The sequence below is a fragment of the Chiloscyllium punctatum genome, chromosome 13 (assembly GCF_047496795.1).
Source record: "Chiloscyllium punctatum isolate Juve2018m chromosome 13, sChiPun1.3, whole genome shotgun sequence".
NCBI classification, from domain to species: Eukaryota; Metazoa; Chordata; class Chondrichthyes; order Orectolobiformes; family Hemiscylliidae; genus Chiloscyllium; species Chiloscyllium punctatum.
The window spans coordinates 45,094,122-45,166,210 of NC_092751.1; positions in this window are offsets into that span (position 1 = coordinate 45,094,122).

Here is a 72,089-nt window from a genome sequence, read left to right on the forward strand (position 1 = left end):
CAGAACCTGCGCCCACACCTCTCCCCTCACCACCATCCAAGGCTCCAAAGGAGCCTTCCACATCCAAAGTTTTACCTGCACATCCACCAATATCATTTATTGTATCCGTTGCTCCTGATGCGGTCTCGTCTACAGTGGGGAGACTGGACACTTCCGAGCAGAGCACTTTAGGGAACATCTCTGGTACACCCGCACCAAGCAACCCCACTGCCCTGTGACCCTTCATTTCAACTCCCCCTTCCACTCTGCCGAGGACATGCAGGTCCTGGGCTTCCTCCACCGCCACTTCCTCACCACCCAATGCCTGGAGGAAGAACGCCGCACCTTCTGCCTCGGAACACTTCAACCCCAGGGCATCAATGTGGACTTCACCAGTTTCCTCATTTCCCCTTCCCCCATCTCACCCCACCTCCAGCCTTCCAGCTCAGCCCCGCCCTCATGACCTGTCCTAATGGCCTATCTCCCTTCCCACCTATCCATTCCACCCTCCTCTCTGACCTATCACCCCTATCCCCACCCCCATTCACCCATTGTACTCTTTGCTACCTTCCCCCATCCTCCACTCTGACCTATCACCTTCTTCCCCAACCCATTCACCTATTGTCTTCTATTCTACTTTCTCCCCATTCCCCACCCCCCTCTCATTTATCTCCCCACTCTGCAGGCTCCCCGCCTCTATTCCTGATGAAGGGCTTTTGCCCGAAACATCGATTTTCCCCCTCCTCGGATGCTGCCTGACCTGCCGTGCTTTTCCAGCGCCACTCTAATCTAGACTCTGGTTTCCAGCATCTGCAGTCCTTATTTTTACCTTATTGGAGGAGGACACTACCGAGATAAGGCATGTTGGAGACACTGAACCAAGTTACAGGGATAGGGATGGTAGTCTGGAATGCAGTACATTTCAAATATGTGGAGGGACTATCGGGAAGGGAGGACGTTACAACGATAGGATCTGTTATAGGAATTAAAAATTATTGAATACACTGGACCACAAGACATGCCATAGATACACTGTTGCAGAGTAGTGAGTTTTAATATAACAGAACTTACATTGGGGTGGTGATTGAGCCTGGGGTGTGTGTGTGTACTGTGTTCCCCTCCAGCACTGTATCTATGTCATGTTGTGTTAACAGATGTTTGGAGCCCTCTCATTGTTCTTTGCTCTGTGCACTGTGGGTGACCTTACTTCACTACAGGATTTATTGAAGGCTCCAGAACTCCTTTCACTTTGTCTCTCTCTGGCAGACCAACTGCATTCAATGAGGTGATGGACGATCCACCCAGCAGCTGGGAAGGCTATTGAGTCAGGACTTTCCTGAGTACCTACAGGAGACAGAGAAATAGACAGAATGGGAAATTAAACAGATGCAGTGAGGGTTACACATGGAGAATGGCACTGAGTCCCACAGAGATCTGGAAAATGGAGCGATATTAAGTAATCGTTCCAGATTGCTGGAAGATGTCAGGATCACACAATTGTGTCTGGAGAATGGGTTTAGCTTCATGATGCCCTGGTATCAGTGCTCAGGGATGAGCACCCAGTGAGCAGGTGAAGTAATGGCCTAGTGGTATTATAGCGAGAGAATGTATCCAAAACCTCAGCTAATGTTCAGGGGAGGCAGGATTGAATCCCACCATCTGAAAAGGAGACATTTGAAATCAATAATTTTAAAAATAATAATTAACAATCCACTAATAAGTATGAAACCATTACTGATGTAGAACAAATCCAAACACTTGTCCTTTAGTGAAGGACATCTGCCCATCCTCACGTGGTCTGCACGACATCCCCACAGCAAAGGGTTTGCCTCTCAATTACCCTCTGAAATGGCCGAGCAAGTTACTCAGTTCAAGGACAGCTCAGGCTGGGCAAGAAAGGCTGGTCAGCCAGAGACACACACATCCCATACCTGATTTAAAAACAAAATCTATTAGGATGGTCCCCCTGGAACTGTGCGGGGACAAGTGTCCTGGCCAATCATGTCGGTAGGTTTATGGACAGGACATTAAACTGACAGAGAGGATGCAGGTGAAAGGAGCTTTCCAAATCCAAAGGGAAAAGGTGAAGCAATGGAACAGCATGGGAATGTGGCTAAAGACAAGCAGAAAGGAACAGGATGGGACAGAGTTTAACTAAAACTGTACATCAGCAAATAGATTTGTGAAAGAAAATTTTGGAAGAGAGTAGATTACGTTTTTTTTTGAATGGACAACGTTGCTGCAATAAGGTCGATGGATTTGTGACACAGAGATAAAAGAGATTTAGACACCATGGAGACATGGATACAGGGTGAACAAAAATATTCAGTGGTTCGTAAAATTGTGAAAACTCAGGCAAAATGGGCAATGCTAACAATAATGGATACCAAAGGCATTACAGAGAAATCATTTGGCCGCAGATCATGAAGTAGAGTCAGTCTGAATGTACATTCTGGCTCCGACTTGCCAAGGACACAAGCAGCAGAACAGTTTTAGCCACCAAACAGCATTTCATTGCTCATCACTGCATTAAACAGGAACTCATTGGAATTTTTTAACAAAGGTATTATGATCATTTTGGAAATCTTCAATATTTCTATAATCTGGGACAATCACAAGGTCAACATTGATATTGGAAGGAGTTCGGTTAATTTTTTTTTAAGTGTTTCTTTGAAAAACACATTGTGCAACTTTTAAGGGACATAACTATCGCAGAGCGACTGTGTAATGAAACTTAGTGAATGAGTAATGTCACCTGGAGAGATCCTCTGGGAAATTGTGATAAAGTGCAGTTTAAAGAAATATAAAGTTTTAAAGTGAATCACAGAAAGGACAAGCTACAACTAAAAACAAAAATAGCCAATGACATGAGTTGGAGAGGAGAACTGAACAAGGTAAACAGGCTAAACAGACTGAAGTATGTGCCTGTAAATGAACAGTGGAAAACATTTGAAGGGACAGTGCAAAATACTCAACAAAAGGACATTCCATTGAAACAGGAAAAACCTCAGCAAGAAATTCCTCACTCAGGACAAAAGGGATCATACGAGATTATGAGGCTGAGAAGATCACCAAAAAGTACGTAAAATCCTGAAGTGAGAGAGTGTTTTAGGAGTAAACGTTAATGGATTGCAATGGATCTGCTCACAGCAGGAGGGCTGTGGGAAGGGGAGCCACTGTCAGGGTTTAGTGACACAATAGGAACAGGGAGAGATGAAGGTGCTGGCGGTGGTGAGAGTGTCACAGAGAGTGGTCAGGGTGTTACAAAGCCAGTACGAATTGCTGCAGCTGGAGGTGTTTGCAGAGGTAGGTAGGGACATATGTATTTTTATTTATTCATTCATGGGATGTAGGTGTCACTGCCTGGAACAACATTCTTTGCCCCACTGCTAATTACCCAGAGGGCAGCTCAGAGTCAGCCATATTGCTGCGGATCTGGAGTCACATGGCGGCCAGACCAGGTTAGAATATTTGATGTCCTTCCCTGAAGGAGGTTAGTGAACTAGATGAGTTCTTCCTCCTGATCAACAATGTTTTAATGGTGGCCCCATCAATGTCTTTTACAGCCACAACATGACATCCCAACTCTTACTCCTAATGCTCTCCCCAATGAAGATAACCATCCCAAACGCCTGCTTCACCAGCCTGTCTACCTGGGACACCACATTCAAAGAACTGTGTACCTGGGTCAATGGGTCACTGATTGACAACACTACCCAGGGCCCGAACATTAACTGTACAAGTCCCGCCCTGGTTTGTTTCACCAAAATGGAACACCTCACGTTTATCTAATTAAACTCCATCTGCTATTCTTCAGCCCACTATCCCAGCAGTACTGTTCTTCCTGTTGTATCATAGATAACCTTCTTCACTGTCCACTTTCCCACCAATTTCAGTGTCACCCAAAACAATTACTTACCAGGAAACCAATATTCCCGTCCAAACCATTTATCCAAATGACAAATAACAGGGGACCCACTCCACCGCTGGTCACATGTCTCCAGTCAGAAAAACAACATGTCTCCCACCACCCTCTGTCGACAACCATCAAGTAAATTTTGTATCCAGTTCACTAGCTCCTCCTGAATGCCATGTCCTTTTACACTGATCTGAGCTTATTACCCAGTTTACCAGACAGAACACAGAACGCAGAACACAGAACAGTACAGCCCAAGACCCTTCGGCCATGATTTCATGCCAACCTTTTATCCAACTGTAAGATCAAAGTAACTACATACCCTTCATTTTACTATTATCCATGTGTCTGTCCAAGAGTCTTTTAAATGTTCCGAAAGTATCTAATTTTACTCTCACCATTGGCAGTCCATCCGACCACCTACCATTCTCTATCCTCTTATCCATCCTCCATTCACCTTAAAATTACACCCCCTTGTAATAGCTATTTATGCCATAGGAGGAAAAGTCTCTGACTATTCACTCACTCTGTGCCTCTCATCACCTTGTTCACCTCCACAAAGTCGCCCCGCCCCCTTCTCCAATGAAAAAAGCCTTAGCCCCCTCAACCTTTCTTCGTAAGAACTGCCCTCCATTACACGCAGCATCTTGGTAAATCTCCTGTGTACGCTCTCTAAAACGTGCACATCCTTCCTGTAAACAGGGGACCAGAACTGAACACAATATTCCAAGTGTGGTCTCACCAGGACGCTATAAAGATGTAGTAAAACCTCACGGCTCTTACAGTCAATCCCCTTCTAAGGGGAGCCAACACAACATATGCCTTTTTAACAACCCTACCAACGTGCGTGGCGATTTTGAGGGATCTATAGACACGGACCCCATGATCTCTGTTCCTCCACATTGCCAAGTATTCTGCCTTCCACCCTGTATTCTGAATTCAAATTCGACTTTCCAGAATGAATCACTTCACTCTTCTCCAGATTGGACTCCATCTGCCACTTCCAGCCCAGCTCTGCGTCCTGTCAATGTCCCATTGCAATCTCCAACAGCCCTCCACATTCCCCACCACTCCACAGACCTCCGTGTGATTGGCAAACTTACTAACCCACTCTCCAACATCCACATCCAAGTCATTTACAATAATCACAAAGAGCAGAGTCCCAGAGCCGATTGTAACAGAACACCACTGGTCACTGAGCTCCAGGCTCAATACTGTCCATCTGCTGCCACACTCTGTCTTCTCTAGGCCATCCAATCCTGTATCCAGACAGACAGATTTCCCTGTATCCCAATTTTCCTTCTTTTCTGAATGAGCCATCAACGTATTCTGCCATATCCTCAAAGAATTCAATAAGGTTTGTGAGGCATGACCTGACCCCTCACAAACCCATACTGACTGTGGCTAATTTAACTATGGTTTTCCAAAGGGGATGGACACGCTCGCGCACAGCGAGGGGGGGGGACACAGGCGCACAGCGAGGGGGGACACAGGCGCACAGCGAGGGGGGGACACAGGCGCACAGCGAGGGGGGGACACAGGCGCACAGCGAGGGGGGGGACACAGGCGCACAGCGAGGGGGGGGGACACAGGCGCACAGCGAGGGGGGGGACACAGGCGCACAGCGAGGGGGGGGGACACAGGCGCACAGCGAGGGGGGGGACACAGGCGCACAGCGAGGGGGGGACACAGGCGCACAGCGAGGGGGGGACACAGGCGCACAGCGGGGGGGGACACAGGCGCACAGCGAGGGGGGGACACAGGCGCACAGCGAGGGGGGAACACAGGCGCACAGCGAGGGGGGGACACAGGCGCACAGCGAGGGGGGGGACACAGGCGCACAGCGAGGGGGGGGACACAGGCGCACAGCGAGGGGGGGACACAGGCGCACAGGGAGGGGGGGGACACAGGCGCACAGCGAGGGGGGGGACACAGGCGCACAGCGAGGGGTGGACACAGTCGCACAGCGAGGGGGGGGACACAGGCGCACAGCGAGGGGGGGACACAGTCGCACAGCGAGGGGGGGACACAGGCGCACAGCGAGGGGGGGGACACAGGCGCACAGCGAGGGGGGGGACACAGGCGCACAGCGAGGGGGGGACACAGGCGCACAGCGAGGGGGGGGACACAGGCGCACAGCGAGGGGGGGACACAGGCGCACAGCGAGGGGGGGACACAGGCGCACAGCGAGGGGGGGACACAGGCGCACAGCGAGGGGGGGACACAGGCGCACAGCGAGGGGGGGGACACAGGCGCACAGCGAGGGGGGGGACACAGGCGCACAGCGAGGGGGGGGACACAGGCGCACAGCGAGGGGGGGACACAGGCGCACAGCGAGGGGGGGACACAGGCGCACAGCGAGGGGGGGACACAGGCGCACAGCGAGGGTGGGGACACAGGCGCACAGCGAGGGGGGGGACACAGGCGCACAGCGAGGGGGGGACACAGGCGCACAGCGAGGGGGGGGACACAGGCGCACAGCGAGGGGGGGGACACAGGCGCACAGCGAGGGGGGGACACAGGCGCACAGCGAGGGGGGGACACAGGCGCACAGCGAGGCGGGGGACACAGGCGCACAGCGAGGGGGGGACACAGGCGCACAGCGAGGGGGGGGACACCGACGACCCGAACTCGGGGCGTTCCGGGACGGGGTGCGCCGAGGAAGGTACCGCCGGTGACCCTGGGGGTGGGGTCGCCGGGGGTTCGAGGCCGGTTGGCGGCGCCGGACCAGCCCCCATCCTCTTGCTGGGGGAGGGGTCGGCGAGCGAGGGCGACCTCCCGGAGGAGGGTTCGGGGTCCGTGGCGGACACCGGGGACGACGCGGACTCTGTCTGCAGTGACGTTTTTGAGTCCCAGGTGCCCACCGCCGATCTCCCCCTCATCCCCCTCGAGGAACTCCGGGAATTTGTCGAGGAAACTCGAGGTCGCCGGGATAGAGCCCAACTGGCGCTCGACCGCTGGAGCTCTTTTGAGAGAGTTTATTGGTCGGCCCACGCTGCTCGCCAGGCGCCTGGGCTCGACGTCAACGAGCGAAAGCGAGTCAGGAACTTCCTGGGGGCACTCCTGGTGAGGGCGAGGGACTCCTGTGCCCCTCCCTCGTCCTCCCAGTAATTGTACTTGGTTTTTAACTGTACTGGTGGTGGTAGCACAATGCTTCCGACATGGAGACTACTATAGCCAGCCTCAACATCAACGGCAGCAGGGAGTCACAGCGCAGATTCCAGACCCTCTCGGTCCTTCGGGACGGGAGGTATGCGGTGTGCTTCCTGCAAGAAACCCACACTACCCCGGGAGACGAAGCCACCTGGCTCCTGGAGTGGCGAGGGGGGGTCTACATGAGTCACCTCACCCGCAGATCTGGCGGGGTGGCTATCCTGTTGGCCCCGCATTTTCAGCCCGAGATCTTGGGGGTCAGGGAGCCGGTGCCAGGCCGTTTGCTTCACCTGACGGTTCGGCTGGGGGGCGCGGTGCTTCACTTGGTGAACGTATACGCTCCCCTGGCCGGGCCGAGGCAAGCGAGCTTCTTTCAACAACTGTCCGCTCATCTGGCTTCCATCGACGAGAACCAGTGCGTCGTCCTCGGGGGAGATTTCAACTGCGTCCTCGAGGGCAGGGACCACGGCGGTACCCGCACTGGCTGCGCGTCGGGGAAGAGGTTGGGGGACTTGGTCAAGTCCTTCGACCTGGTGGACGTCTGGCGGACTCTCCATCCCGACTCCATCGCCTTCACCTTCGTGAGGCCTGGGGTCGGAGCGTCCAGAATCGACCGCCTGTACGTTTCGCGGGCGTACGCCTCCTGTTTTCCGAAGGCCTCCACGCGGCAGGTGTCGTGCACGGACCATCACCTGGTGTGGGCGGAACTCCTTCCGTTCGGCGCCAGGCTCGGCTCCGCGTACTGGCACTTTAACAACCTGCTGCTGGAGGACGAGCGGTTCCGGGACTCGTTTCGTCGTTTCTGGGCCGGCTGGAGAAGGAAGCGGGGAAGCTTCCCCTCCCTGAGGCTATGGTGGGACGTGGGCAAGGCTCACGTCCGCGTCTTCTGTCAGGAGTACGCGAGGGGGTCGACCGAGAGGCGGAAATCCAGGATCGTGGAGTTGGAGAGGGAGATGCTCGACCTGGAGTCACGCTTCGGTCAGCCCGACGCGGACCCGGCCCTGCGCGGGGTGTACGAAGAGAAGAAGGCCGCGCTCCGGGACCTGCAGCTCGTCGGGGCTCGGGGCGCGTACGTGAGGTCGCGTATCCAGCTCCTTCAGGACCTGGACCGCGGCTCCCCCTTCTTCTACTCGCTGGAAAAAAGGCGCGGCACCCGTCAGCAGCTCCTTGTGCTGCTGGCCGACGATGGGTCCCTCGTCTCGGATCCGGAGGGCGTCAGGGCCCACGTCCGAAACTATTACACGGCTCTGTTCTCTCCGGATCCGTCCAGCGAGGACGCTCGCAGAGTTCTGTGGGAGGACCTGCCGCAGCTCGGCCCGGAGGACGCCGGAAGGCTCGACGCTCCCGTCACTTTAGAGGAGCTGACCGGCGCCCTCGACCGGCTCTCGAGGGGCAAAACCCCGGGGCTGGACGGGCTGACTGTGGAGTTCTTCAGGGCGTTCTGGGACGTCCTGGGGAACGACTACGCACAGGTCCTGGGGGAGTGTCTAAATGCCGGACAGCTGCCCCTTTCTTGGCGCAGGGCGGTCATCGTCCTGCTGCCGAAGAAGGGGGACCTTCGTTCTTTGAAGAACTGGCGTCCGGTCTCCCTCCTCAGCACGGATTACAAGATTTTCGCCAGGGTTTTGTCTTCTCGCCTGGCTTCCGTGCTGGCCCACATGATTCACCCGGACCAGTCCTACACGGTCCCCGGCCGGAGGATACACGACAACGTCCACCTGGTCCGGGACCTGATCCATTTCTGCCGACGGGCTGGTCTGCCGAGCGCCTTCCTGTCTCTCGACCAGGAGAAGGCGGTCGACAGGGTCGATCACGAGTACCTGCTCGGGACTCTGCGGGCGTTCGGGTTCGGGACGCGGTTCGTCGCCCGGATCCGACTTTTGTACGCCGCCGCAGAGTGTCTGGTTAAAGTTAACGGGTCCCTGACGGCGCCCCTTCGCTTCGGGAGAGGAGTGCGTCAAGGCTGCCCCCTGTCCGGCCAGCTGTATTCCCTGTGCGTGGAGCCTTTCCTGCGCCTCTTGCGGAGGAGGTTGTCGGGGCTGGGTCTGCACGGCGCGGGCACGGGGGTGGTCCTCTCGGCCTACGCCGACGACGTGCTCCTCACTTTCACCGACCCGGCTGACCTGGGGAGGATGCGCGAGTGCCAGGCCGTGTACTCGGCGGCGTCTTCCGCCAGGATCAACTGGGCCAAGTGTTCCGGACTACTGGTCGGCCCGTGGCGGGTGGACTCTCTGCCGGAGGAGTTACGGGGGTTCAGCTGGAGTACCACCCATCTCCTCTACCTGGGGGTCTACCTCAGCCCGGCTGAGGAATCCTGGCCGGCCAACTGGCACGAGCTGGAGGCCAAAGTCTCGGCTCGCCTAGGCCGCTGGACAGGACTGCTCCGAGTGCTATCTTACAGGAGTCGAGTGCTGGTCATAAACCAGCTGGTGGCCGCCATGCTGTGGTACCGGCTGGTCACTTTGGTCCCTCCTCCTGGCTTTGTCGCTGACATCCAGAGAACGTTGGTCGACTTCTTCTGGGACAAAAAGATGCACTGGGTCGCCGCGCAGGTTCTGAGTCTCCCTATCGAGGAGGGCGGTCAGTCGCTGGTGTGCGTCCGCACCCAGGTCGCGACGTTCCGCCTTCAGACCTTGCGGCGATACCTTTACGTCGAGCCTCCTCCTAGGTGGTGCGCCCTGGCGACGTATTTTTTCCGCCAGGTGCGTAACCTCAACTACGACACGCAGCTCCTGTTCGTCGACCGTGACGGTTTGGAGGTCTCCCTCAAGGTGCTGCCTGTCTTTTACCAGGACCTGATCACTGTCTGGAACATGGTCGAATCGCGTCGCGCCTACCCTCCGGCTGGAGTAGCGGCTGTCGTCAGGGAGCCGTTGCTCAGGAATCTGCACCTCCGTACTCGCGGGTTCGAGTGGCTGTCGGAGGGGAGGGCCGTGGCGGCGAGGGCTACCAGGGTCGGGGACGTGCTGGGTGCCGGGGGCCTGGGCTGGACGCTGCCGCAGGACATAGCGAGCAGGGCAGCGGTAGACGTCCGGTACGTGGCCACCGCCATCCGACGCCTTAAAACGGCGGTGCTCGGACCCGACGTAGTGCACCGGTTGGAGGACGCTCAGGTGTGCGGTGGGATCCCGTCCGCGCTCACCCCGGCCCGGACGGAATTTCACATTGGCCCCAAGGTCCCGTACTTCCCGCGGGAGCCTGTGCCCCACAACCTGAGCCGCCTCCGGAATTTTAATTTTGTTGCTTTTAGGGACATAAAAAGGAGGGCCCTGTATCGACTGCTGCTGCACACCGTCCACCTCTTCTCCCTCATCCACCGTCCGGACACGCCTTGGCGTGCCCATTTGCCACCGGGCGGCGGAGATCCCCAGTGGAGGGCTCTCTACGCGGGAGTCCTCCCCCTTTCTCTCGGGGATCTGGGGTGGAGGGTGCTGCACGCAGCAGTCCCCTGCAACCGCAGATTGCGGTGGTTCACGGACTCCCAGCCCAACTGCTTGTTCTGTGGCGCTGTGGAGTCCGTGGACCATGTATACATTGGGTGTGGGCGTTTGCACTCCCTTTTTGATTTTCTCCAAAACCTTCTCCTCTGTTTCTGGCTGCACTTCAGTCCCACGCTCCTGATCTTCGGGCACCCGGTACGGAGGAGGGAGGGCAGGTCCGAGGACCTCCTCGTGGGTCTGCTCCTGGGCCTGGCCAAACTGGCCATCAACAGGTCCAGGCAGCGGGCCGTGGAGGGGGTCGTTCGGGCCGACTGCCTGCCCCTCTTCCGGGGTTACGTTAGAGCCCGGGTGTCCTTGGAGAAGGAGCACGCGGTGTCCACCGACACCCTGGAGTCGTTCAGGGAGAGGTGGGCGCCGCAGGGAGTGGAGTGCATCATTTCCCCCTCCAACTCTATTTTGATTTAGTCCCTACCCTCCCCTTCACTGTTTTGCTCACACAGCATTGCCCTGTGGTTTGAAGGGCAGTGCTTGTCACTGGCCACTCGGGTGTTTTTCCTATCTTCCTGGTGGTGGAAATCGAATAAAGATTCGTGCACTTTGTGTCTTTCACTGTGTTTCACACCTGCGCACACACAAAAAAAAAAGATAAAAAAATGAAGAAAAAAAAGATTAACAGAGGAGCTTCACAGAGCATTGCGCTTTGATGTGAAGGGCAGTGCCTCGAACAGGAGTGTCAGACATCCTGTTCACTCAGAGCTGGTCTGAGGAAGCTGGATGGTGACTTGATGACAGGACACCAACCTCTGAGGAGTTATTTCAGTGGCAATGAGAGGTAAACACAGTCCTGATAAAAAAAAAATACTTTGGCCCCCCTGGACCTGGCCAAACTGGCCATCAACAGGTCCAGGCAGCGGGCCGTGGACGGGGTCGTTAGGGCCGACTGCCTGACCCTCTTCCGGGGTTACGTTAGGGCCCGGGTGTCCTTGGAGAAGGAGCACGCGGTGTCCACCAACACCCTGGAGTTGTTCAGGGAGAGGTGGGCGCCGCAGGGAGTGGAGTGTATTATTTCCCCGTCCAACTCTATTTTGATTTAGTCCCTACCCTCCCCTCCATTGTTTTGCTCACACAGCATTGCCTTTTGATGTGAAGGGCAGTGCTTGTCACTGGCCACTCGGGTGTTTTTCCTATCTTCCTGGTGGTGGAAATTGAATCAAGATTCGTGCACTTTGTGTCTTTCACTGTGTTTTACACCTGCAAACACACACACCATGGGTGCTGGGGAATAAAAATAAGCACTACCGCACTTAGGCGGTAGTGTGGGGGTGAAAAAAAAACTTTGGCCCCGCCCTTTGAAAAAAAATAACCGAGGAAAAATAAAATACATTGGCCCCCCCTGGGCCTGGCCAAACTGGCCATCAACAGGTCCAGGCAGCGGGCCGTGGAGGGGGTCGTTAGGGCCGACTGCCTGACCCTCTTCTGGGGTTACGTTAGGGCCCGGGTGTCCTTGGAGAAGAAGCACGCGGTGTCCAACAACACCCTGGAGTTGTTCAGGGAGAGGTGGGCGCCGCAGGGAGTGGAGTGTATTATTTCCCCGTCCAACTCTATTTTGATTTAGTCCCTACCCTCCCCTCCACTGTTTTGCTCACACAGCATTGCCCTTTGATGTGAAGGGCAGTGCTTGTCACTGGACACTCGGGTGTTTTTCCTATCTTCCTGGTGGTGGAAATTGAATAAAGATTCGTGCACTTTGTGTCTTTTCACTGTGTCTCAAAACTGCACACACACACCATTGCTGCTGGGGAATGAATAAGCACTACTGCAGTTAGGCGGTAGTGTGGGGGGTGAAAGATAAAAAAAAGAGAGAAAAAAATATATAAACAGGAGTGATTGCCCAGAGAAAGAGAAAAAAAAAATACTTTGGCCCCGCTCCTCACTCACACTGGTTGGCGGACCGGCCGCTGGTTGGCGGACCGGCCGCTGCTCGGTCCTCCTGTTCCGCCCCTTCCTCCCAATTGCAGAGTTGATTCAGGCGTGACTCAGCAGTCTGAAGGTCAAGGGAAGTTAGAGTCGATGCCTTGTGATGTGGTGAAAATATCACGAATCTTGGATTGAGAGGCCTGAGTTCATTTCACAGTTTGTGCAGGTGTGTGTAACAACAACAACTTTATTAATTAAAAAACAAGGGAAGGCAGGAACAGAGTAAAAACAATAGAACATACAAACAATGTGGTGGGACTCTCAATGCTCTGGTGATTTTAATCTTTACCATGTGTTTCAGGGCCCCAGTGCATCCCAGTACAGACTGTGCCACTCCTCCTTGTGCACAGCCAGATACCACGATTATGGGGCAAAGTGATGTGGTGGGTACAGATTCTGGATTAGTGGCGCAGGAAGAGCACAGCAGTTCAGGCAGCATCCGAGGAGCAGTAAAATCGACGTTTCGGGCAGAAGCCCTTCATCAGGAATAAAGGCAGAGAGCCTGAAGCGTGGAGAGATAAGCTAGAGGAGGGTGAGGGTGGGGGTGGGGAGAAAGTAGGATAGAGTACAATAGGTGAGTGGGGGAGGGGATGAAGGTGATAGGTCGGGGGCGGGGGGAGGGTGGAGTGGATAGGTGGAAAAGAAGATAGGCAGGTAGGACAAGTCACAAGGACAGTGCTGAGCTGGAAGTTTGGAACTGTGGTGAGGTGGGGGAAGGGGAAATGAGGAAACTATTGAAGTCCACAGTGATGACCTGGGGTTGAAGTCTTCCTAGGCGAAAGATGAGGCTTTCTTCCTCCAGGCGTCTGGTGGTCAGGGACCGGCGGTGAAGGAGGCCCAGGATCTCCATGTCCTCGGCAGAGTGGGAGGGAGAGTTGAAATGTTGGGCCACAGGGCGGTGGGGTTGACTGGTGCAGGTGTCCTAGAGGTGTTCCCTAAAGCACTCTGCTCGGAGACGTCCAGTCTCCCTAACGTAGAGGAGACCACATCAGGAGCAATGGATATAATAAATGATATTAGTGGATGTGCAGGTAAAACTTTGATGGATGTGGAAGGCTCCTTTTGGGCCTTGGATAGAGGTGAGGGAGGAGGTGTGGGCGCAGGTTTTGCAATTCCTGCAGTGGAAGGGGAAGGTGCCAGGTTGGGAGGGTGGGTTGTAGGGGGGCCATGGAACTGACCAGGTAGTCGCGGAGGGAACAGTCTTTGCGGAAGGCGGAAAGGGGTAGGGGGAGAAATTTTTCCTGGTAATGGGGTCTTTTTGGAGGTGGCAGAAATGTCGGGGAATGATTTGGTTTATGCGAAGGTTTGTAGGGTGGAAGGTGAGCACCAGGGGCATTCTGTCCTTGTTATGGTTGGAGGGATAGGGTCTGAGGGCAGAGGTGCGGGATGTGGGTGAGATGCATTGGAGGGCATCTTTAACCACGTGGGAAGGGAAATTGCGGTCTCTAAAGAAGGAGGCCACCTTCTGTGTGCTGTGGTGGAACTGATCCTCCTGGGACCAGATATGGCGGAGGCGGAGGAATTGGGAATTTGGGATGTCATTTTTGCAAGAGGTAGGGTGGGAATAGGTGTAATCCAGGTAGCTGTGGGAGACGGTGGGTTTGTAAAAAATGTCAGTGTCAAGTCATTAATGGAGATGGAGAGGTCCAGGGAGGGGAGGGAGGTATCAAAGATGGTCCAGGTAAATTTAAGGTTAGGGTGGAATGTGTTGGTGAAGTTGATGAATCGCTCAACCTCCTCGCGGGAGCATGAGGTGGCGCCAATGCAGTCATCAATGTAGCGGAGGAAGAGGTGGGGAGTGGCGCCGGTGTAACTACGGAAGACGGACTGTTCTACGTAGCCAACAAAGCGACAGGCATAGCTGGGGCCCACACGGGTGCCCATGACTACCCCTTTGGTCTGGAGGAAGTGGAAGGATTCGAAGGAGAAATTGTTCAGGGTGAGGACCAGTTCGGCGAAATGAATGAGAGTGTTGGTTGAAGGGTACTGTTGGGGACATTGGGAGAGGAAAAAACGGAGGGCTTGGCGGCCCTGATCATGGCGGATGGAGGTGTAGAGAGATTAGATATCCATCGTGAAGATAAGGCGTTGGGGGCCGGGGAAGTATTGGAGGAGGTGGAGGGCGTGGGTGGTGTCTCGAACGTATGTGGGGAATTGCAGGACCAAGGAGGATAGGACAGTGTTGAGGTAAATAGAGATGAGTTCAGTGGGGCAGAAGTATGCTGAGACAATGGGTCAGCCAGGGTGGTCAGGCTTGTGGATCTTGGGAAGGAGGTAGAACTGGGCAGTGCAGAGTTCCCGAACTATGAGATTGGAAACTGTGGGTGGGAGATCTCCTGAGGTTATGAGGTTCTGTGTGGTCTGGGAGATGATGGTTTCGTTATGTGGGGTGGGGTCATGGTTGATGGGATGGTAGGAAGAGTTGTCCTTGAGTTGGGGTTTGGCTTCAGCGGTGTAGAGGTCAGTGCGCCAGACTACCACTGCACCCCCTTTATCTGCTGGCTTGATGGTGAGGTTGGGATTGGAGGGCTGCGCGTTGAGAGGGTGAGAGGTTAGAGTGGGGAAGGGGGTAAACAGGTCGAGGCGGTTAATGTCCCGGCGGCAGTTGGAAATGAAGAGGTCGAGGGCAGGTAATAGGCCAGCGTGGGGTGTCCAGGTGGATGCAGTGATTTGGAGGTGGGCGAAGGGGTCCTCGGAAGGTGGGCGGGAGTCCTGATTGTGAAAGTAAGCTCGGAGGCGGAGGCCCCGGAAGAAGTGTTCGATGTCACGGCGTGCATTAAATTCAGTGATGTGTGGACGGAGGGGAAAAAAAGTGATTCATTTGCTGAGGACTGATCGTTCATCCTCAGTGAGGGGAAGGTCTGGAGGGATGGTGAAAACCGGCAGAGCTGGGAGCTGGGAGCTGGTGTGGGTGTGGAGCTGGAAGTCGGGGCGGAGCCTGTAACTGGAGTGGGGGAATGGAGGCACTAGAAATATGGGCACCAGAACTGAACACAATATTCCAAGTGTGGCTGCACCAGCGTTTTGTATAGTTGCAGTATGGTATTTTAACTTTGGAACTCAATCCCTCCACGAATGAAACCTAACACACCGTTTGCCTTCTTAACAGCACTATCAACCTGGGTGGCAACTTTCAGGGATCTATGGACATGGACTCAAAGATCCCTCTGCACACCAACACTACCAAGAATCTTTCCATTGACCCAGTATTCAGCCTTCCTGTTATTCTTCTCAAAGTGTATCATCTCACATTTCGTTGCATTGAACTCTATTTGCCATCTCTCAGCCCAATTCTGCAGTTTAATCAAGTCCCCTTGCAATCTGTAACATTCTTCCACACTGTCCACTACTACACTGACTTTAGTGTCATCTACAAATTTCCTAATCCATTTACCTATACCTGCAGTGGTCCCAAAACAGATCCTTGTGGCACACCACTAGTAACCGGACTCCAGGCTGAATATTTTCCATCAACCACCACTTGCTGCCTTCTTACAGATAGCAAGTTTCTAATCCAAACTGCTAAATTATCCTCAATTATCCTCTGCATTTTCTCCAACAGCTTATCATGTGGAACCTTGTCAAAGGCTTTACTTTTGTCCATGTGTACCACGTCAAATGCCCTACCCTCAACTACAAGCTTGGTGACCTTCTCAAAAAACTCAATAAGGTTTGTGAGACATGACCTGCCCTTGACAAAACCAAGTTGACTATCTGAAATCAAATTGACGTTTGCCAGATGATTATAAATCTAATCTCTCATAATCCTTTCCTAAACCTTTCCTACAACAGAAGTAAGGCTCACTGGTCTATAATAACCTGGATTATCTCTACTGCCCTTCTTGAACAAGGGCACAACATTTGCAACCTTCCAGTACTCTGGTACCAATTCTGCAGACAATGACAACTCAAATATCCAAGCCAAAGGCTATGCTGCCTTCTCCCTAGCATCCCAGAGAATCCTTGGATAAATCCCATCCAGCCCAGGGGATTTGTCTATTTTCACTCCTTCCCGCATTGATAACACCTGTTCATAACTAACCTTGATAATTTCTAGTCTAATATCTCATACCTCATTCTCCTCCTCTACAATATTTCCTTTACCTGAGTGAAAACCGATGAGAAATGTTCATTTAGCATCTCTCTGATCTCCACATTGTCAACACTCATCTTCCCATTCTGTCTGTGATTGGCCCTATTCCTACTCTAATCATCTTTTTATTCCTCACATACCTATAGAAAGCTTTAGGGTTCTCCTTTATTCTATTTGTTAAATACTGCTCATGTAGTCTCTTTGCTCTTCTTAACTCTCTCTTTAAATCCTTCTTAGCTGATCTGTAATTCTCCATCGCCTCATCTGAACCATCTTGCCTCATCAACACCAAAGCCTCCTTCTTCTTCGTAACAAGAGATGCAGTTTCCGCAGTAAACCAAGGTTCCCTTACCTTATCTCTTCCTCCTGCCTGACAGGGACATACCTATCAAGGACACGCAATATCTGTTCCTTAAACCAGCTCCACATTTCCATTGTCTGAATTTCCTGCATTTTGCTACCCCATTCTGTGCATCTAATTCTTGCCTAATAGCATTATAATTGCCCTTGCCCCATCAATAACTCTTGACCTGTGGCATGTACTAATTCCTTTCCATCATTAACTGAATTATGGTCACTCTCTCCAAAGTGCTCACCTACAACGAAATCAAACACCTAGTATGGTTCATTACCAAGGACCAGATCCAATGTGGCCTCCCCTCTTGTCGGCCCTTCGACATACTGTGTAAGGAAGCCTTCCTGTACACATTGGATAAAACTGATCCACGCAACGGATTAGTTACAGCATTTCCAGTCAATTTTGGGGAAGTTAAAGTCCCCCAGAATGACCACCATGTTACTTTCACTCCTATCCAGAATAAGTTGCAAATCCTCTCTTCCACCTCCCTGGAACTCTGCAGAGGCCTATTTAAAAAATAAACTCCAAGCAGTGTGACCTCTCCTCTTCTGTTTCTAACCTCAGCCCACACTACCTCAGGAGACTAGTCCTCATCAAAAGCTCTCTCAGCCACCGTTATACACTCCTTGACTAACATGACATGCATGGGCCCATTGCAGAGCTTCTAACTCCATGAGGCAGCCATACTCTCTGACAGACAGACTCAGTCTGGAACCTCCTCTGTCCTTAAGACCTTATGCACTGCCTGTGCTCCTCCCTTTCCCCTTTGCACGTTCCCTTTCCAACCCACTCTACCTGCATCACTCCACGAATGGTGCTGTCAAGGGCAGAAGTCTGTGGAATACCCTCCCTTACCTTCTCTATCCTCCTTTAAGATGTATTTTAAAATCATTCTCTTTAATCAATGTTTTGATCATCCATGAAGCACCTTAAGAGATTTGCCATTGTAAAAGATTCCATTCAAGGCAAGTAGATGTTGTTATTGCTGTACATGCGGAGAAACAGGAATGATGCATTCAAAATTCTAACAAGAAAGTCACTGACAGATGTGGTGTGCAGGCCACCAAATAATAACATCACATTGGGATGGGCAATAAATAAAGAAATAACTATTGTTCGTAAAAATGGTCTGGCTATTATCATGGGTGATTGTAATCTACATGTAAATTGATCGAACCAGCTCAGTCAGAGTAGCCTTGAGTTTATTAAGTGTCTCCATGATCGTTTTCTTGAACAGTATGAAATGGAACTGACAAGGGAGCAATCTATCCAGCATCTGGCCCCGTGCAATAAGACAGGAATAATTAATGACCTCAGAGTTCGGGATCCTCTTGAAAGATGTGATCACTGTATGGTTGAATTTAGAATACATATGAAGATTGTGAAGATAAAATCTAATACCTGGGTGCTGTGCTTCAACACAGGGAACTACAATAGAATGAGGGAGAACCTGGATAAAGTAGACTGGAAACAAAGATTTTATGGTGGGACAGTTGATGAGCAATGGAAGATTTTCAAAGGCACTTTACAAAGTGCTCAGCAATGATATATTTCAGTGAAAAGGAAGGACTGTAAGAAAAGGTATACTCTGTGATGGGTATCTACGGAAAGTGATCAAATTGAAAGAGAAGGCATGCAAAGTGGCCAAAAACAGCCTGAAACTAGAACTGGAAAACTTTAAAGGTCAACAGAAAGCCACAGAAGAGCTATAAAGAAACGTAAGATAGAACATGAGAAAAATAAACTTGCGCAGACCATAAAGACAGATAGCAAAATTTTATATTGAATGAGAAAAGAGTGGCTAATGTAAATGTTGGTCCTTTGGAAAATGAGAAGGAACATTTAATTATGGGGTATCACAGTGGAGGACACGACTATCTTTGCCAATAATTAGCAAAGAGACAAAGATAAGTGAGGATTTGGAAACTATCATTATTACAGAACAGCTAGTGTTGGACTGTTGGAGGTAATTGAGCTAATGACAGAAAAGTCTTCAGACCCTGATGGGATGCATCCCAGGGTACTAAAGGAGATGCCAGGAGAAGTAGCAAATGCACTGGCAGTAATTTTCCAAAATTCACTTGACTCTGTGGCAGTCCCTGCAGATTGGATAGCAGCAAAAGTGACACCACTTTTTAAAATGGAGGTGGACAAAAGGTGGGGAATTATACACAAGTTAGCTTATTCTCTGTAGTGGGAAAGATGCTTGGGTCTATTATCAAGGAAGAAATAGCAGGGAATCTCAATTGAAATTGTCCCATTGGACAGACAGAGCATGGGTTCATGTAGGGCAGGTCATGCTTCACAAATCTTTAGGAATTCTATGAAGACATTTTGAGCAATGTGGACAACGGGGACCCAGTGGATGAAGTGTACCTGGATTTCTAAAACGTCTTCAAGGTACTGTGCAAGAGGCTGTGGCATAATATAAAGGTGCATGGCGATAGGAGTAGAGAATTAGCATGGATAGAAAATTGCTTCCTGTTAGTCAACCAAAGTGTGGGGATAAATAAGTACTATTCTGGCTGGTAATCAGTGATCAGTGACTAATAGTGTGCCTCAGGGATCAGTGTTGGGACTGCGATTATTTGGAATTGATACAGATGATTTGGAGTTGCTGACCACATGTAGGGTGTCAAAGTTTGCATATGACAGTAAGATGAGTAGCAGAACAAAGTGTGCGGAGGACTGTGAAACTTTGCAGAGGAGCATAGACACATTGAATAAGTGGGCAATGGTCGGGCATTTGGAATAGAATGTTCACAAATGTAAAGTCATACTGTTTGGTTGGAGTAACATTAAAAAAGAGATTATTACTTGAGTTTTAATAAGTTGCATCATTTGCTATGCAGGGGCACCTGACTATCCTTGTGCATGAAAGTTGGTTACCAGGTACAACAATCAATTCAGAAAGCAAATGGAATTTTAGCCTTCATTGCTGAAGGGATCGTGTTTAAAAGCAGAGGTTATGTTCCAGCTGTATTGGGTGCTGGTGAGGCCACACCTGGAGTACTGCATGCAGTTTTTGTCTCCTTACTTGCTCAAGGATGTACCAGCACTAGAGGGGGTGCCTATGAGGTTAACTAGGTTGATTTCGGAGTTGAGGGGTTTGGCTTAACAGAGACTGAGTAGATTGGGATTATATTCATTGGAAATCAGAAGAATGGGAAACATATAAAATAATAAATGGAATGTATAAAACAGAAGGAGAGAGAGTGTTTCCACTGGCAGATGAAGCCAGGACAAGAGAGCATCACCGCAAGATTAGAGGCAGCAAATTTAGGACTGAATTGAGAAGAACTTCTTGATCTCTATGGAATTCATTGCCCAGGGAAGTAGTTGATGCTAGTTCATTAAACGTTTTTAAAGCTAAGATAACTTTTTTAAAAAAGAATTAATTAATTAATTAAGGGATATGGTGAGAACGTTGGTAAATGGTTCTGCGTCCACGAAATGATCAGCCATGATCTTAATGAATGGCAGAGAAAGCTCAAAGGGCAGGACGGCCTTCTCCTGTTCCTAGTTCTTTTGTTGTTATATTTTGCATTCCTCCCACACTCTTGACTTTCAGGTGCTGGTGTTGGATTAGGATGGACAAAATTAAAATTCACAGAACACCATGTTATAGTCCAACAGGTTTATTTGGAAGCACTAGCTTTGCAGCTTCTTCAACAGGTGGTTGTGTGATTTTTAACTTTGTGTCTCACTCTTGTAACTGATAAACAGCAACAAAAGCCACGAAGCAGTGCGCATGCTCCAGGCAACAATGGGCCCCTGGTGGTTGATGTCAGCAGAAGGCCAATGGAAAGGCAGGGGCACAGCTGGAGGACCTGGCGGGGCATTTGGTCCTCCGACCAATCAGAGTACATGAGGGACGGGACTAGACTATACCACGTGATCATCCTTGCGGTGGGCGCGGATGTGCGGGACGTGTGGATGGAGAGCTGTTGGTAAGGAAAGAAATAAACAGCAGGAAGTTGGACAGAAATGGTTTTGGTATGGGCTGAGAGGTTTTACAAACATTTGGTGCACATCGGAAAATACAAATTTGAAACTTACAGTCCCGTTTTTTCAGTAAACTGGAAAATAACATCATCGTGTGATCGCCGCCATCTTTATTCGGGGCAAAGATTCACTGGACATGTGCGCGGCCGCCAGCTTTGTCAGGGGCAAAGTTCAGAGGTGTGTATGTGCAGCCCTCCCTGATAGAGAGTCATAGGGCAGGATTTACCCAGAGCACATTCAAACCCAGAGATATGGATGTTTTCTTTTCTGGATTTGTTTCTTCATCCATTTAAATGATGTGGATGTGAATAGAGCCGGTACGGTTTGTAAGTTTGCAGATGACACCAAAATTGGAGGTATTGTGGACAGTGATAAAGGTTGTCTCAGAATACAATGGGATATTGATCAGATGGGCCAATGGGCTGCGGAGTGGCGGATAGGGTTAAATTTAGATCAATGTGAGGTGCTGCACTTTAGAAAAGCAAATCAGAGCAGGACTCACACTGAATTGTAAGATCTTGGAGAGTCTTGCTGAACAAAGAGACCTTGGAGTGCATGTTCATAATTCCTTGAAAGTAGAGTCACAGGTAGATAGGACAGTGAAGAAATTGTTTGGAATTCTTCCTTCGTTGGTCAGAGCATCGAGTAAAGGAGCTGTACAGGACATTGGTTAGGTCACTTTTGTTACATTGTGTGCAATTCTGGTCTTCCTCTTATCAGAAAGAGGCACTGAAACGTGGAAGGTTTGAGAATTATTTTTTAAGGATGTTGCCAGGGTTGGAGGATTTGAGTTGCAGGGAGAGGGATAATAGGCTAGGGCCATTTTCCCTGGAGTGTCATAGGCTGAGGTGTGATGTTGAAGAGGATTATAAAATTGTGAGGGGCATGGATAGTGTAAATAGACAAGGTGTTTACCCTGGGGTGGTGGAGCCCAGAACTAGAGGAGAGAGGTTTAGGGTGAGAGGGGAAAATTCAAAAGGAGCCTGAAGGGCAACCAAAATTGTAACATTTAAAAGGCATTTGAATAGCAAGGGTTCAGAGGGATGTCGGTCAAGTGCTGGCAAATGGGAATAGTTTAGGTTAGAATATCTGGTTTGCACAGATGGGTGGGACTGAAGAGTCTGTTTTTGTGCTAGACATCTCTGACTGTGGGATCATAAAAGTGAACACTGCTCTGATTCACCTCTGGGCTCCTTGATGTCCACTTGTTCGTTATCTAGCTTCCTCAGTCTCACATGTGAGTATTTCTGCCATGTTTAGTATTTTACTACTACGTTCACAGACCTTTTTGTAAATGGATTGTCCATTGCTGCCCGTCTCCTGACCGTATGCTGCTCCATTATCAGGTTATCTTTTCCACAATATCTTTGGCAGTCAAGAATTCTTTTTTCCAAGAGTGAGTGGATTTTTCTTCCATTTCTGACAGTCAAATTCTGCACCATTTTCATTCCCTATAATTCATATTGCACTCCCTGAAACATCGTGTGTATTTCTCCTACAGATACCAGTGATCATTGCCAAAGCCCTGTTGCCTGTGGAGAGGGTGATGTTTGACTTCCTTGTACAGCTGCAGTTTGATTGGTGAAGGTGTTCCCACAACGTGGTTGGGTAAGATACATTACAGATTATTCACTCAGCGATAGTGAGAAGTAGCAGATATCTGTACAAATCAACATGTTTTTAATTTCACAAAAATATTGAGAACTTTTGACATAAGGCCACAGCTGGAGAATATTATGTCCAGTGACCAAAACCATTGCCAAATCAGCAATTTTTCAGGAATGCCTTAAAGGAAGAAAACAGATCTTACAGGGTGGGAATTGCAGACCATGTTGCCTTGGAATCTATAGAAACAGTGACACAGCTGAACTAAAAAATAAACACATCATTGGGAGACTAAACTAAAATGAGTTATTCAGATATGAAAGGGTGTGTGGTGCAGGAAGACAGGAATGATTACAGCCAGGAATTAAGTCAAGGGTGTGAAAGTAAATTGTTGTTGCTTATAAATGGGAACCTTTTGATGGATCAGCAATTTCTGGTACAAGTGAGCACTTGGGCGGTAGAGTTTTCAATAATCTGGAGATTATAGGGAGGGTGATTGTGGGATGCTGGCCAGGAGTGGGTTTAGATAATGAAATCTAGAGTTAACAAAATGAATGAATGAGAGTTTCAGCAAATGAGCTGAGACTGTGGTGAGGTCAGGTGATATCACTGAAGTCGAAATAGTGGTCTTGGAGTGCAACTGGGCTATCACCCTCACCTCACCTCTGGAATTCAGCTGTTTGCCAGTTTGTGAATCAAGTCTGTAACAAGACTAGGATCTGAGTGGCCCTGGCAGAACCCAAACTGGGTGTCACAGAAGGTTATTGCTGAGCAGCTGCTTGACAGCACTGTTGATGACACCTTCCATCACTTCACTGCTGAGTGAATGTCGACTGATGGAGGGAAATTGGCTGGGTTGGCTCTGTCCTGCGTTTTTGTGTTGAACATCCCTGGGAAATGTTCCACAATGTCAGTAGATGCCAATGCTGGAATTGTCTTGGTGTGCAGCAATTTCTGGAGCACAGCCATCAGTATTATTGCCACAATATTGGTAGGGCCGATAGCCTTTACACGACTTCTCCATTTCTTGATCTGATTTGAAATAAGTTTTCAACCAAATTGATTCACGTCTGTGATGTCAGGGACCAATGTAGAAGGCTCATCCACTTGGCACTGCTGGCTGAAGATTGCTGCAAATGCTGTTGTCTTGTCTCTTGCATGGATGTGTGAGACTCCTCCATCCGTAAGGGTGGGGATACCTGTGATGCTTCCTGCAGTGAGTTGTTTAATTGTCCATCACCATTCCTGACTAGGTGTGGCAGAAGTACAGAGCTCAGATCTGATCCATTGGTTGTTGGATCACATAGTTCTATTTGGTGTTGCTTGCGCTGTTCGGCATGTAGGTTGGGTAGCTTCACCAGGTTGGCACCACATTTTTAGGTATGCCTGGTATTGCTCCTGGCATGCCCTGCGGAACTCTCCATTGAATATCCCCTGGCTTGCTGTTAATGGTTGAGTGGGGGATATTCCAGGCCATGAGATTTCAGATTGGGCTGGAGTACAGTTCTGTTGCTGTTGTTGTCCCACAGTGAGGCTGAAGTTGCAGGGTCAAGAGGGCTGATTGTGTTGTATTTTCCAGTGCAATGGTAGATGTAATGTGGTCCATCCAGTTTCATTCCTTTGTTGAGACTGTGCAGTGATTAATACAATGAGTGATTTGGTGGGCCACTGTCAGGAATGCAACTTAAAAAAAAAGGTTTTGTGATTTACGCATGAAAGAAGTGAAACTATAATGGTATTCGAACAGATTAAAGACTCAACAGACAATCAAGGTATTTTTCAATGGATAATTTCAGTTACATCACACTAAATGTTTGCTATAAATTCTGTGCCTTAGAATTGTGCACTGCACAGTCACATGATGAAGGAGCGGTGCTCCGAAAGCTAGTGTGCTTCCAGTTAAACCTGTTGTACTATAACCTGGTGTTGTGTGATTCTTAACTTAGAATATTACAGCACTACTAACAGGGCAGCATGTAAACAGGCTCAGTCCAGTTAATCAATACATTTGGAAGGATTTCCTCCAAGTTTGATGACACAATATTCGTCAAAACCGTCAACTTCAACCTGCAATGTTGTTATTAACAAAAGCTTCAGGCTGACAAAAATCTCCCCACCCCACTGCAATGTGGTAACTGGGCCCGGCCCAGGAATTGGAACTGGGACATTTGTGGACTGTGATCTCAAAGGAAGGGAGCAAACACAATTCTGACAGATTAGTTCTCAGAGATGAGTAGCAAGTTTGAGTCAAGGCAGGTGGTATGCCTTCTTGCACTTAGCTTAATTGCATTTCTTATTTACAGTCGTGTTTTGCAAAGTATAAAGAAACGGTTTGTTTTCCATGGTTGGGGACTTTTAATCTAGTTGATCACAGTTGCTGCCTCTCGCTCCCCAAGTCAAATCATAGGATCAATAACAAAACAATAAACTGCAGGTGCTGGAGATCTGAACCCCAGAAACAAAGTGCTGGAGAACCTCAGCAGTTCTGAGGGCATTGGTGGAGAGAAAAATAACGTTACATTTCAATTTCAGTGACTCTTCGTCTGAACGGACAAATGGTCATGAGACTTGGAGCTTCCAATGTTTAATTCCCCTCAGAGATGCTGCTGGACCTGCGGTTCTCCAGCACTGTGCTTTCTATAGTGAACTTTATTTACAAAACAGATCGGAAAAATACTAATCTCCAAAAGTGAAAGGTTCATTGCAAACATGAGCATAGTTTCCACACTTGAGTTACACAAGCACGTCTCGGTTTAAAAACACGATTTAACTCTCAATAATATTCCATCTCAAAATTAACCAAGTTACACCAGTAATAAAGCTCATCCACCCAATGAGGCTCTTCAGCCCAACATCCTGCAGTGTTACACACAGCCACCTTTACCAAAGAATGATCACATGGCACAAAATTGAAGGACAAGAGCATGTCTCTTCAAAAGAGCTGAAGTCGAAGTCAAACTCATTTTTTGGAAGGATTTTTATTAAACCTGATTGAACATTTAAAACTCAGAGCATAATCGTTGCTTTTTTAAACAAAGTGTGCAGGAAACATCCCACATCTTGCTAAAGGTTCAGTTCGGTCTGATACACAGAGACAAAGGTCAAGCAAACATCACACTTTCCATTCACTTCTACAAAGGGCTGACATCACATTTCTTCAGGATTTAAAGTATTTTATAAATTGTTTGTAAAATTATTTGTCACGTTAAAGAACTGGACAATAAATGTCATTGTATGCAATAAGAGTGAAGCCTCTGACAGCAGATTTAGCTTTGGAGGGCAGTGTGTGTGCTTTCTAAATTCTGGGAACACTTTGGGAGACTGCTCCCAGATGGTGATAGTGAGCATATCTGGAATGCACTGTTTAGATTTAGGAATCTATGGGAGACAATCTGTGGTTCCAATAGTACTTGGCTTGTGTTGTTGGTGGACAGTAAGCAATTCATAAAGTTACTTATGTATTGTTGTGGACTCCCGGAATGGTATTCAAATCTGCCAAGTTGCCTTCAATAGTGTGAATGCATCTATTGTAAATATTTGGAATATTCCAGAACTGCCCAGGGCTTGGCAAATTCAGGGGGGACAAAAAATCACATGGAGTAATTTGAAATTAAGAATCCAAGAGGACTTAACCACTGAAGTATTCAATTCAAATAGTTAAATGGAGTGCTCACATTTAAAATACCTGTTATCCATAGGAATGGATGGACTAACAGAATTGGGATCAAATTCCTGGCTGGGAAGTGTGAAATGTGCTTTGATAAAGTCACCTGCATTTACCGACAATAATTTGACAAGCTCGGAAATTTAACAAAACAATTCGAGCTTCATTGCTGCTCCAGTCGGGTCACAAGCTCTGTGGAAAAAAAAATAACAATGTTCAGGTTTATTGTATACACTCTGAAACACGTGTTCCTTCTACAGATCCTTCCCCAATGAGCACAGTCCATCCAAATGATGTTCCTAACTTTGGCCAACTCATTTCTTTGCGAGCCTCTATAACCTGAAGACTGACCAGAAGCAATTACTCCACATATGTGGGAACATTACCGATGAGGATTTTTTTCCTTCAGAATTGACTTCCATATATTCAGTGCCCAGAAAAGATAAAAAGCTTGTTACCTTTTATGGAGCAATGATTTAGTGGGAGTAAAACACTAACCATTTCTTGCTTAACAATCAAACTACGTCAATTTTAAAAATGAACACTTCTCAACAGTTCACTAGATCCTAATGAAATATTTTGTGCGAAACAAATCACATGATACATAGTTAGTCAGATAATAAAACAAGTTTGTTCATTGAAGAACCCAGAGGAAAAGGTAATGAAATAATGTGAGTTTGATATACTTCAATCATCATTTCAAGTGCATTCTCTGCATAAATTCTCCTTTTCCTCCTCGAAGTATTCAACTTCTTGAATAATTGAGAGAATGAAGTCACAGTTGTACAACACAAAATCAGACCCTTCAGTCCAACTTGCCCATGCTGACCATTTATCCAAAATTAATCTAGTCCCATTTGCCAGCATTTGTTCCATATCCATCTTAAACCCTTTCTACTGATTCAGTTTATTTTACTTTATCAGCACTTGAAATACTGCCATTTTTTTTTCTCCCAACATTGGTTAAAGAAATTATAAGTTCACTCATCCAAGTTAACTTTGTCATCTTTCACAAAGAAAAAAGTGAGAACAACATATAGCTCAGTGCAAAACAAAATACTGCAGCTGCGCGATATCTGGGAACACTCCAAATGTGAGGCACTGATACTGCAAAAGTTTGTCAGCATGGTTTCAATGACTGACAATAATGCCTTAGCCTTCCCATAGTTAAGGTAAATGTGAGATACCTGAATTTCATGAATTGGTTCCTATTGCACTTTGATCAACAAAAAATATTCTTGGTTTAAACTTCTCAAAGGAGAAAGTGACGACCAAAGAAGCTGGATGTCAGAGTCGAAAAGTGTCATGCTGGAAAAGCACAGCAAGTCAGGCAGCATCCGAGAAGCAGGAGAGTTGATGCTTCAGGCTAAAGCCCTTCATCAGGAATCACAGGCTTCAGAAAAATAACTGGCATAGACTTATGCCAATACATATGTAGGAGGGTCAGATTAGAGACTAATTTCAGATTTGGTACCATTCAGTGCAACATTTTAGTATGATATTTACATATGTACCTAAAAGAGAAGTTGTCTAAAATTACAAGCTCTAGGATGATTATAGGATTAAACCTGGAAATAAAGCTGGTGACCCAGAATGGCAAAGTGAAGTCCCATCAGTATCGCCTTGGGTAGTGTCAAGTAAGAATTTGAGAGCAGAGTTGCCACTTTGGTGTAACCTGCAGTCTGGCCAAATTGCAGCAAAAATCTGTTCAATTTTATCTGCAAACGATTGAATGCAAAATCCTCCTTGCACAATAATGAGGCAGCATTTTGGGATGCCATTTTTAAAATATATTATTTTCAAAGTTACTCACCATTAAGAGTGATCACTTGGTGCTGTCTGCATAACAAAATACAAAAAGGAATTAACAGAAAAAACATTATAACCCAAATTCAGAGTCACTAATTCATTGATATTGCATGGGTCCAGCATTTATAAGTAATCAATTTTTAAAAATAAATACAGATACATTTACTAAGTATATTGGAGCACAGTCAAGTTTCTTACTGAACAGTGACAGGATTGGACAGAGTCCACATGGATTTAAGAAGGGAATCATACTTAGCAAATCTACTGAAAGAATCTACAGAGTCGAATATTAAAGTAAGAAATTGCAGGATATTTAGAAAAGCTTATCATTAAACATGGTAGACTGGGTTTTGTGAAAGAGAAACTATATTTGACAAATTTGTGACAGTTCATTGAGGAGATAACAAGCAGGGTGATAAAGGGCAATCCAATGATGTTCTGTATTTGGATTTTAAAAATGTAAATGATAAGGTGCTACATAAAAGTTAATTGCACAATTTAGGAGCTCATGCTATCGGTGAAATGTATTAGCATGGACTGAGGATTGGTTGACCACACTAGCTGTTGCTGAGTCCTCACTTGGAGCACTGGATACAGTGTTAGCTCCCATATTTAATAAAGGATAAACTAACATCGGAGACCATTCAAAAAAGATTCATGTAGTTGCTTTGAGGGCAAAAGGGTTGACCTATTAGGAATTGATAAGCAGGGGTGATCTTATGGAAACAAGATTCTGAGGAGCTTGACAGAGTAGATGTTGACTAGATCTTCTAGCACCAGTGAAGTCTCAAACCAGGGGACATTACATAAGGGAACATTCATTTTAGAAAAAGTAAAGAATTATTTTCTCTCAGTGAATGGCTAGAATTTTCTCGCACAAACCATTTGTGAAAGTTAAATGTGGGAGGGGAATAGTTGGGTTACTCTTTGGAGGGTTGTTCTGGCTTGTTGGGTTGAAGGGCCTGTTTCCACATAGTAGGGAATCTGTGATTCTGTCTCAAATTATTTTAAAAGAGGGCAGATAGATTTTTGAAATATTGAGCAGTTGAGGGCTATGCGGATCAACCATAAAAGAGGTGTTGAGGTCTGGATTGGCCAAGCCATGATCTGATCGAATGGGGGGACAAGCTGAAGGCGATGAATGCCCTACTCCTGCTCCGATTCCTTGAGGATCCGTTTCATGTTTTTTTGTTTCCAAAGAAGAGCGTGATACAATGTGCTAAAGATCTCAAAATGGGGTGTTGATGTACTGATTCAGTTGGCATTGATTCATCAATCACAGCTATACAGTCATGAGTGGGAAGGCAATTCCCTCCAAGAATAAAGGAAATCTACTGCAGAGCTCACACAAAGGGAATTCTTACCCTCAGTAAACTATCCCATCACATTACCCAACATATCAGCAAAAGCAGGCCGCACTGCGCATGCTCTAGCCAACAAAGTGACCCGCGGGTGATTGATGTCAGCACCGGACCAATGAAAGGACGGTGGGCGGATCTGGAGGACCTCGCGGGTTGTTGGTCCTCCAACCAATCAAAGTAAATGAAGGGCGGAGCTAAACTAAATCATGTGATCACCCTCGCGCGCGGCGCAGTGTCGCCGGAATGAATGCTCGGGAAGTTATGGGGAGAAAGGATACGGTAACGAAAGAAATAAACAGGGAAACGGGAGAAAAACTGTGTTGCTATGAGCGGAGAGGTTATACAAACAAATTGTGCATGTCGGAAGACACAAATTTGAACGTCCCAGTCCCGTGTTTGCAGTAAATTAGGAATGGCCTCAGCGCGGCTGCAGACCTGAGTGAGCGCCGCCATCTTTATTCGGGACAACGATTCACTGGACACGTGCGCGGCCGCCATCTTTGTAGGGGGCAAGGTGCAGCCAGGCGCATGTGCAGCCTTTCTCTATTTTAGACTCATTATGATCAAAGCAGCCAATACTGCTCTGATTCACCTCTGGGCTCCCTCATAACCACTTTGTCAATATCTAGCTTCCTCAGTCTCGAACCATAGGTGTATTTTTGGTCTGTTTACTATTGTATTATTACTTTTATAGACCCTTTGTCAATGAGTTTTTCACTGCGGCCCAGCCCCTGACCATGTACTGCTCTATTATCAGATTACTTTTTTGATGAATATTTATGACAGTCAAGAATTCTTTTTTCCAACAAGCAAGTGTATTTTCCTTCCATTCCTGACGATCAAATTCTGTACCATTTTCATTCCCTGTAATCCATTTTGCACTCCCTGAAACATCAACCGTGTTCCTCCTTGCACAGATACCAGTGATTAATGGCAAAGCCCTGTTGACTTTGGAGAGGGTGATGTTTGACTTTCTTGTATAGCTGCAGTTTGTGTGGTGAAGGTGCTCCTGCAATGTGGTTGGGTAAGTGGCATTATAGATTATTCATTCAGCAACAGTGATAATTTGATAATAATGTCCAAATCCACAACAGTTTGTATTTTTATTATCATGCTTATAATTTCTCAAAAATACTACTGAGAGTTTTAGACATAAGGCCAGAGATCGAGATATTAGGTCAGGTGACCAAAAGCATTGCCAAAAAGCAGGTTTTGAAGGATGTCTAAAAGGTGGAAAGCAGACCTGTGAGGTTTTGGCTGCGAAGTTCAGACCAAGCTGCTGCAGCAACTGTCGAAACAGCCACACAGGTGAAGTAATGAATTAACAAATGGTTGGGAGTCTCGAAGAAAATGGGTTGTCGAGGTCTCAATGTGTGTGGTGCAGGGAGCTAGGGATTATCACAGCCAGGAATTAAATCAAGTGTGAGAATTTTAAATTGAGGGATATTGGCTAGGTGCTGGCAGGTGAGACTAGATTGGGTTGGGTTATCTGGTTGGCATGGACGGGTTGGACCGAAGGATCTGTTTCCTTGCTGTACATCTTTATGGCTGTATGTTGATTATAATTAGCAGCCTTTTGACGAATCAACAAGCAGAGATTTAGACTTTCTTGAGATTACAGGGAGGATGAATGTGGCAAGCTGGCCCTGAGTGTGTTTGGAAAATGAAGTCTGGAGATAACTCAAGGTGGATGAAAGTGTATGAGCTGAGACAAGGGTGGAATCAGCTAGAAATAGTGGTCTTGGAGTGGGACTGAGTTATCACACTCACCTCACCTCGCCTCTGGGATTCAGTTAGTTGCTTGATTGTGAATCAGGGCGGTAACACAATCGGGAGCTGAGTGGCTCTGGTGGAGCCTAAAATGAGCGTCGCTGAGCTGACTGTTGCTGAGCAGCTGCTGCTTGGTAGCCCTGTTGATGACTACTTCCATCACTTTACTGCTAATCGAGTGTTGACTGATCGATGGAAATTGGCTGGGTTGGATTGCCCTGTATTTTTGTATTGAACATCCCTGGGCAATGTTCCACATTGTCGGTAGATGCCAGTGCTGGAGTGGTACTTGGATTGGTGGGTGGCAAGTTCTGGAGCACAAACCATCAGTATTATTGCCAGAATATTGGCAGGGCCCGTAGCCTTTGCAATACTTAACCATTTCTTGATGTTATTCAAACTCAGCTGAACTGCTTTAAAACTCACATCTGTGATGTTGGAAACCACTGGAGAAGGCTGAGATGGATCATCCCACTTTGCACTTCTGGCTGCAGATTGCTGCAAATGCTGTCATCTTATCTGGTGCATGGGTGTGTGAGGCCCCTCCATCAGTAAGGGTGGGGATATCTGTGATGCTTCCTGCAGTGAGTTGTTTAATTGTCCATCACCATTCACAACTGGGTGTGACAGAACTGCAGAGCTCCGATCTGCTCCATTGGATGTAGGATCACTTAGCTCTGTTGCTTGCTGCTGATGTTGTTTGATATGCAGATAGTCCTCTTTGGTCGTTTCACCCAGTTGGCACTTCATTTTTACGTCTGCCTGGTGCTGCTCGTGGCATGTCCTCCTTTACGGTCCATTGTGATGGGTGAGTTCGGGATGTACAAACCCATGAGATTACAGATTGTGCTGGAGAACAGTTCTGCTGCTGTTGATGTCCCACAGTGCCTCAGAGATACCCAGTTTGAGATCCTACATCTCTTCAAACTCTGTCCCATTTAGAACGGTGATAGTGTCACTCAACACGATGGAGATTTTTCTCAACTTTAAGGCAAGACTTTGTCTCCAAAAGGAATGTGTGATGGTTGGTCTTACTGATACTGTCATAGACAGATGTATCTGCCGCTGGTCAATTCATAACAATGAGATCAAGTATGTTTTTCCCTCTTGCTGGTTACCTCACCACCCACTGCAGACTCAGTTGAGCAGCTATACCCTTTAGGACCTGGCCAGCTCAGTCAGTAACTCTATTGTAGAGCTAGTCTCGATTGTGGACATTGAAAACCTGTACCCAGAGTACATTTGACACCATTTTATTGCCTCGGTGCTTCCTCCAAATGTTATTCAACATGAAGGAGGAGTGATTCATCAGCCAAGGGGGACGGGACGTGATAATCAGCAGGAGCCATGAGACTTCCTGGTCTCCGGAGCCAATGCTGTGTACTCCCAGGGCAAATCCTCCCTGTCTGTACACCTATGCCTGGTCTGTCCTGCTGGTGGGACAGGACATATCCAGAGATTTCAGGAGAAGGTGAAGATTGCAGATGCTGGAGATCAGAGTCAAGAGTCTGGGACTGGAAAAACACAGCAGGTCAGGCTGATGAAGGGCTTAGTCTCGAAACATCGATTCTCCTTCTCCTCGGATGCTCCCTGACTGTTGTGCTTTTCCAGCACCACATTCTCGATATCTAGGGATGGTGAAGGTGGTGTCTGGTCATTGTTTGTAAGGGATGATTCCGTGGGTATGACTTTGTCAGGCTGTTCCTTGACGAGTCTGTGAGACAGCTCTGCACATTTTGGCACCAAAAACCATATGTTAGTGAGGAGGACGTTGCACCATCGAGAGGGCTGATTCTGTGGTTGTAATTTCTGGTGCCTTGTTCATTGCCAACTGGTCCATCCAGTTTCATTCCTGTTTTGAGACTTTGCAGTGATCAGTACAGTTAGTAGCTGGCTGGGCCGCTGTCAGGTTAGCAGGATTTTTTTCGCCATTGACAATGGTTTCATGGAGATCACCAGATTCCTAATACGTTGTCTTTTTTTCTTGAATTCAGATTCTGGGTAAAAGCTAAATACATCAGGTTTGTTCACTCATTTTAAATATCACTAACCCTGGTTTTGTTTCTTTGTAAAACACTGTCCATCATCCTGTGTCCTCCATCCTCCCCTCCAACAACGAGTGAGGCGCACATGGAGTTTCTCTGTCACTAAGACTGAGATGATCCGATCTGCTGTTTCTCTCCCTCCCACTAGCCCACTGAGCCAAACTGCCTCACGTGGTGTTTTTGTCCTAAATTTACATCTTTCTCCAGTGTCTTATCAAGCCTTATCAGAGCTCCCCTTGACCCCTTACCCTAATCTCGCGAAACTCACTTTCCAACTCTCTTTCCTCCACTGCCGCCTCATCACTCCCCCTCGCCAATTCATGGATATTGTTCCTTGTTCTGTCTGTTGGTATTTTTTTGGTTATGTCCTTCTCTCCCATTCTGTGAAAAACTAGTATTTGACCTCACGGTTGTTGGAAAATCCTGCTCCATCTCCACTCTCCTTTTCCTTTCTGAATTCCTTGCATTTGGTGTCCCTCAACGATCTATCCTTGGTCTCTCCTGTATCTCACGTACATAGTGCCAGGAGGTGATATCATCCAAAAACACTGTGTTAGGTTTGACATGTACACTGACGATGCCCAGCTCTCCCTCCCCATCATCGCTCTCCATTACTCCACTGTTACTCAGTTATCAAACTGCTTACCACACTCCTATTACTCGATTAGCTGCAGTTTCCTCCAATGAAACATTGTCACGGTTAAACCCATTGCCTTACCTTTACCTTTCTGCTGAGCCCCTCCCTCCCACTGGGAAATCTCAGAAGCAGAACGACACTCTTCACAATATTGCTGTTATATCTGACCCCAAGGTGACCTTCTGATCAGACTTCCACACAATCACAACACCAGGAAATCCAATCTCTTATACGTTGCTTTTCTCCACCTCACCCCAGCTCCATTGCTACTGAAACCCCTTACCCGCGTCTGTGTTCCCTTATACTTGAATCCAAAACAGAACCCTTGATTCCGTGACTCAGAATCTGGTTTCAGACTCCCTTGTCAGTATTTACCCTCAGACACATCCTCTCAGTATTTATCCTGTCAAACCCCGTAAGAATCCCATCTGTCTCAATGAGATCACCTCTCTTTCTCCAAAATCCAGTGAGTAGAGTCCCAACCTTTTCAGCCTTTATCTAAAAGATAATCCCTCCAAACCAGGGATCATCTCATTGAATCTTCCCTGAAATGCCTCCAATAAAGTGGCACATTTCCTCCTCTAAAGGGACCAAAACTGCTCTCATTCCTGCAGATATGGTGGTCTCACCAGCACTTCCACAAGTTAGTCTCAGGTATATACTCCAAACTCTCGTACTGAAAACTTTTGAAACAAAACATTTGATTCCCCTTCCTGATTCCCTGATGTAACTGTGTGGTAGCTTTCTGTGTTTCCTGAACAATTACCCCTGGTCCCTTTGTGGTGCAGCTATCTACAGTTTCCACCATTTAAATAGTACTTTGTTCTTTTATTATCTCCTCCAAAATGAGCAATTTCCCATTTTTCCCAAGTTACACCCCATCTGGCAACTTGCTGCCCCCTTCCCCTGTGCATCTCTCTCTTTTCATAATCCTCTTAGACCTTTAAGTTATGCCTTTTCTAGGAGATATCACCCCCCCCCCCCCCCCGCTTCCCATTCTTCCAAGCATTTACTGGGAGCACTGGGCAGTGGGAAGCAGGCAGAGTTGTTATCTTTTTAGGGATACACTTTGGAGTGATTGAGAAGATCTTCCTACCCATTGGTCAGAATGGAGACAACTTGCCCATCGTTAGGCATTAGCCTTTCACACCCATGTCTTATTGATGAGGCAGAGCGGCAGCACGGAATGAAAGAAAAGAAAGGAATTCTTGTTCCCCATATCTCACTGACGCTTGGATCATTTTCTCCAATGTGTCAAAGAACTGCTGTGTTCAGTCACATGAGATCTCAAGTTGGAATCTCCTAGAAACCCACAGATTTCCCCTGAGTTGACTGCTGATGTCGTCAAGGGTAATATGTACAGTAATTCTGGGCCACAAGGAGGGGATGGTGTGAGTTTCTAACTTGAACTGACAGTGATAGATTTTATAAACTTGTATTACGGGATATTACAAGTGGACATTCAGATGGTAATCTCAGTAAATATTCTGCTAAACTCTAATTGAATTACTCAGTATATCAGGATCTGGATATTCGCATTGTGTGTGTGAGTATTGTGTTCCAGACCAATCCCATTTGCTGCCTAAAAATTCTCCTTTGAATCATCGCATTCTCTCAAAAGGTCTCCCCAAACCTTCAATGTGTCATGTAATCCTTTTATGATGACCTGATGAGTGTAAGGTTTATTATTCGAATGTGTAATTTTTGAATAAGGATGTCTCAGAGAGGGAGCAGAATATTCTTAAAGGGGAGAATAACCATTTTGAGGGGAGGCTGTTGTTTATTGGTATCAATCACATAGGAATAGAAGAGTTCACATTATTGGATCATTGGAATCTCTTGTGGGGTAGAATTGCCCTCCATCAGAAGGATGGATTGTACTGGCACTGGAAGGGAACAGTTGCTCGTGCTATTCAGGAGACATTAAACCAGTGAAGGAATGTGGGTAAACCCAGACAGAGAGTGAGGGAAGAGCTCAGTCTGACGCTGGTACAGTTCAGATGTCAAACAGTCAAGGCAGACAAGGGCAAGGCACAGAATGAGCAGTTACACTGCATTTATTTCAATGCAGGAGGCCCAATAGGTCGGGCAGAGGAGCTCAGGGTATGGTTTTGAACAGTGCACTGGGATATTATAGCAATTACAGAGGCATGACGTAATGATGGATCGGACCAGCAGCTTAATGTTCCAGTGTATAGATGCTATAGCAAAGATAGAAAGGGGGCAACAGAGCAGGGGGAGTGGTATTTTTGATTAGGGATAACATTACAGCTGGGCTTCAAGAGGGTATTCCTGGGAGTACATCCAGGCAGGTTATACAGGTGGAACTGAGAAATAAGAAAGGGATGATCTCCTTATTGGGATGGTAATGTTGACCCCCCCCCCCCCCCCCCAGCTCTTCCCCAATAGTCAGCAGGGAGTTGAAAAGCAAATTTACTGAGAGATCACTTATCTGTAAGAACAGTATGGTTGTGTACAAGACTTGACCTTCTTTGTTATTCATTCACAGGATGAGGGTGTCACTGGCTGGGCCCAAAGGGCAGTAAAGAGTCAACTACATTGCTGTGAGGCTGGAGTCACATGTAGGCCAGACTAGGTAAGGATGGCAGATTTCTTCCCTGAAGGATATTCGCGAATCTGATGAGGATTCTTTTCGCAATAATCAACAATGGATTCATGGTCTTTAATAGATTCTTAATTCCACATTTTTATTGAATTCACATTCCACTGTCTGCCATGACGGGACCCAAACCCTGGGCCCCAGAACGTTATCTGGGTGTCTGGATTATCCATCTAGTGATAATCTCACTAGGCCATTTGGCAGGGTGAGTGACTGAGGTATCCGTGGGGCAGCACATCAGCACCAAAGATCCCATGGTCTCTGCGGAAGATAGAAAGGGTTGGAAAGGGAGATATATACCTAGTGGTGGGGTCTGACTGTAGGTAGCGGACATAGCAGAGGTTAATGGAGATTAGTGGGTGGCAGGTGTGGACCGGGAGATTATATTCTTATTGTGGTTGGAGGGGTGGCGGGGGGGAAGGTGAAGGTACAGGAAGTGGAGGATATGCGTTGAAGTGCATTGTTGATCAAGTAAGAGTTAAATCCGGTCCTTGAAAGAGGAAACTTTCTGGGATGTCCTGGAGTGGAATTGCTTCTCCTATGAGCAGATATGGCAGAGGCGGAGGAATTGGGAGTACAGGTTCACGTTTTGACAGGAATATACTTGAGGGTAATCAGGAGAGCAAAAAGGGGACTTGAAATGACTCTAGGAAATATTTTCAGGAGAATCCAAAGAGATTCTACAAATACATTAAGGATAAAATAATAACCAGACAGAGAATATGACCCCTTAAAGATCAACAAGGCCATCTATGTAACAACAGGAGGTGGGAGAAATACTCTGCTATTCTATTCTAGAGAGTTTGGAGAAATAAACAGTGATAACTTGAAAAGTGTCTATATTACAGAGGAGGAACTACTGGATGTCTTAAACAGTAGCAAGGTGGATAAATCCCTGGGACCTAATCAAGTGTATCCCAGAAATTTGTGGAAAGCTAGGAAGGTTATGGCAGTGCCCCTCCCTGAGGTATTTATATTATTGTTTGTGACAGGTGAGGTGCTGGAAGATGGGTGCCATTATTTAAAAAAGGTGGTAAGGAAAGGCCAGGGAACAAGAGAACAGTCAACCTAACGTCAGTGGTAGGTAAGTTGTTGGAAGGGATTCTGAGGGACAGGATTTACATAAATTTGGAAAGACGAGGATTGATTAGGGCTAGTTAACATGGCTTTGTGTGTGGGAAATTCTCTCTCTCTAACTTGATTGAGTTTTTTTTTGAAGATGTGACAAAGATGATTGATAAGGCAGATTGTGGACGTTGTCTATGTGGACACTGAATGACGTTCCACAAAGCAGACTGGTTAGCAAAGTTAGATAACATGAAATGTTGGGAGAACTAGCCATTTGGATACAAAACTGGCTTGAAGTTAGGAGGCAGAGGGTGGTGATGGAGGGTTTATTTGTGGACTGGAGGCCTGTGAGCAGCATTGTCCTGCTGGAATGGATATTGGGTCCTTAAATAAATGACTTGGATGTGAATATATGAGATATGGTCAGTGGGTTTACAGAAGACACCAAAATTGGAGGTGTAGTGGACAATGAAGAAGGTTAGTTCAGAATGCCAGATGAGTCACTGGAGTGAGGAATGGCAGACTGGCTTCAATTTAGACAAATGTAAGCTGTTGGATTTTGGAAAGGCAAATCAGAGCAGGACTTATACACTTAATGGTAAAGTCCTTGGGAATGTTGCTGAACATAGAGACCATGGAGTGCAGGTTCATTGTTCCTTGAAAGTAGAGTCAAAGGTAGGCAGACTAGTGAAGGTGGTGTTTGGTATGCTTATATTTATTGGTCAATACATTGAGTACAGAAGCTGGGACATCAAATTGTGGCTGGACAGGACATTGATTAAACCATTTCAGGAATTATGTTTTGAGTTCGAAATTCCCTGTTCTGGAAAGGAAGTTGTGAATCTTGAAAGAGTTCAGACAAGATTTTCAAAGACTTTGCTAGGGTTGGAGGATTTGGGCTACAGGGAGAGGCTGAATAGGCTAGGGGTTAATTTCCCTGGAGAGTCAAAGACTGAGAGGTGACTTCATGGAGATTTATAAAATCATAAGGGGCAAGGATAAGGTGAGCAGCCAGGGTCTTTTCCCCCCAGTTAGTTGGGTTCAAAACATGATCACATGGGCTTAAATTGAGAGGGCAAAGATTAAAAACGGATCTAAGGGGCAAAGTTTTCAAGCTGTGTGTGGTGTATGTGTGGAATGAGCTGCCAGATGAAGGAGTGGAGGCTGATACAATTACAACATTGAAAGGCATCCGACTGGGTAGGTGAATAGGAGGAGTTTCCAATGATACAGACCAATAGCTGGCAAATGGGGCTCCGTTTGTTGAGGATTCCTAGTTGTCATGGACAAATTGGACCAAAGGTCTGTTTCTGTGCTGTACATCTCTATGACACTAATAAATGAAAAGAAGATGTGTTCCTCTTTTGTGGAGAGCTAGCAGAAGCACAGATAATTGTCCTTGGAGCTGAGAAGGTTAAGCAGTGATTTTGACCAGGTGCAAATTTGTTTCTAGGATATCTAATCTGCAGTGAGAGGGGAATTGTTAACAATGTCACAATGTTAGTAACTATTTTCAGGTAATTGGCAAATAATGTGAATATGTGAACATTATTTTATTCAGTAAGTTCTGAGTATCTGGAACAGTCTGAATGGCAGCTTGACACAGACTCAGCAGTTATTCATAAAAAGTAAAATTCTAAATCTGTTTCAGGGCAGATGTGGGGGGCTATGGGCAAATGGGAAGGGAATTGGGACAGATTTGCAGCATCTCCAGAGGGAGAGGGTACATCCCAAATGGGCTGAATAGCCCCAGCCCCTGTGCTCTGTGATATTGCCCCATTGACTGTGAATGTTGAAGCTCATCCCAGGGCAGAGAGAGGGAGGATCCCACCACTCACCTCACAATGGGCCCCGATGATTGATGTCAGCGCAGGCCAATAGGGGGCAGAGGGCAGTACTGAAGGACCCGGTCGTACCAGTTTGTCCTCCAACCAATCGGAGTGAATGAGGGCATCCTCAAGGCTGGAACTAAAGAAAGGCACATACCGCAGAGATCTGAGAAACTGGAGGACATGAGATAGGGAGCGTTCTGTGGCTGGTGAGGAATTATATAAATAAGGAAGAATTGTGAGGCTGGATGAGGTGACAGTGATCGGGAGAGTTGAGGATGGAGGAATTTAGAGTTAGTGAGGATTAGAGTCATAATGTTATACAGCAAGGAAACAGGCCCTGTGGTCCAACCAGTCCATGCCGACCATAATTCCAAACTGACCTAATTGTACCTGCCTCCGCTTGGTCCACATCCATCCCAATATTTCCTATTTATGTACTTATCTGAATGTCTTTTAAATATTGTGATTGTATTCACAGCTACCACTTCCTCTGGAAGTTCATTTCACACATATTTTTTTTTTAAAACCCTAATGTCTTTTCTCAAATCTTTTTAATTTCTTCTCAAAATGAATGCACCGGAGTTTTGAATCTCCCTCTCCCCCAGCTATTCACCTTATCTACACTCTTTCTGATTTTGTAAACCTCTAATAAGGTCACCCCTCAACCTTGTGCATGCCAGTGAAAAATGTTCCCAGCATATCCAGCCTCTCCTTAGAACACAATCCCTCCATTCATGGCAACCTGCTGGTAAATCTCTTCTGAACCTGCTCCAATTTAATAATATCCCTCCTATAACAGCACAACCAGAACTGGACAGAGTATTCCAGAAGAGGCCTCCCCAACGTCCTGTACATCCTCAACATAACGTCCCAACTCCTGTACTCAAAGGTCTGAGCAATGAAGGTAAGTGTGCTAAGCACCTTCTTAACCACCCTGTCTACATGTAACACACACTTCAAAGATCTGAAGCCCTCGGTCTCTTTGTTCCCATATCACTACTCAAGGCCCTACTTTTATTGAGTGTAAGTCCTACCCTCGTTTGTTTTGTCAGGATGTAATATTTTGCATTTATTCCAATCCAAAAAAATTTCAGTATAAAGGCAGTAGGAGTAAAATTAAGAGGGGAGTCAGGAGGCAAAAAGGGGGCGTGAGATAGCTTTGGCAAATAAGGTTAAGGATAATCCAAAGGGCTTTTGTAAATACATGAGGAACAAAAGGCTAACTAGGGAGAAAATAGAGACCCTCAAAGATCAGCAAGGCAGCTATTGTGTGGAGCTGCAGGCGATGGGCGAGATACGGAGACAAGTATTTTGCATTAGTGTTTACTGTGAAGAAGTACATGGGAGATATAGAATGTGGGGAAATAAATGGTGACAATTTGAAAAATGTCCATATTACAGAGGAGGAGGTGCTGGATGAGTGGCTAAGGAGCTGGTGCAGGGGAAAAGGGTTCACGTTTTTTGGATCATTGTGATCTCCTCCGGAGTAGAGTTGACCTGCATAAGAAGGATGGATTGTACCTGAATTGGAAGGTGTCTAATATCTAGGCAGGGAGACTTGCTGGTGATACTCGGGAGGCATTAAACCAGTGAGGGAGTGGGTGTAAACCCAAGAGGATAGTGAGGAAAGAGATATGTCTGAGGCTGGTACAGTTCAGAAGTCAAATAGTCAAGGCTGGCAAGGGCAAGGCACGGAATGAAGTCGGACTGAGCAGTTGCACTGCATTTACTTCAATAGAAGAGGCCTGACAGGGAAGGCAGATGAGCTCAGGGTATGGATTTGAACATGGCACTGGGATATTTTAGCAATTACAGAGGCATCACTCAGGGATGGATAGGACTGGCAGCTTAATGATCCAGGGTATAGATACTATAGGAAGAATAGAAAGGGGGACAAGAGAGGAGGGGGAGTGGCATTTTTGATTCGGGATAGCATTATGTTTTTGCTTAGGGAAGATATTCCTGGGAGTACGACCAGTGAAGTTATTTAGGTGGAACTGGGAAATAAGAAAGGGATAATCACCTTATTGGGATTTCCTGCAAGGATTTCGTCCGGGTGCTCTGGTTTTCTCCCACGGTCCAAAGATGTGCAGGTTGGGTTGATTATCCAGGCTGAATTGCCCACAGTGTTCAGGGATGTACAGGTTGGGTGGATTGTCCAGGTTGAATTGCCCACAGTGTTCAGGGATGTGTAGTTTGGCTGGCCCTGGGAAATGCAATGTTATAGGGGGAGGTTAGGAGGCTCTCTAGGTCAGTATCAATGTGATGGGCTGAATGACCTGCTTCCACACTGTTGGGAGTCTCTGATAATTCTACTAGTTTTAAAATAGTTACAGAAAATAATATACCAGATCTAAAAGTTAAGGTTCTGAATTGGACAAAGGCCAATTTTGATGGCACAAGGCAAGAACTTTCATCTAGCCCCTCAAACCTGCTCTACCATTCAATAAGATCAGGCCTGATCTTTTCATGGCCTCAGCTCCACATTCCTGCTCTCTCACCATAACCCTTAATTCTTTTCCTGTTCACAAATCTACATTTTGCCTTAAAGGCATTCAAGTTGATAACGTCAAATGATGCACTCGGCAGGGAATTCCACAGATGCACAACCTTTTAGCTGTAGAAGCTCCTCCTGAACTCAGTCCTAAATCTGTTCTCCCTTATTTTGAGGTAATGCTCTGTAGTTTGACCCGCCCCCAGTGGAAATAGCCTCCCTGATTCTGTCTTATCTACTCCCTTCATAATTTTATTGTTTCCTCTCCAACCTCTCATTCTTCTAAATTACAATGATTATAGAACCAGTTTTCTCAATCTCTCCACATACACCAACCCTCAACTCCCAACTCAAACTAGTGAACCTCCTCTTTACTCCCTCCAGTGCCAGTACATCCTTCCTGAAGTAAGGAGACCAAACCTGTACATAGTACTCCAGGTGTGGCCTCCCCAGCACCCTGTAGAGCTGCAGCATAACCATCCCTCTAGCAATGAAGGACAATATTCCCTTCACTGCCTTAATTACCTGCTGCACCTGCAAACCAACTTCCTGTGATTCATGTACAAGGAAACCCAGCACCCTCTGTACAGCAGCATGGTGCACGTTTTCACCATTTCATCATCCAGTTTGCTGTTAGTCCAACCAAAATGGATGACCTCACATATCCCAACATTGAACTCCATCTGCCAGATCCTTACCCACTCACTTAACTGATCTGTATCCCTGTGCAGACTGACAGTGGCCTCTGCAGACATTGCTCTACCTCATCTTTGTATCAAATATGAACTCTGACACCGTACACTTGGTCCTCAACTCCAAAACATTTGTGTAAATTGCAAACAGTTGTCGTGCCAACATTAATCCAAGCACCCGTTTATTCCCATTCTTTATTTTTTGTTGGTTAACTGATCCAGTATCAATGATAATACATTACCCACAATGCCATGCATCTTTACATTATTCATCAGCCTTTTGTGTGGCAACGTATCGAATACCTTCTGGAAATCCAGGTACACCACATCCCCCGAGTCCGCCTTGTCCAACGCACTCGTCGTATCCTCCAATACTTCCAGTAAATGCGTTAAACGTGACTTGCCTTTCATGAATCCATGTTGTGTCTGCACAATGAGACAATTTCGACCCAGATATCTCACCACTACTTCCTTGAGAGATTCAAGCATTTTCCCCACGACAGAAGTTCAGCTAACGGGTCCTTTTTGAAAAATAGTGGCACCACATTTGCAGCTTCCAGTCTGTCAAAACCATCCCAGAATCCAACAAATGGTAGGGAATTATCACGAGGTCTATTTGTTACTCCCCCCACCCCCCCACCATCTCTTTTAGTCCCTGGGATGCATTCCATCAGAGCCTAGTTACCCATCTACCTTTAGGCTGTTGTCTTTCCCAACATTATCTCTTTACTGAGAATGATTGCTTCTGTATCCTCATCTGCCATTGCCTCCATAGGCCTGCGACAATGAGAGTACACAGTCAGTATGTTCCTGTTAAGGTCAAGGCTGGTAGGTGTAAAGAATGCTGCCAGACGAAAGATACTGTGGGCCTGGTCAAGAAAATGAAGGAGGCATATGGCAGGTACGGAGAGCTATGTTTGTGTGAATCCCTAGAGGAGTATAGGGGCAGTAGGAGTATACTCGAGGTAAACCAGGAGGGCAAAAAGGGGACATGAGATAGCTTTAGGAAATAGGCTTAAGGAGAATCCAGCGAGATTGTACAAATACACTAAGGACAAAGGAGTAACCAGGCAGAGAATAGGTCCCCACAAAAATCATCAAGGCTGTCTGTGGAACCGCAGAGGGTGAGAGCAATTCTGTTTGAGCGGAGAGGTTTTACAAACAAAATGTGCACGTCGGAAAACACAAATTTGAACGTCCCAGTCTCGTGTTTACAGTAAACGGGGAATTGCCTCAATGTGGCTGCAGGTATGAGTGTGCGCCGCCATCTTTATTCGGGGCAAGAATTCTCTGTACACATGTGGAGCCACCAGCTTTGTAGGGGGCAAGGTGCAGCCAGGCGCATGTGCAGCCTTTCTCTGGTACAGAGTCATTGGGCAGGATTTACACAGAGCACATTCAAACTCAGAGTAATGGATGTTCATTTCTGGATTTGTTTCGTCACTCATTTAAATAATTTGGTATCGTAAATGAGTTTGCAGGTCATACAAAATTGGAGGGGTTTGGATAATGAAGAAGGTTACATCAGATTACAATAAGATATTGATCAGATGGGGTTTAATTGAGGTAAATGTGATGTGCTGCATTTTGGAAAAGCAAATCAGGGCAGGACTTGTACACTGAATGGCAAGGCCCTGAAGACGTTTGTGCAACAAAGAGACCTTGGACTGCAGGTTCATAGTCCTTGCAAGTCAAGTTGCAGGCAGATAGGATGATGAAGAAGGTGTTCAGTATGTTTTCCTTTATTGGTTTGAGCATTGAGTATCGGATGTGGGAGGTCATGTTGCTGTACAGGACATTCGTTAGGCCACTTTTGGAATAGTGTGTGCAGTTCAGGCCTGCCTCCTATCAGAAGGGTGCTGTGAAAATTGAAAGGTTTCAAAAAAGACTTACAAGGATGTTGTTAGGGTTGGAGGATTTCAGTTGTAGGGTGAGGCATAAAAGGCAAAGATGCTCCGGTGTTAGAATCATGAAAGTGTTGGCCCCTTAACAGTGCATCAATGAATATTCATGGGCTATGCATATACCTACATGAACACAGGCCACTCACAATATGAACACCTATCTCCCTCTCTGTGCCGACATTCCTTGTCTATGTGCCCTTTCCTGCTTCCCTTGTAACATTGTGGGTCTGATTACCCTCCCTGTACTGCAGCTATTCCCCTGTGTTTCTCCGTTTGCCTCAGCTCTCATGGCCCAATTCAGAATGTGGTTAGAATTATCTCCCACTGGGAGTCCCATGTTTATAATTACTGTTAAATAGGGTCCCATGTTATCTTTTAAATACATCAAACCTATTTCATCATCACAGTTTGGGGTTTGGTAATCCCCCGTGGCCCTTACACACATCAGGCTTCCTTTCTGTATGATCCTCAATATGACCCTTTTGTCCCTAAGTCACCAAAGTTATTTCAGCCCATTCAGCCTGTCCCCTCCCCAGTGTGTCCCTGTACTATCTGTAAATGCCTGGAGCCACTGATCGGCTGTGTCTTGGGGGAACCGACTCTCACCCTCACCCTCTCATTGCAGGGACAGATTCTGCTGTACACGTCAGGGCATCTTGGCCCGACGGAGGGTCCGTACGTCACCTTCAGTGAGACTGTGTACCTCTACTAATTCATCCATATTCTCCCAATAAGGCCCATTATTACCATTTCTCTATCAGGCTGGTGTTCATTCACCAACATCTGTCATTCAGCGGGTGAACGGTTCAGGTTTGGTTTCTGTCAGTTCCCCTTGTTGCTCCCTACTGTCTAAGTTGAGCTTTGATGCACAGTGGCGCCGTAGACAAGGCCTTTTGGGCCTTATAGGGTGGTGGGTGATCCCACCCATTGCCGTCCCTCTGTCCATACGTGGCTGCTTCACAATCTAACCCATTCTAGTCAGTGTCACCATCCTCTCTGCCTTCTGAGGAGAGCGGGGCACTGGTACCTCCCCCACTGTAACTACCACCTGGCCCTTTGGCTTTAAGGCCTCACGTCTGAGAGCCACCACCTTCACTTGTTCCTGTTTCCCATAATAATGTAACACATCCTGACATTCCTGGAATAAAACAGAGCAAAATGTGAATTTGGTTTTATTGAAATATTAATAATTTGACATTCACTTTGACATATCTATAGAGATGAAAATTGTACTGTGATTATTTCAGTGAATTTAACGTGATCATACAATGAAAATAACTCTGATAATCAACGACAATGAATGAACTGAATAATATGTAATTATTTGTACCAGTTCTTGCATTGAAAATTCAATTTTATTTTAATGCTTGTCACCCATTACACCGTGGGCATTGTTATTAGGGAATAAAGTAATGGAAGGATATCAGGGAAAATAAATAGACTTTAATTTTAGCTTCACTGCAATAATGAACCAAAACAATATTTGGAAATATGGTTAAACTAATAAAAAAGTTTCCAGTGTCATTATTGATATGAAAACTATTTTAGTTTGCAAGTTGTTTTGCTCTAAGAATAATTGGAAATGAATTATGATTATGAATTGTCCATTTAAAATATATTTTGAAGAGAATAGTCAGATATATTTTTTGGAGGAAACTTGGGTAAGGAAATAAGTATGTATGGATTAGTATTAATAGTTTTAAAATGTTTGTAAGTTGACTAGAATTATTTGATCGAGAGAGGCTGCATGATTATTAAGACTAACTCACCTTTTTCATTGCATTGTTGGTTTCACTAGAATCTGTTGTGGTCTAAACTCTTGTTGTGTGCAATGGACTGTCACTAATAGCTTAATTAACCTGCGAGTCTCAGATCAGGTTTCCTTTGTCTGTAAGTCACTCTGTAATTGCGCGACATACCTGCTTTTCTGAGGGGAAACAGAGATGTTTTTCAAAGAAAATAAGTGTCAGTTCTCACTGAGAATGGTTACTACCACACACCATAACAGGGACGTGTTTTTCTGAAGAATTTCATTGTCTATCTATAAACCGATGGTACCTGTGTTTGTCAGTTTGTGGAGGATTCAGCACATTTGTTTTGAGCTAGTTTTATACAAGCAGTTGGTTCATTCTGTCTTTGCCAAGAATGTTATTTACTTTCTCCTTTTACTGTGATTTTGCAGGTTAGAATATTCTGAGAGTCAGTAATATTCAATAACTGAACGTTGAATGATTTTGACTCTGACAGAGCAGTGGCCTTGTTTTCAGCTCATTATTCACTTTCCATTTCCTGGTTTTGTTGAATGTTACAGAAACAGGCTCTGAGCAATGTTTCCATTCACTTGTGTTGGAGTCACTGACAGCCACGTGGTCACTCAGTTTCAGGTTGATGGATCAGTTTCTCTGTCCTATTCGATGGTGGTCTCCTGCTCAGTTTCCGATGGATCACCTGAGCGTCAGTCCATCAGCTGCTGAAACCCTCCATCCAGATTTTGTTCCCTCTCACCGTGACTAATCCAATACAGTCCCAGCTTGTCTCCCACATTATCCTCCACATACTCATGATCACCTCAGATTCTACTGTCTGTGTCCTTAAAGCAAGTCACGTAAGACATCTACCTCCATTTTAACCTCATCTACATTATGTTCAGAAATATGATTTCAAAATGTGGTTCACTGCTTTTAAACCTACCCATGCCTTCACCCTGTCCTCCCAGTGTAGTACCACACCTCCCTGAGGTAGCTGCACTTATCCAATCCCAGCTGCATGAGAGTTTCTTGTTTTCATCTCCTCCCTGTTGGTGGCTTTAGTTTCAGCTGCTTTGAACCTAAGCTTGGTAATTCTCTTCCCCCAATCCCTTCAACTCTCCTCCATTCTATCAGCACTCCTTTATTTAATCCAGTTTCATCAAGGTTTTGTTTTCCACTCGTAAAATTGTCCCTTTGTAGCTCGGTAACAGCCTCGTGTTAACATTACTGAACTGTTAATCCAGATACCCAGCGAATATTCTGGGGACCCTGATTCAAATCGTATTACAGCAAATGTGGACTTTGAATTTAAAAATCATCTAAAATTATGGGTCTGTTGATGACCATGAAACTATTATTGATTGTCAGGAAAAACCCATCTGTGTCACTGATGTCCTTTAGGGAAGGAATCTGCCATCCTTACCTGGTCTGGCCCACATGTGACTCCTGACCCACAGCAATATTGTTGACTCTTAACTGCTATCTGGGTAATAAATGTTGCCCTAGCCAGTGGCGCCTACATCCAGTGAATGAATTTTAAACAAAGCTCTCAGTTCTGTGATCATGTGAGAAAGAAGCAGAAGGTGACCATTATGCCCCTTGAGCCTGCTCCACCATTCAAGAAGACCAAGCCTGATCTGTTCGTGATTTTTATTCCATCTTGCCCTAATGCCCCTTAACACGAATCTATTAACCGGTGTCTTAAAAATACTCAGTGAACCCACCTTCTGGGGCAGAGAGTTCCAAAGTTGCACAGCCTTCTGAGAGGAAAAACATTCATTATCTATGTCCTGAAAGGGTGAAGCCAATTTTAAAGCAGTTCCCTCTAGTTCAGGAATGACCCACAAGAGGAAATATCCTTTCCACATCCACCTTATCAAACCATGCAGGATCTTATATACTTCAGTCATGTCACCCCTCATTCCAACTGAAAGAAAACCAGCCTGTCCAACCAACCCACATTTTATTTCTGTCATGCTGGTATGAGTGGGGTTGAAATGTTGACTAATGTTTATTATGCAGTGAATGTGTTGCTTCACTGTGTGGGTTTCAAAAATCAACATGAACCATACTAGCTTTCCTGTCTAACCGTATTACGTATAGCTTACATCACTGGAGTGTTTCCATGCCTCCCTACGTTGTCTAATTAAAAGGAAGGAGAGATAGATTGAGAGAAGTCATTTGAAAATTTGTTGTCGCCAAAAAAATATTTGGTCTTTTTGTAGAGATTGCATTATAATTGAAATAACCAGTTCGTTAAATATTACTGACAAAATAGTACCAACTATTTACCAATGACTGAGGCCAGGATTAATAGCCAGTTATTTCCCTTCTTTTTCCTTACTCCCTTCTTGTGGTTGGGGTTTATATTAGCAATGTTCCTGTCCTCTGGGACAGTCCCTGACTCCAGTGATACCGGAAAGCTCACAATTAAAGCCTCCATTATCCCTTCAGCTATTACCTTCTGGGGCGTGGTCCATCTGTCCAGGTAATAGATCTATTTTCAAATTCTTCAATTTTTTAGCATTTTCTCCTTGGTGACTCTTAAATGCTCTCTGGGTAATACATTTTGCCCTAGCCAGTGGCACCTACATCTAGTGAATGAATTTGAAACAAAGCTCTCAATCCTGGGATCATGTGAGAAAGAAGAAGGTGACCATTCGACCCCTCGAGTCTGCTCCACCATTCAATAAGACCAAGCCTGATCTGTTCGTGATTTGTATTCCACACTCATCTCTGTTCCACCGCCACCCGCCCCACCCCCCACCCCCGCCACCCCGACTGTCCCTTGAAGTTTTGGGATAGTATTTGTGTCTTCCACCATGAAGACTGATGCAAAGTACTTATTCAGTTCCTTATCCATTTCTTTGTTCCCCATTACTATTCTTCCAGCCTCCATTTCCAGCAGCACAATGTCCATTTTCGCCTCTCTTTTGAACTTTATGTAACTAAAGAAACTCCGGTAATCATGTTTTTAATATTACACACTCGCTTTCTCTCATGCTTAATCTTCTTTCTCCTTATGTTTTTTCTTCATTGTTCTCCATTGTTCTTTTTTGGCTTCCCATTTCACTGACTTCCCACTGCCCTTTGCCATGTGATATGTTACTTGTATGCTTTCCCAGACTTCCCGAGTCAACCATGGTTGCCTCACCCTCCCTGATCCATGCTGCTTTTTCCTCGGGATGAATTTTTACTGTGTCACCCGGACACTCCCAGAAACCCGAGCCATCACTGTTCCACTCTCTTTCCTGCTTGACTCCTCTCTCAGTCAATTCTCTCCAGCTTCTCCCTCATGTCTCTGTAGCTGCCTTTATTCAGCTGGAATACAGTTACATCTGATTCCATCTTCTCCCTCTCAAACTGCCGCGTAAATTCTATCATATTATGGTCCCTGCCTCCTCAGTGTTCATTCACGTTAACCTCCCTTATCAAGTCTGCCTCATTGCACAACACTAAATCCAGAATTGCCTGTTACCTAGTGGGCTCCACTGCAACCTTCTTCAAAAAGCCATGTTGTAGAGATTCCACAAATTCATTTTCTTGCAATCCACTATCATCCTGATTTTCCCAGTCCCCCTGCATATTGAAATCCCCCCGATCACTGTAACCTTACCTTCCTTACATGCTTTTCCTATCTCCTCATGTAACTTATGCCCAAATCCTGACTATTGTTTGGAGCTCTGCAGATAACTCCCATTATTTTTTTTTAACCTTTGCGGTTCCTCATCTCCACCCACACAGATTCTACATCATCTGAGCCGATGTCATTTATTGCTCTTGACTTAATTCCATTTCTTACTGTTCACTAACCCCAGCCTCTCTGCCCACCTGCCTGCCTTTTCATTTGGATGTGCATTCTTGGATATTTAGCTCACAGAAAGCTTCAGCCTTATCTTTTGCACTGTTGTGTTCAGCTCTTCCATCATTGATGATGGGAATATTTGTAGAACCTCCTTTTCCGGTGAGTTGTTCAATTGTCCACCACCATTCTCGACTGGATGTGGAATGAATGTAGAGTTTAGATCTGATCTGTTGGTTGCTGCATCGCTCAGCTCTATCTGTAGGTGGGACCTGTCTCCAAAAGGACTGTGCAGTGGTAATCGACACTGACATGGACTGTCTCATTTTCTTCTTCAATCCAATCAAGCGAGCTATTGCATTTTATTCCCTCCGTTTTCCGATCTTAATAAATATCCAATCAATTTCAGAGCAAAATGCTTTCAAAATATTGAATCAATTTATTTGTTTAGATACTAGCACTAATTATCAAGTCATTGCCTTGACAATAATTGCATAATAATTTAAATTAGTTTTGCTAACAGGTATATTGTGGTTCATATATCAATTTAATTTATTGACTCTTAGGACAAATAGTATAACATTTTCTTTTTTCAGAATTCTAACAACAATTATTAAGTCATCAGCATTACAATAATTACACAAAGCTTTAACTTATTCTGGCTAAAAATTACAGTGAATTTCATATTTGAAAATAATCTAGTGTTCCCTTGTACTAATACAGTAATATAAAAATCCATTTTCTTTCAGATCATCACACATACAAAAGAATCAATGATTTCTGATACAACACTCGTTGTAAAAATCTGACTTTTTTCTCATTAAGAGTCATCGAGTCATAGAGGCATACAACATGGAAACAGACCCTTCACTCCAACCCATCCATGCCGACCACATTTCCCAACACAATCTAATCCCACCATATCCCTCCAAACTCTTCCTATTCATATACCAATCCAAATGCCTCTTAAATGTTGCTATTGTACCAGCCTTCACCACTTCCTCTGGCAGCTCATTCTATACACTTACGACCCTCTGTGTGAAAAAGTTGCCCTGTAGGTCTCTTTTATATCTTCCCATCTCAACGTAAACCTACCATCTTTAGTTCTAGACTCCCCGACCCCAGAGAAAAGACTTTGCCTATTTACCCTATCCATGCCCCTCAAAAGTTTGTAAATCTCTATATGGTCACCCCTCAGCCTCCAATGCTCCAGGGAAAACAGCCCCAGACTGTTCAGCCTCTCCCTGTAGTTCAAATCCTCCAACCCTGGCAACATCCTTGTAAGTCTTTTCTGAACCCTTTCAAGATTCACAACTTCTTACCGGTAGGTAGGAGGCCAGAATTGCACGAAATATTCCAACAGTGGCCTAACCACTGTCCTGTACAGCCCAAAACATGACCTTCTGACTTCTGTACTCAATACTCTGACCAATAAAGGAAAGCATACCAAACGCCGCCTTCACTATCCTATCGACCTGCGACTTCACTTTCAAGGAGCTATGAACCTGCACTCCAAGGTCTCTTTGTTCAGCAACACTCACAAGGACCTTACCACTAAGTGTATAAGTCCTGCTAAGATTTGTTTTCCCAAAATGCAGCACCTCGCATTTAACTGAATTAAACTCCATCTGCTACTTCTCAGCCCATTGGTCCATCTGGTCCAGATCCTGTTGTAATGTGAGGTAGCCCTCTTTGCTCTCCAGTGCACCTCCAATTTTGGTGTCATCTGCAAACTTACTAACTATACCTCTTATGCTCGCATCCAAGTCATTTATTTCAATGTCAAAATGTAGAGGACCCATCACCGATCCTTGTGGCACTCCACTGGTCACAGACATCCAGTCTGAAAAACAACCCTCCACCACCACCCTCTGTCTTCTACCTTTGAGCCAGTTCTGTATCCAAATGGCTAGTTCTCCCCATATTCCGTGAGATCTAACCTTACTAATTAGTTTCCTATGGGAAGAACGCCTTACTGAAGTCCATAAAAATCGCATCTACTGCTCTGCCAAAATCAAACCTCTTTGTTACTTCCTCAAAAAACTCAAGCAAGTTTGTGAGATATGATTTCCCACGCACAAAGCCATGATGACTATCCATAATCAGTGCTTGGCTTTCCAAACACATGTACGTCCGGTCTCTCAGGATTTGTTCCAACAACTTGCCCACCACCGAGGTCAGGCTCACTGGTCTATTGTTCACTAGCTTGTCCTTACTGCCCTTCTTGCCCTAACGTTGGCACCACATTAGCCAAAGTCCAGTCTTCCGGTGCCTCACCTGTGACTATCGATGATACAAATATCTCAGCAAGAGGCCCAACAATCACTTCTCTAGTTTCCCGCAGAGTTCTTGGGTATACCTGATCAGGTCCTGGGGATTTATCCACCTTTACCCATTTCAAGACATCCAGGATTTCCTTATCTGTAATCTGGACATTGTGCAAGAAATCACCATCTATTTCCCGACAATCTATATCCCTTCCATATCCTTTTCCACATTAAATACTGATGCAAAATACTCATTTAGTATCTCCCCCATTTTCTGCGGCTCCACGCAAAGGACGCCATTTGAATGACCTCGGTAACTTCAAATTTATTAATTTTGAAAACCTTAATTACTTTTCCCTGCAATAATTCCTGTTTATGTCCACACATAGCTCAGTCAAATAGCAAGGTGAGATTTATCATTATTCTAATGTTCGCTAATAGAGCTTTGAAAATCTATTTGTTGCTAATATGTAATAACTGTTCAGTTCAGTACATAGAACATCGAACAGTACAACACAGTACAGGACATTTGGTCCATGTGCTAACCTTTTATCCTCTTCTAAGATCAAACTAACCTATATTCCCTTCATTTTGCTATCATTCATGTACGTAGCCATGAGTTACTTAGATACACTTACTGTATCTGACTCTACTACCACTGCTGGGAGTAAATTCCGCACACTCATCAGCCTCTAATAGGAACCTACCTCTGACATCTCCACTCAGCATGCCTCCATTCACCTTGAAATTATGCCCTCTTATGATAGTCATTTCCACCTGGGAAAAAGAGTCTCTGGTTGTTCACTCTATCTAAGCCTCTCATCACTCTATCTAAGCCTGTCTGTCAAGTTGCCTCTCATCCTTCTTTGCTCCAATGAGAAAAGCCCTAGCTCCTTCAACCTTTCATCAGAAGACGTGCCCTCTACTTCAGGCAGGATCCTGGTAAACCTCCTCTGCACCCTCTCAAACGCTTCCACACCCTTCTTGCAATGAGGTGACCAGAACTGAACACAATATTCCAAATATGATTGAATCAGGGCTTTATAAACCTGCATCATAACCTCGCAGGTCTGAAATGCTTCCCCCACTAATGAAATCCAAAACACCATGTGCCTTCTTACCTACCCTGTCACCTTGGGTGGCAACTTTGAGGGATCTATGGACATGGACTCCAAGATCCCTCTGTTCCTCCACACTGCCAAAAATCCTACATTTCACTCAATAGTCTGCATTCAAATTCAAAATTCAAAAATGAATCTCTTCGCACTTTTCCAGGTTGAACTCAATCTCCTACTTCTCAGCTCAGATCAATGTCAATGTCCCGTTGAAATCTTGAAACACAGTTTAAAAGACAAATCAAATGAGTCCTAGATGAGTGTTCGCTACAAATAAACCAATGGAAGCTACGTAGAATTCAGGAAGAGCTGACCTATTTGAATGATTAAACAATTCCTTCTAGAAAACACTAACTAAATCTTTCTTACAATTCAGTAATCCTGCAACTAGATTATACTTCTCAGTTTACATATCTTAATGAATATCTAATGAATGTCTGTGTTAACTGCTGGAAAATGTTTAATCATTTCATTAGTTAAAACGCCACCGTTAATTATCACATCGCTGTCACAATAAGTGAACTCGATTTTAATTATTGACTGAGGTCAAGTGACCTGTGGCCCGAAATTGAATGTTTGAAATTCACCAACAGCCAGAGAAATCTGATCGAAAAGAAACCTGCTCAAATGAAATCAAACAGAGCCAGCATCATTCAGCTCCAGAAAAAAGATCACAAAAGTTCCGGGGATCCAGTGACAACCAGCCTGAGAGTTGTGTATTGGAGAGGTTGAACCAGATTTTCTGGCACCTTGGCTTCCAGCCAGTTCCTGAGCATAACACGCCTCTCATGGGAAGGAAAACAGTGAAGGATGTTTGTACCAACCCACTGGATGGATCAAATACAGCTCATGATCATCCTCAAAATTTTGTCACAAGATTATTAATCATTTGCCAAATCATGCAAAATAGCCCAATGCTACTGAAATCAAATTATTCTTAATCACTGCACATAAAACCAAACGATGGTCTTCAAGGTCACCTAATCACTGTTCACTGAATATCTCTTTGTAATAATCTTATTTTTCCCAGGATGAATAACCACAACAAACATCACCATAACACCCCATCCAAAGATATGCAATAGGCACCTTCTTATAATTTACACACATCTTTCTCTGACCAATAATCACCCTTCATCATTAATAGATGAGCAAGCTAATACTGACATTTATTGAGATGAAGAAATTCCTGAATATTACTAAGGTTTGTGATAGGTTTCTCGACTATTCATCACAGCAAAAGTGTAATTATGGCTCACTGTATTTGTAGCTGCAAGCATTTGCGCATAACCGATTATACATTTTTTCAGAGAAATTTTGAAAATAATTGTGCGACAAATACTGTTGCCTATTTTTTGCTGTGATACCCACATTCCTTATCTATTTATTCTCTTCCCAACTCTGACTCAAATTTGTAAATATTGATGATATGAAAAATTGCATGAAATTATTTTTCTTTTTGGGAAGAAATGTAAAGCAAGAAATTCTTGAATAACTTAGAGTTATGAATGACAAAACAATGATGATTAATAATCACTGAATGTCTAATATGTTTTTTGTCAATCCACCAAAAAAGCAATTTAATCTTCAAGTCTCTGATCTCAATAAAAAGTCTAATCAACATTTGAGCAAAATAATTTTAAAATATCGAATCATTTAATTTGCCAGAGTACTAAAATTAATTGTAAATTCATTGTCATTCCATTAACCAGACGGTAATTCAGTTAAATCTTCGTGACAAGCATCGTGAGATTCCCATTTTAGTTTAATATGTTATTTCTTACAATGAAAAATGTAGTCATTCTATCCAGGTTAAAACATCCACAAACCAACCAATGAAACAACCAAGCATTCATAGTACATATGTTATTTCTTCTTGATGTGAAAACACAAAGTAATCATGGAATTAATATGAAACCTTAAGTCATGTCAGATTGCTATTCTACCCTAATAATTACTGTTCATGTCTACACTTTACACAGTAAAATCAGATTTCTCACCAATTTAATGTTTGACATTAACTGTTTTTCAGACTAATTGTTGCTTATATCCAATATTTAATAATAGTTCAATCCAGTACATTCATCCCAAAGTGTAGTATCATGTTTCCATACATCGACTTGTGTAAACACATTGCACTGTAGAGTTTTGCAATCATAGCAAATGCTGATTTTTATTGTAATACTGCAATGCTAGCTGATTTTTAGTTCAATAATGGAATTCGTGTTGACGTTTATTTTAATCCTGTTTCATTTGCTTTGATTATATTTCAATTCGATACGAACATGCATTTTAATTTAAATGATCACACTAAAAGCTACATTGTGTTTCTTGCTAAAAAATTTTTTAAAGTTCCCATACCACTTTGTTTTGTGAGAAATGAAGTTACCTACATCTCTTGTTCAGGTCAACAAACACAATAACTTTTGAATTCTTGAAAGTTGTACCCTTTTTTAAAAAAAACAGGAAAGTATCTTTTCGCTGATATATCACGTCAAGAGATTTTTTGCTTTTTCAGATCATGTGCCCTGCAGAAGTGTTTTTATGTTCAATTTGTTACAACCAACAGCTGTTTTGGAACTGTTGATTTTGTTTTCATTTTTATTACAACATTACTTATTAATGTTCAATAATCACAAAATCATGCAAATTCCTTTTTTCTATCAAAGGTCATTGACTATATCTTGTGGTCACTCAGATATTCACTTCCTTTACCTATAATTTTCTTCCTAATTCAGATACTAATGTTTGAACATTGATCAGGATAAAATTACATAAATTAAAAATACATGTTTCTACAATGAATTGAATTGAATGAAATGCATTACTGTTTTTTTTTGCGAGAAATCAAGTTACCTACATCTCTTGTTCAGGTCAACAAACACAATAACTTTTGAATTGTATTGTCTGCATTTTTCATCAAAAATAAATTATTTTCAATAATTACTGAATGGCTCATTTATTGTTCCCAGTCCATCAATCTCGCTAGTATATTTCAGTTTTCAGTTTACTGAACATAATGAACGTCTAATCAACATCAGAGCAAAGTGTTTTTAAAATATTGAATTGATTTATTTGTTCAGATTACAGCATTTATTTTGAATTCATTAGCCTTATAATAATTGCAGAATAATTTGTTTGTGTTTCTAACGTGATCCACATTTTAATTTAATGCATTGTTTAATTTAATCCACTGTAACAATATTGTTGTTTTCAGGTCAACTATCCCACAATGGAACCAGTGATTTTGCATCCAACATATTTTGAAAGTATCTGACTTTTACTGATTTGAATGATCGCATTAATCTCAGCCTTAGAAATTCAGGGAACTGCAATTGCATTTCAAAGCAATAATTCCTGTTCATGTCTACACATTGCACAGTCACATAGCAAAATTAAATTGCTCCTTCTTCTAAATGCGTAGATAGATTTTCAAAATTCTAATATCTAATAATTGTTCAGTTCAGTAAGGGGTATAAATGTGCAATAATGGCTCAGTGCAAGAACTGTTGTGAAGATATTGCAGTGTACAATCTCACAATCATTGTAAAGATTAATTTTTACTTTAACCATGGAAACATAGTTGAATTGATTTAATTATATTTCACTTCAATGTTCACATTCATTGTGTTTTTAATCACAATAAGAGTGAACTATTTTACATGACAAAATTTAAATTCATTCCTTATTTTTCTGTACACAGAACAGAATTAACACCCGCTCGTTGTCTCCTTTACCAATCACAGTCAACTTTGAATTGTAGAATGGTAGATTGACACAGCACAGAAACAGCCCATTCAGCCCAAATTGGCATGCTGGCCAGGTTTCCTAAACTAAACTCGTCCCATTTTCCTGTGTTTGTTCCATACCCCTCTGGGTTTCTATCCATGTAACTGTCCAAAAGTCTTTTAGATGTTGTAATTGTACCAGCCGCTGCCCCTTCCTTTCACAGCTCACCCCATATGTGCCAAACATATTGTACGAATAAAATTGCCCGTCAGATCCTTCTTAGATCTTTCCCCTCTCAATTTAAATATTATTTACACTGTAGAATCTTTAATACTGCAAAGTTGAGAGGTATTTAGAAGCAGCATAATCCCATTTATATTTTAATTTGTGACCTAAAGCCAATAAATTGCAGATATTGTGATCATAGCAATGAACAACAGATACAAGTTGAGGAAATGTTGGATTGAAAAGCAATTCAATAAACACCTAGATATGTTCTAACCAACTCTCAGAGGTGCTTTGACACATCTCTGTTGAAGGTGGGAATTGAACCCATGCCTCCTGGTGTATTAGTACAGACATTACCAGAGCGCTCAATAATGTTCCCATGCAGGATGTGCAGGACTATAATCATATACTTATTATATGATTATGGGAAACTGCTCAGATATTTATTGTGATAATTGGACTAGGATTGTATTAGACAGTTCAGTGTGTAATGGACCAATTAAAATAATTAGTAATTTCTAATAATGATGGAACGAAGCGACATTGTTCTCAATGAAATAAAAATGTCATGATAGTCAAATAATTCAATATGTTTGAAACAATTATTCATATACAGAAATGAAAATTAAACTGTTTTATAATGCATATGAATTGGAAATAAAGAATTACTCATTCAATGTGTCTACTCAGCGAAAGACAACTTCCCTCATTTTCGCAAAATTGTGATTTCTAAGAATTCAAGTTTTACTGTAATAGAACAAACATCTTGGGTGTAGGTTTGCTCGCTGATTTGTAGGTTTGATATCCAGACGTTTCATTACCTGCATAGGTAACATCATCAGTGTAATAAAAAACATTTCGACTGGGACAACACATCTATCCTGGGATAGGCTAAGCAAAGACATGCCAGAGAATTTCTCGAGGCCTGACACTCCAACCACAACGCCATAAACAAGCACATAGATCTAGATTCCATCTATCAACCCCGCAGAAAACGAACAGGAAATGACATTACCACAAAACCCAGGAACACCATCCAGGAGAAAGATATAAATAGAAAGCAGGAGACAACAGCTTCGCTTCGTTTTGGAGGTCGCCACTGTTGATGTTACCTGGGCAGGTAATGAAACATTTGGATATCAAACCTACAGCTCAGCGAGCAAACTTACACCCTAAACCTCAACCTGAGCTACAAACCTTCACAAACCTTGCGAGAACAAACATTTGTTAATTCTGTTTTGCGTACAGAAGAAATACATGAAATTGAAATGATATTTAACATGAAAACAGTTAGCTCTTATTATAATAATCAGAAAACAGAAATGTTGGCATTGAAATGAAAAACAATCAAGACAAGAATGCAAAAAACGGTGGATACTGGAAATCAGAAACAAAATCAGAAATTGCTGGAAAATAGCTCAGCAGATCTGGCAGCATTTGTGAAGAGAAATCAGAGTTAATGCTTTGGGTCCAGTGACCCGTCTTCAGAATGCATTTTTGCTCACAGCCAGTTCAATCCAACTAAGCTTCCACACTTCAAATTATTTTTGGTAAGATTAAGAGATTGTAGAGTGCAATAAGTTTTGCATCAGTTGATGTACTGAGCCATAATTCCTCATCTAAAGCTGGAGATATTAGATTTCAACAATGATTACCGGTTTGATAATTGCAATAATTAGTTTTAAAATGGCTGGTAACAAATTTAAGAATGATGAGAAAACCCTTATTGCAATGTAATTGTGCAATATGTTGGAAAGAACTGGAATATTTATGTGAAAAATAGTTAGCCACTTCTTAAATGATAAGGGTGATTAATCTTCCTTCCATTAATATGAGAATTCAAATGAAAGAAAACGAGATAGTTATTATGAGTTTTGGATGAGAAACCATTGGTGGATTGCAGGTCTGTTGACCTGAAAAGAAAGTTAATATTTCATTATGATACTGGCAATAAGAAATAATGGATTAAACTGAAATGTGAATCGTATGGTGCTCATTACTAAGATTAAAATGCATTATGGTGTGATAATTGAAATGGCAATAAACTAACAATTAATGTTAGAACTCAACACTTAAAATGATTCAATATTTTCAAAGCTTTTTTTTTACTAGGTTTTCATTCAGATCAGTAAACTGAGAATTAAAATATTGGGTTAATTTAAAAACAGAAATTACACCTTTAGAGATTATTCATCAGCATTGCTCTGTCATTGAAAAACTGCATTTATTCAATAATTCTGCATTTCCTTCATTTTCCGTCTTTTTTTCCACAGGGATCTGTACTGAAACTTTTCTGTTTGTGATACAAATGTATATAAGTGACATGGATTAAAATCGAATTGAGTGAGTTAATAGGTTTGCAGGCATTACAAAGTTCAGTGGAGTTGTGGATTATGTAGAAGGTTGTCAAGGAATGCTGCAGGATAAAAGATAAATTGCAGATATGGGCAGAGAAATTAAAGTTGAAGTTTAATCCATATAAGTGTGAGGTGTTTCACTTTGGTAGATCTAATACTAAGGAAAAGTACATAATGGCAGGACCCTGAACAGCTTTGTTGTTCAAAGTGATCTTGGCGTTCAAGACCATGGCTCCCTGAAAATGACCATGCAAGTAGATAGGGTGGTAAGGAAGGCAAATGGCATGCTTGTCTTTATTGGTCAGGGAACTGGTTACAAGAGTCAGGAAGTCATGTTGTAACCAAAGTCATTTTATAAGACTTTGTTTAAGGCATATTTAAACGATTGTATTCATTTCTGTTCGCCACATTACAAGACGGGTATGGAGGCTTTGGAGAAGGTACAGAGAGCAGTTACCAGGATGCTGTCTGGATTTGGAGAGGCGAGAAAAACTCATTCTGCTTTTTTTGTGGAGTGGCAGAGGCTGGGGGAAGACTTTATGTAAGTCTATACAATCATGAGATACATAGATAGGTTTGACACTCAATGTTTTTGCCAGAGTTGAAACGTCAAAGCTATGTGACTTGCGTTGAAGGTTAGGGGAGACAGTTCAAGGAGCAACTTTTTTTTTACACGGGAGTGGGGGGTAAGGTGTCTGGAATGAACTTCCAGAGATGGTGGGGGAGGCAGATGCATTAAGGCTCTTTAATGTTCATTTCGATAATTTGGAAGGATATGGACCAAGGGTAGGCCGAAGCGGTGAGTTTCTTTTGGATTATGTTCAGCACAACATTATGGGCCAAATGACCTATTCCTGTGCTGCACAGATCATTGAGAGAAAACTAATGTCTCACTCATATGACATTTAATCTAATCAATATTAATCACTGGTGTCAGAAATAGGAATAAAGTAAGTAGAGAATGAACTTAACTATAATCAAAAGGTATAGTCAATGACATTTACAGAGGTAATTTTTTAAATATTTGTTCTGAATTGTCAGATTAAGAATTTTGGTGGAGATGTATTGAAATGTTTACCGTTACAGATGTGCTGAGCCAAAATTACCCTTTTGTATACTGAAGATTGAACTAAAAACATGTTAGAAAACTTGGAAATATTCAGTAAGGTGAGATTCGCATCACAGTTTAATCCATTATTTCTTAGTGCTGATACTGCAATAAACAAAACCGTTCAGGTCTACACCAAAAAGCATTGCTTTTCCATCCAATGCTCATTGGAAATATTTGAATGCTAATCATTTCTACAATCAAAGTAATCATAAACTGATCAATTATGAGATATCTGATGGCATTTCTCCAATAATTACTGTTTATTTCGACACATTGCTCATTCAAATAGCAATGTGAGATTTCTCAATAATATTCAGTTCACTGAGAGTATAATAATAACTTTGTTATTGCTAATATCTAACCATTGCCTAATCCAAATGTTGTATGAAATTGGAATTATGGCTCAGTACATCAACTGATGGAAATAAATTGCAGTGTTCACTCTCCCAATTATTGTGAATATCAATGTGTATTTTAATTTGGTTTGATTATATTGTTCTTCAACGCCAAGATTTATTGTATTTCTGTTCACAGTAAGATTTAAATACTTTAAAGCTAAAAAAAAATTCAAATTTGTGACATTTTGTGTAAACAAGAAAAAAGGATTTTACAGGTGTTTGCTCTTTCCTTTATCAATCAGAGTGAATATGGAATTGTTGGAAATTGTACGTTTGTGGAAGGAGGGGAAGTTCTCTGCAGCTGAATAGTCACAGTGAATAACATTTTCTTCAGATTCCGTCCTACTGCTAAATGTTCTAATTACCTTTCTATTATAAGAAAAAACACTTTAAACATTTACAGCAGTTGTATTTTTATGAATTTACAATAAGTGCATGATGTGTCTATTTATCTTTCTCTCAATTATCATAATATTAATTTTTAAGTAAGAGCATATGTGATTAGTTCCATCATTATTGTGAATCGCCATTTTATTCTCAGTCCATTACACAGAAACAGTCTAATTAATTCCCAGCACAATTATCAGAATGAACACTGGTTCATTTGCATTTGAGTAAAAACAATCGATTATAATCCCACCCTTCCTTGCTGGGAAGATAATGAAAGGCAGTTGTGGAGCTCTAGTCGTGTCTCTCTCCTACGAGACTCAGAGGTGTGAGTTCATCTTTAACAGAGATGCATCAGAGCACCTTAGAATGGACATTAGAATATAACTAAGCGGAGTTTGCATTGCTTTTAAATCCAGTTTTGGATCTGCTTCTGTCTGTTGTTCTTTCGAGTAATCTCACAATCTGCAATCTTTTATCTGCAGGTTATTAATAAAAGTATGTGTCACATTGCATTGTCTCTAAATTTTAAGTTTGAGGACTTTGTAGTTTTCAAAATTTAATATATCTAAAAATGAAATTCATTTGTTTTTAAAATCAAAATACCTTGCTCCATCCAAATATTATGCATATGGCGGACAACAGAATTTTAATTCCAATCAGATCATGAATGCCCAAATATTGTTTATTCTGTGAACTTAATTCTGCAGAAAAGATTCAATAAATATTTAGCATATCAGTATTGTATATTTGAACACCTCACATATACTTATCCTTATTCTCTAGTCCAAGCAAGATGAAAAAAACTTAGATTTTCTTTCTTCAGTAAAATGAAGCAAATGCCACTTGCTATTACCCTTCAGTTCTTCAGGTTACCTTTATTGTACAATAAAATATTGTAAGTAATCTCATTATTGCTATGTCTTTTATTAAGATAAATTTCTACTTAATGTTCAATTGATGAACTGCCTGAGAGTTCGGTTTATTTTTCCAATGGCCGAGCCATATGGAATGTAAAGATGAAGTGCTTTGAAAATCGATTTTCCATATATCTCACTTATCACATGTGGTTTTTCAGTTTGTTTCACGAAGTTAAAAATCACACAACACCTGGTTATAGTCCATCAGGTTTATTTGGAAGCATTGGTTTACCCGGCCCTGTCTGTGAATCAGATCACCCGATACAGAGGCAGCACCTTGAAAACTAGTGCTTCCAAACAAACCTGTTGGACTATAACCTGGTGTCGTGTGATTTTGAACTTTGTCCAGCCCATGTCCAACTCCGGCATCTCCAAATCATTGTTGCACAACGGAATCCTCGTAATTTTTAAAAGAAAATATTACATTAGTTAAGACCTTTAACACACGATTATTAATCCCTTCCGTTATTAGTAAAATATCTCAATGTAATTGAAAAATAATGCTCACCGACACGTCGCACAACGTCTTCCTGGTCATCTAATTACTGCTCAGGAGAAAAACCTGAGGAAGTATCTTATTGTTCCTGAGAACAAGAACCACAGTAAATATTTGGTGAACAATTCCACTCAATAAATGCACTTGATTTCTTACATCTGAGTTCAGTAATTGCGCACAAAATATTTCACTAACACCAATAACCATGCTTTATTACAAATGACCGAGGATGCGAACATCAACATACGGAGCAGATTTCCAATCAGGCTGAAGTATCGCAAAATAAAATCACTTAATTTTGGCTTAGTACAACTGTAGGTGAAACATTTTGAGCTCGCACATTAAAAATCTTTATCTGCTTATTCAGAGAAAATACTGAAAAGTGTCACTGTAAAATTAATTTATTTTGACTTTCACTCCTCATTTTCTTCTCATTTTCTTCCTAGTTCTGATACAAATGTCGAAATAAATTACGATAATAAAAGTTTAGGAATAATAAGAGTGTTCTTTGCAAGAACGATATGAAGATGTTCACGGTCGTCGAATTACTGTTGAGTAGAATATTTTACATAAGGGCCTTATTGCGACGAGCCAATGCTTTTTGTGACTTTTTTTTGTGTCTGGTATTTTTGTGACTCGTGTTTTTGTGTTCAAGTTAGTAAATATCTAAAAGTCAAACCTTCAAAACCATTGAGGGACAAAGAAATGATTAGAGCAGAATCGCTGACACTCCGAGAACCTGTTTTACAAAATATTTTGAAAGGCACACTTGGTGACATACAAGGAATCAATTTCACAAGTATAGAAATAGCCTGTGGCTAGATAAAGTTGTAGGGGTGGGGTGGAGTCGGTTGGAAGCCGCGGGGAAACAATGTCTCAGTTGGTCGACTTTTAAAGTATAGAAATTTCGTGAACATGCACAGCTAAATAAGATTTTGTTTCAAATACCCTGGATTTGGAAACATTTGGCATATTATGCCACCTGAAACATTGCAAATGGAACTCAGTGGATTTTTTTATTGTAAAGGAAAGATATTACATAATGAACAGTAAGTGATCTGTTACTTGGAGATCGACTTCCTGCTTTAATCACGTGGCTAAAAGATGTGATCACCATGATGTTTGGTCCATTTAATGCTAAAGCACGAGCAACAAAACTGTTGGTTTTTCTTTTGGACTTTAATCGTCTTTTTTGCTAAGCAGTATTTTCTTTCAGCTGAAATAAATTCGGAACAAATTTGCATCTATCATTAATCGTTCCAATGAGATAAATCCAATTCACTTGCGATTATTACAATGAACAGTGTGACTTTCAGTTTAATTAATAAAATGAAACGAACAAAACAGCGCTTCTTGCGATTTAACCCAATTCAGTTAAGCCATATGAGAACGGCTATGGAACCACAACATTGCCTTTATATCCCTCTCCATGGCTACTTCTTCACGTGAGAGAGAACGTGACTGAAGAAATTATGAGTCAAGGCAAGATGTGGGTGTGAATATGACGGGAAATGGTTGTTCGCTGTTTCATTTTGACACAGTTCTGTTTCTGAATGATTCAATGACAGATGTTCATTCCGACGAGCATGGCTACTTCTTGGATTTTGCTGTGATTGTAATTCTGGTGAAAGCAGAAACACAATGGTGTGGATTCGATTTAGCTCTAGACATTTCTTATCCACGACTTTCACCACATGTAACCTTGATGAGGTCACATGTCACCCCTTTCCAAAACATACTGAGGAGACTGAGAGATGACGGTTGTGGGTTATTACACTACCGTGCTCTGCATTCACGGGTTTGAGTCACGCTTTGGTTGCAAATTCCACAAACCACTCCTGCATTTTTACTTTGCATCTCACACCTCTGGTATACACTGGATCGAGAATTTTGTCCTTTCCCTTCACTGCACAGGAAATTCACGAATAATAAACACCACATTAAAGTTGAAATAAAGAATGAGAGCAGATGTTCTATTCAGTTGTAAATTAAATTGGTGTAATGAGAAGGAACACATTTTTTCTTTATGCCCCTCATTCCATCTTGTCTTTCTATGAATTTACATCGACAGACAGAGAAATAGCGTGCAAGTGATCGGGAGCAGAAGTTTATACAGTGGGATTGTTCATGATTAATTTAATCTAACAGTCCACACAATGATTTGGTCAGTATTTCAAACAGTCACTCGGAATTGGAACCGCAGAAAACTGCTCCAATGAAACGAACCTTTCATTCTTTCACGTGCAGCGTGATGACTGACTTGCTAACTGTACAATGTCGATCAATTTTCTTCAGCAATCACAGCTTCTGTAAACAGCCACCTGTGCTGTGTAGAGTGTCATTTGTTGCCCCCAGGTCACAGCACATTTCTTCTTCATGAGCTTACGAGCTTCGTTCCTGATCTGTTTGATAAACCTTTTCTATCACTTCATCCCATCCACTCACAATTCTCGACTTATGAATAAATTTGGCGTCAGACCAAATGTTAAACAAAGTGGACATATGCCATTCAGCTCATAAAGTCTACCCCACCATACAATGAACTCATGGTTAATCTGATAATCTTCAATTCCATTCTGCTCACTTACCTCGACAAACTTCATCATCTTTCTGATTAGTTACCTGACACAGTTTGAAAATACCCAACAACTTAGCCTCTACTTCGGTTGCCAAACAAAAACCACAGATTCTCTGAGCATGGAAATTACTCCTCATTTCTGAATTAAATGGGCGATATCTCATTCTGAGATTATGTCCTTTGATGCTTTCCTCAGAGCAAAGGGCAAGGCACCTGCCTGTATCTACCCTGTCTAGATCCCACGGTTTTGTTTCAAGAGAATAATCCCAGCCTGACCAATCTTTCCACGAAGCTCCTTTTTTTCCAAAGTTGACAACATCCTCGTAAATATCTGCTGTCCCTTACAGCACGGGAACTGGAACTTGAAATCAGATAGCGATTGGAATCGGATTGGTTCACACATGGACCAAATACAGTCATGATAACTTTGACAAATGAGAATCTAATCATATTTCTATTGACATTCAATGGCTTCATTGTAACTGAAGTGCTCCGTCTAATCGCCCTTATAGCTAATATTTAGGAGAAATGGAACCTGACCGCCCATATAAAGAAGTTGACTACAAAAAAAATGTCCGTCAGTCGACTTCGTTTGAATATTAACACAACTCATGTCTCCGTGAAGCCTGCATCATCTTTAAGGCACACATTAGATGTGTAACAGAACTCACTCCATTTGCCTGGATGTGTGCAGCTTCCATACCACTGAAGGAACTGGACATCCTCCACGACAATGCAGTCACTTAACTGTACCACGTTCAATACCTCAATGTTTATTACCCTCACCGCTAAGGCACAGTTGCAATAGAGTGCACCACCTACAAGATGCGGTGGAGAAAGTCATCTAGGCTGTGTTGACAGAACATTCAAAGCTCAAAAACTGAACCGACTATAAGGACAAGGCTGAAGATGCACTGAAGTGCTACCATTTGCAAGTTAACCTCCAAGGCACATACCGGCATGATTTGGAGATGTATCAGTGGTAAATTCACTGAGTGTTGAAGCGGTCTTGATGGTCAAAGTGGTATACTTCAGCCCTCCATTCTTTATCTTACAATTTTTTAAAATGCTGATTATTGCATTGACCAGACTTGTGCTCATTCTTATAGTTGTTCTCTAAACTGGCAGTTGCTAAAGATCAAATATCATCCACAGTCTGACGTCAACAACAGAAAATGTCCAAAGATACTCTCGACCAACTGAGCTCCCTGTCCAAAAACCTTCAGTGAAAAGTGAATATCCAGTCCAAGATCTCTTTGTTGCTGTTTGTTCTGTTCACCACTCAGACTCCTCACTGTTATTGTTCCAACTTCCCAAATTCGTTACCAATTACTGGTCTGGATTCAATTCAATTCGCCGATTATATTTTCCACCTGATTGATACATCTCTGCAGGCCCTGACATTATTCATCATAGTCAAATACATGACCAATTGTTGCATCCTCCGCAAACTTCTAAATCATGACTCCTACAACTAAGTCTGAATCGTTGATCTACATCAGGAAACAGTGGAACTCCACTGGAAATAGGCATCCAAACATGGTTCATTGCTGGATGTGATGAACACCTGCAATAACAGCACAATCGGACCCCTGATGTCATTTGTAAACATGCTGGTGACGCCGCCAGTTGGCCTCCTGAGTGATCCCTTCTCACATATGGGTGTGGTGAATGACCTGTCCACATGGTGCCTGGGAACGTCGGTTTACACTTCAGCGGGTAATTGAATCCTTTCCTGAAGTCCACCTATGGGCCTGACTTCTTGGCGGTGTGTGCATCCATGTGTCCATTTAGCTTGAACAATCAGTTGAATTTGAGTCCACGCAGAGATGACTTCCAATTTTCTCCGTCATCCGTGTATTTTTTTTATTCTTCTTTATTCTCCCACGGAGTGTGGCCATCATGGTCTGAAGATTATTTATTGTTTGTTCTTAATTCACCTTGAACTGAGTCAGAGTGATTCTATGGGTGAACAGCACTGTTGTGAGTCTGAAGTCATGTGTTGGCAGGTTTCGTTAAGGACGGCAAATTCCCCTTTAAAGGGACAAGAATGAATGGGTTTTCAGCAAATTAAAACTTTTTGCCTCTGTTTCTCTGATCGGGGTTAATATTCCAGATTTTATTCATCGATGCAAATACCAGCATCTGTCATGTTCCAGTCTCCAAGGGTTGCTAGCCCACTATATCGCCACTAAATTTGCATTTGACACGAAGATTGGTGAGTAGCAGAATGCATAGGGGTCAGTCAAAGAATGAAGAAGAATATAGATAGACAGGAGAGTTGAGCGGAGAAGTGGTAGACGGAGTACAATCGAGGCAAATGTGAAGTGTTGCATTTTAGGAAGCCTAATTCTAGAACCAACTACACTATAAACGGAACAGCCTTGGAGCAATTTGATGAGCAGAGAGATCTGGGAGTTCAGGTCCTTTGTACAATGACGATGGCGGCACAGTTGGATAGAGCGGTCAAGAAAGCATATGGCATGCTTGTCGTCATAGGACCGGGCTTTGAGTGTAAGATTTGGCAGGTCATGCTAAAATTGTACAAGGTTTTGGTTCGGCCACGTTTAGAATACTGTGCACAGTTCTGGTCGTCAAGTGACCAAAAGGAAGTGGACGTTTAGGAGAGGGTGCAGAGAAGGTTTACGAGGATGTTGCTGGTATGGAAGATGCTTGTTGTAAGGAGAGGTGAAGACGTTTATGATTGTTTTCAGTAGATAAAACGAGATTGAGGGGTCCTGATTGAGGTCTACAAAATCTTGAAGGATACAGAACGGGTGTAGAGAGATATGCTTTTTTTCCCAGGGATTCAATAATAAGAGGTCACGCATTCAAGTTGAGAGGTGAAACGTTTAAGGAGGATAGGTGTAGGAAGTATTTTGCACAGAGGATGGTCGGTGCCTGGAACGCGTTGCTAGCAGAAGTAGTAGAGGCAGGCACGATCTTTTCATTCAAGGTGCGCCTTGATACATGCGGGAGTAAGTGGGGAGCAGGTAGAAACAGATGCTAAGGAATTTGGTGATAGGTTTAGATAGTTGATTTGATTCAGCCCAGGCTTGGAGGCCCAAAGGGCCTGTTCCTGGGCAATAAATGTGTGTTCTTTGTTCTTGTTTGTTCACTACACTGCCATCTCAATGCTACATTGCTCCATCTCAGAGAATGACATTGGCAATTCCAATCATCTCAGATGGAGTGAGAATATGATATTTGGCTGTGTCGGAATGAAACTGATGTACGCTGAACTGGAGTTTTTTTTACCGGGAGCAAGAGGATGATGTGATCAAAAAACAGTTCTTACATTCAAAATAACAAATCAGTGCATTGTTAAGGAAAATTGCACTGAATGCTTGCAATACATGGACCTCTCGCTTAAGGCAGCAGCACGCTTCCACTGAGCCAATCTGCAGTGCGGGTTAATGCCACTGTTGTACACTAATAATCTAATAACTGGAGACAAATATGCCCTTCCTCCCCGCTTTTGACCAGGAGAACTCCCAGCCTCCGAATTTCCTGCGCCTCTGTACCATCATAGAAGGACAATGTGCTCACCGATCGCATTACTGGTGTGATAGAGTAGCTTCACGTGCTCATTTCCATCCCAATTTCCAGTTTGATCTTTGCAACTGCACCACTGATTCTGAGTGGAGGAACTGGGGTTATGTGGTCCACTGCAGAAATGGGTACTTCCTTGTGTGGGGAAGCTCGTGAGGGAACAAATGTGAAACCTCATTGCTGTTGAAACATACATTTTAACAATACCCTGCAGTATCCCTTGAGAATTTGATGTTTTCTAAAAATCTATCACCTTCAGTCTTCAATATGCAGTATTCGATGGAACTTCATCAGCCTCTTGAAACATGCAATTTGAATATACAGCCAATTCTTAGTTACCACATGTCTATTATTCCTCGCCAAATAGTCCTGTTGTGTCTCTGCATTCTTCCTAACATGTCCTATGTCACTTTAGTTGCTGATCTTTTCAAACACGCATCTCTGCATGGCCCAGGGATCGTATAATGTTCAGTGTTGTGCGTTGTGGCCGCAGTAACCTCGTTAGAATCCGAGTTACGGCATGTAACGTTCTCCCCTTTTTATTTCCTTGTGGTACATGCCAACGATACACAGAAATGAATTAATTGATTTTAAATGAAAACTTTCTCATATATTATGATTTTTCATCAAACCCCTCTCTCACACTCTCTGTGAGATAAATATCAGAATTCAGACTCACCCATTCTTGGAGACTTCTCTCCCTCCCACAATCACTGACCTCCTTTAAATTCCCCCTCCCATTTCCCTTAAAATCATTTTCACATTGAACCCTGTTCAGTCTGTGCTGTTGCGCTCATTGTTGCTGGGTGAACGTGCCACAATCATACCATTGCGACCTTCAGACCAGTCAAGCCATTTCGATACTGTGGTTTTGAGATCAATGGTCAAGGAACAGCTTTTAATGACATGGATCAGATATTATTGGAACTTCACGCTCAGGAAAAGAACACAGGGCAGCACTGAGGAAGAGAAACGTTTTTTCAAAAAGACCTTTTTCTGCGGACTTCCACATCATTTATTTCACTTGCTCATTCGGCTCTATCTAGATTATTTTGTGCAGTTCTGCAATCACATTAGCATTGGAAATGATGCAGGGGTGAATTACCAGGATATTGGCTGGGTAGAAGAGTTTCTGTTATGAAGAGAGATTGGATAGACTGGATAGACTTAGAGCAGAAGAGATCGAGAGGAGACATGACTGAGATATACAAAATAATCAGTGATACGGATGGCGTGGACTGAAATAAAGGTTTCCCTATAATGGAGAGATCACTCACGGAGTAATAGATTTAAGAACAGAGGAGGAAAGATTTGAGTGAATGCGCAGACAAACGTTTTGAAACGGCGAGTGGTTGAAATCTGGAACTCAGTGCATGCAAAGTTTGGAGGGGCAGAAATCCTCATAACTTTCAGAAGTATTCAGATGTGAATATTTGATGACAAGACATACAAGGCTGTCGGTCAAGTGATTTAATAAAAAGAGTTCAGATAGTTAATCGATTATTGATTTCCAGTACTAATACATAGGCTTCTTTTTTGCATTGAGCTCGAGGGTAATACCACTGCCTGTCACCGCGTGAGATTGGGTTTAATTCACATCCAGTACGGGCGCTTACAGATTGGGAGGGCTAAGAGGCCAAAAAACCGCATCCGATTCCAGACTGATGTGACTGACTGTGTGGAATTTGCATGCTCCTTTTCTCTCTCTTCCGTGTGGGTTTCCTCTGGCTGCTCTGATTCCTTCTTACTGTCCAAAGGTGTTGTGCGAGATAAGTGGCTATCCAGCCCCATCTACGGCACTTTTTATTTCCCTTCCCAGGAACAAAGACAAGGAGGAGTCTGTCCAAAACTTTTTCATTCAACTTTGCAAAGTCGGGTGCTGTTCCCAAAGGTACACACACACAAGCATAGTAATCTCCACGCATTATATACATGTATATGTGGGCTGGGTCTACTACTGCTGCCTTGACCAACGAGTGCTAGGATTCCCCACTGTTTTCCTTATTTGGGTTCTGGTGCCTGCGATTATTTTGTTATTCACTTGGCCAATCAGTGTTCGAGCTTCCCGTTCTTCCCTTATATGGATGATGTTGTACAACTGTGGTTAAGGGCGGTCTCTCAACTATCGAGGAAAGCTGTTACAACTGTTTCATTCATATAAACGTGGGGGAGCTCCGGCAACAGTTTCGAGTGTCCGCTTGTGTTTACTATGAGGTAGAAAAGACTAAAAGGCAGCTAACCGTATAAAACTTACACTACCCCCGACAAATCCCCATTGTCTTTTATTACGGCCTGTAATTTTTCAACTGTAAGTTTCTTCTCCAGGGCATTTAATAACTCCCGAGCTTGTTCATCAAACTGCCCTTCTCTAATACTACCCCCGCCCAAGAGGGATTCACGTTGTTCCATCTCGAGATTTATTCGTTCAACCTGCCCATAGGATACATCCTTCTTAGTAAGGGCGGTTTCGATCAGTCGTTGAGTTAATCCCCGGACACAGGGAATAACGCAACACCCAAGGGCAGTGAGTTCTCCTGCCACCACTATACATGAGATAAGAAAGGGAACGACCACCCCCGTCCATTTACCGAACCAAGCTTCCAACCAGTCCGTGAGGCCAGAGTTGATGCCCGAGTTTTCGGCCAGTTCGTCCGCCAATGTGGTGAGTCCATCCAGGGCGCGGGTGATGGCCCCATCAGGGGCTGTGTTGTTGGGGATGAAAGTGCAGCACTGAGTGCCTATCATGACACAAACACCCCCCTTCTCTGCCACCATCATGTCTAAGGCCAACCTATTTTCCCACGCCATCCTACTAGTGGCGTCCAGTTGTTCTGCTATTCCTTTCACTGTCCTTGTCCAGGGGATACGCCCAGAAGGCATCTTTTAAGTCGATAACACTAAACCAGCCGTGGTCCGGGGGGATTCGCCCCAGAATAGCGTATGGGTTCGGTACCACAGGGTGCCGTACTTGGACAATTT